Below are 72,089 nucleotides of genomic sequence, written 5' to 3'. Positions count from 1 at the left end.
TATGGATAGCACACATGCAATTGGAAATGAAATAATAGATTACAAAAAATTTAGGATAGTGACATATGCTCTAAAAGATGGAAAATTGGGTAAAAGATGTGATTTAGCCATTTAAAAGATTCCAGTGTATGAGTTCATGAAGATTTTTTGTGAAAAGATTATTTATGAGTATGTAAGGCATACACATAGAGCTCGATGGCTGGATTTGCAATTTAAGTTGTGCAAGGATACATTTACACTAGATACCATTGCTTCAGTTGTAGACTTCATAGAGAACTACACATTACATCCACAAAATGAGGTGCAAGCAAAGTATTATACTTCTTAATAGGGTTCCATATTTGTTCACATAGCATTCATGCATTCACCTACAAGTATAGAGGATGATAGGAAGATTTTGAGAGAGTACCATTTTTACATCAGTGATGATCGATCACATTCTACGAAGTTTGTACATGGTTGTTTTCAACTATTTTATGAAGATTTGGCTAACAGGGGCATAACATATCATTAGCACATTATTTAGTAAAAAAATTGCACATATCAATTTAGGAATGCACGGATGTTCTATTGGTTAAGTAGGATGCATAGGTTGTGTAGAATTCAATATATGTGGAATTCCACAGAGGCTGGTCATGGAAAGGGAGAGCATGATGGTGTAGGAGCATGCGTCAAAAGAGCCTTAGCTTGTGAAGAACTAAAGTACAAAGATGGAGCAATGTTGATAAATGTAAAATCCACCATTGAGTGTTGTAATGCTACAATGGATCTAGGTAAGGAAGGTGAGTCTACGGTTCATAGATTTTTTTGGTTGATAGATAATACTAACATTGCACCATATGAGAATTGTTGCACACTAACAAGATCTAGTGAGTTGCACTCTTTTAGAAGCTCTGTTACAAGTTCATGGATTATCCACATATGAAAAATGGCATGCTATTTTCCATCATGTGCAGAGGAAAATTGGGATGATTGTGAGTCAACTGAATGGGTGGACAAATGGGATATATGGATTTTGGACCCAATTGACACCTATCATCCCCCATAAGCACTGCAAATGGTAGAGATGGATTCATCTATTGACATTGACTGGTTGTTTGATCTAGTGCAACCTAGTAATATATATATTATATATATCTTTATAATTTCAATATGTAACTTTATAACTTTTACCTAAGTATTTTTTGAATTAATGATCGCATTTGGTACATTTGTCACTATAGACCATGTTTTTGCAGTTATTACACATGAAGAAAATGAAGAAGGGATAGATTATTATTTGTGTCATTGTCTCCAAGCCAAACAAAAATTGGATCACTTGGTTATAGATGGTGAAGGTTTAGGGTACCATATCGGTGTAGTGGTTATAACTAGCACATGGCTTAGATGATATTCTACGAAGAACCCTAACTTGTGGTTATTCGAGGATTGGCAAACAAAGAGGAAGATTCTTCATTATTCAAACCTTGTTGTTGCATCAAATGTCCACTTGATAAAATATGGTGGAAAACCACATAATAAGATTCTTTGGAAAGTTCGTGAGTCAGACCACGAGGCAATACTTGAGACATTAAAATGTAGAGTAGATCCAGTTGGTTCATTAAATTGAATAGGGAGAGAGGGAGAGAGAGAAAGAGTGATCAATTGGATCCAAATACAATGTTGCAACCTCTCCCCCAAGACTATCCACATGACAAGGTGGTTATTGTTATTATGTATAAGTGATGAGATAAGTTCAAATCACAGATTTTATGTTTTGATTTGTTTAGAATCTAGATACATTATTTGAATTTATATTAGATTCTTTAATAGGACCCATTTTAATATTAGTCATTTGAATAAGTGAAAGTTTCAAATTTTTTTTTTAGATCAAAATGTAATGAAAGAATATGAAAATTGTTAGAATGTGAATGCTTTGTGATGTAAAGTCATGATTGTGTGCATGTAACCAGAAACTTCAAATTAGTGAAAAAAAAGGATACAATGAGAGAAGTTTCCAAGACTAATCAAGCCATTCAGTAAGCAGCTTGATCATTTCTAGAAGCTCAAACAAATAATTCTTTGCATTTGGAACATTGTTACCAATAATGATATTATGACTAACATGATTTTATCTTTTATTTTTTTTGTCATTTGTAATTATTTTAGATAAACTCCAAAAAAAAATTATATCCAAATCATAAACTTATAAAACCCATCTTATAAATTTTTTAGATGTTGTCTATTTGGAAGGATTAAGACCAAAGTGTATGATCCTTGGTTCACTCCTAGTCACAAGATTCAAGTTTTTAGCATATGTATGGGTTCGAGGGTCAAATCCTTTAAGGATGAACATAGGATGTTATGTTTGTTCACTCTTAGTCTCAAGATTGCAAGGTTGTGATTATGTGGAAGAATCCACACCCTTAAGGATAATCATAGGTGGTTGATCAATGTTTAGGCTTTAGGTATATGACACGGTGGTTGTGCAATTTATGTTCATGCAAAACTCAATATTCACAATTTTGACCTCTTGAAAAAACTTGTTTTTATAGATGGAGCTATGTTATGTGCACAATTACCTAAAATGCTTATTTGTGATTATATCTTTGAGGATCTAGCTAGAGATGGGAAATTGATGCAAGGATGGTGGTGATAATACTTTTTTCTTAATACAAAAGCTCTCAAACTAGGCTAGGCTTCTTCCAAGCCTACCTAAGCATAAAATATGATATCCCTTTCAATTCTCTAAAGTTAGAGGCAAGGTGAATGGCCTATTCCTTGTGCCACTTTCACCTATTCTAGTTCTCTCTATCTACACCTTCACAAAATCATACAACAACCCCCTTACACCTCACCACACAAAACCTCGATCACCTTGTACCTCTAGGATCTTTATCAACACCATCTCCCTATAAGGTTCCAAAGGAATTAAGTCACTACCAATATAGAACCTTCACTATTCATAAGGTTCTTGACACCTTAGAGACTTCAAAACGCCAATACAAACTACTCTATCTCATAGCCTATCTTGGAATGTAGGTTAAAACTCAAATCCCTTAAGTCATCTACCAATACTAAAAGTAGATTCTAATACCTTTTACTACACTTCTTTTTTCTTTTTCTTTTTTTTTTTCAGTTCCAAAATCTGAGATTTTGACTTGCTTATTCAAGCATATAATTCAAAGACTTAGGCCTATGTTATTAGGCATACAATCCTCACTCAAACTATGACTCTTAACAAACTCAATCAACTCTACCAAATGAACTTATATACTTCATTACCTCATTAAAGTCTTTCAAATTGCTGATGTTCGGCTCCCAATTATTGAGGAGATATTTAAACTATCAAACCCTTGTAGTGATGAGAATTTTATTATTGATTACTATGGATGGCTTCTAAGCTCCAATATCCTACCTTTCCTTCTCTTTCAAATGATTCTTTAGTGTCTTATGAACAAAATCAATCTCCCAACAAGCATGTAAACCACACACCAACTTCTGCCACATTTTCTTTATTTTCAAATTGTTGATTCACTATTAATGTATGCAACAGCAAGTAACTTGCTGATTTATGGGCATCTCCCTTACAAGGAACAAGTTAAGGTGTTAACTTAGTAAGAGGAAAAACTAGAACAACCATGGGAACCATAAATACCTTCCACTATCTCCAAAAATGAGAATATGCAATCATTAATACACCATATTCTGAAAAATTACAGAATTTACTATCCAAATAGCAAATAATGTATTCCTAGTAATAATATTTAATGATAACATACAAATGTTCTATCAACCATAGAAGTATTATGATCTTCACCATAAATAGGAAACTTTAAATATCATCATAACCAAAAATTCCTAAGAGAGGATAGAAGGACTGTAATCTAACTACCAATATAGTAGTAATATTACACCAAAATACTGATTTCCATTTCACAACTATATACAAAACACTTCATTTCTCTTCTCTACGAATTCTCCCCTTCACTCTATATCTATCTCAATATGAGATTACATTTATTTATAGCATAACATGACTCTTTACCTTCCTAAGAAGTTCTAACAATATGAATGATTGTTCATCTTCTACACTTTCTCAATTTTACACAATTTTTTGATTGCACTTTTTAGCAATTTTACACCTTTTCCATATTTTGCATTTCAAGTTCTAATATACTTTCCTAGGTACCCTAAAAGGTTTATCATCATCTTATAAAATCTTAATACTATCATATATTCCAGTTATGCCTTTGCATGACATTTTTTCACTTTTTATTCATTATGACTCATAACACTTAAAACATGAAATCGGTCAACATGACTTTAATTTGAACACCTAATAACATGATATGAAACAACTGATTCATAATATATCAAGACTCAAACCATACCAAATAAGAGTCAAGATTCCATGGGAGATTGTCAAAGTGCCCTACACCAGAAATTCTTGTTGAAGACATGGAATTTAAACAAAAATATTAGGTTGATGGATGTCTTTGATTGCCAAGGTGTAGGATGGTGCAAAGTTCAGAAGAAATGATGGTGGTATTTATTCATCAAACCTTGTATACAATATTTTTTAAAGATCTCATTACAACCAACTAATTATAAAATAGTTAAAGAGAAGAGTAGACATGATTGTAGTTAGTGAATTTCACATTTGACATTTGAATTTTTGAGGAGTTTGAAGGCATTTTTAGAATAAGAATAAATGAAAATAAGATTTTGGACAAAATTCAAGACTTTAAAAATCATAAATTCAAGCTTAAAGAGGTGTAAACTTGCAGATCTAGGAAAGAAAATTAGAATATAAGGAAATATCACACAAGTATTAAAGTGGTTAACTCAAATATTATTTCTACTCTTAGCATTCCATTTCATGTAGTAGAGATTTTTTAAGCACATACTTGATGATAAGAATAGATGACCATCAGTCCATCCTACTCTTCTACTACATGAATATTGAGTTGTAGAGAGAGATAGAACCAAACCTTCTAGTTAGACAAAGAAGTTGTTCCAAGACATTGTTTTCATTTAAGTTGTTCTATTGTTATGAAATGGGTAGATGTTCACTATCATTTGTCAAGATTCAAATTTTGATCTTTAATTGCTAGTAATTTGGTGGATAAATTCTTTGTACAACTAGGTAGTATGTTAGTTAATTTGAAGATGCTACTAAAATAATAATTTTTCTCACAAGTTGAAATCAACTTGAAAGAAGAGGGAAACCAAGATTATGGATTCCAACAGGAGAGTTGCCTTGGTCTTGGTAGTCAAGATTTAGGAGCATGCAGATGGTCTAGATTCCAGTGAGAGGCATTTCAACAATTTTGGCTACAAGTAAGAGATTTGAAGAGAAATTGATTTGTTCAAGACTAATTCATGACCTTTGATTTCAATAGGAGTGCATAAATACTAAATCATTAAAAACTGGATAGTAGTTTTGTAGTTTGAATGCCATTGGTCATTGGTTAAGTTGATGTCCTTGATCAACTTGATCACATTAGGCTCCAACAAACTTGGGTCTCAATTAGGCTTTAGGGACACTAGCCCTCAACTAGGCCAAATAGGGAAAATTAGAGAAAATGCTTTCAAGGGTTCAAGAAAAGACTTGTTTTGTCATACTCAAACCTATCCCACCAGGATTCATCCACTTTCAAGGTTCAAACACCACCAATAGACCTAGTTCCCAAATCTAGGCCCAAGAATCCTAGTAGGTCTATTTCTAGTTTTCAAGGGTTAACTCCCAAACTCTCCAAACAAAGTGGCAAAAAAAATACATTTCCAGATACCCTTTTCTAGACTCTTGAAGATCCCATATACTTATGGGATGATCCTACTCCAACATGCCCAAACACCAACTAGGTTCACAGTCCCAATAGCCTAATTAGGTTGGCTTTCCAAAGCAAGTGCCAAGAGATGAGGTTACAGAATCAACACATCCACTTGGGACTCTTACTCACTATGCCAACAAATAATTCCACCCTTCCTCTAGGTCACAGTGACAAGTTTGGGAGTTCTACACCAGTTCTTCTTTAAAACGGGGTTGAATACATGGTGATATTCAACCTAGGGCCTACAAGAAAAAATAGAAAACCATATTTTCTACCCTTGAAACTTTTCCATATGTGAAAATACTCCCCTAACTTGCTTCCCACTGAAAATCAGCCTAGTCCCACCGTTGGGTTGCAAGTTAGAGGTCTATGAATGAAAACTAATTACATTACAACACTAACCAAATAGCCCTTAGTAAAATAACAATAACTTACACAAATGAATAGATAAAATCCTAAAACCAAATGAAAATGAAAGGTGATTCAAATACCTATCCAACCATATCACTCTTTCACATGTTATAGTTTGTACATGTCTGTATAATAGCATTTTTCATGCACCCAAGCACTCTGAACTTGTCCAGTTGGATGATCATTGGTGCAGGGAACCAAGACAAAGAGATAGATGTCATCCTAGTTTTGAATTAGGAACAAGGTTGAAAATGATGTAATAAGACCCAAAATGTAAGGTTAATTGGACTCTAGGTGTCATTATAAGGTAGAGTGCCAAATTGAACCACGGGGTAAAAAATGAGCAATATAGGTGATTTTTCAAGGTAAAAAGGATTTTTATGTTTCTTAGAAGGTTATATAGGTCCTTAGGCTCATTACGTTAAGTTGTAGGCATCTAGGAGTTAAGATGTCAAAATTCGCAAAAAATTACAAAAATGCTGACAACTTTGCAAGAGTTTGGGAATTAGTGAAGGGATAAGCATTTGGAAATAAATTATTTTAGTGTTACTGAACCTTTTCCAAGTCGTAGAAGTGGAGTCAAGCAAAAAATGTAAAAATTGCACTTTTTGTGAAAAGTTGCATTGTTGAAAGTTGTAAAAGTTGCTCAAATTTGTAACTTAGTGGAAAAAGGGTCATGGGATCAAACTGTCTATTTTGTTAGCTCTAGGTGGCCGGGTAAACCCTATCCCCAAGCTCATCCCATCCCATTGAGTTCTCAAACATTCTTAGGCACACCGAACCGAAACGTCCCTAAGGGTCACTAAATGCCATAGGGTATCGATCTTTGATGGGGCATATCTCAAAGCTCGTACAAGGTATGAATGCAATTCTAGTTCCTATACGACTGTGTTGTAGATACCTACAATAATCTCTCTCACTTTTTGGAGATCTTACTCCATTTTTATTTTGCGACGCTATCTCAGGTGATGCTGAAACTTGTAGTGTTGGCCAATACAAAGTTGCCAACTGTCAAATATCACTCATATTTCATTGTGAGATCAAACTATCTATTTTGTTAGCTTTGGGTGGCTAGGTAAACCCTATCCCCAATCTTGACCTATCCCATTGAGAGCTTGAACATTCTCGAGCACGTCGAACCAAAACATTCATAAGAGTCACTAAATGCCATAGGGAAATGATCTTTGATGGGGCATATCTCAAAGCTCGTGTGAGGTATGGATGTGATTCTAGTTCCTTTAAAACCATGTTGCAGAGACCTACAATAACCTCTCTCACTTTTTGGAGATCTTACTCCATTTTGATTTTGCGATGCCATCTCGGGTGATGTTGAAAGTTGTAGTGTTGGCCAGTACAAAGTTTCCAATTGCCAAATCTCTCTCGCCTTTCATCATGGGATCAAACTATCTATTTTAAACCCTATCCCCAACCTCATCCCATCCTGTTGAGTGCTCGAAAGTTCTCGGGCACGTCGAACTGAAACATTCCTAAGTGTCACTAAATGACATAGGGTAGTGATCTTTGATGAGGCATATCTTAGAGCTTGTGCAAGGTATGGATGTGATTCTAGTTCCTATAGGACCATATTTTAGAGACCTACAATAACCTCTACCACTTTTTTGAGATCTTACTCTGTTTTGATTTTGTGATGCCATCTTGGGTGATGTTAAAACTTGTACTATTTGCCAATACAAAGTTGCCAATTGCCAAATCTCTCTCACCTTTCATCGTGGGATCAACCTATCTATTTCATTAGCTTCGAGTGGCTAGGTAAACCATATCTCCAAGCTCATCCTATCCCATTGAGCATTCGAACATTCTTGGGCATGCTGAACCGAAACGTCCCTAAGGGTCACTACATGCCATAGGGTAGTGATCTTTGATGGGGCATATTGTAGAGCTCGTACAAGGTATGGATATAATTATAGTTCCTATAGGACTGTGTTGTAGAGACCTACAATAACCTCTCTCTCTTTTTGGAGATCTTACTCCATTTTGATTTTGTGACACCATCTCGGGTGATGCTGAAACTTGTAGTGTTGGCCAATACAAAGTTGACAACTGCCAAATCTCTCTCACGTTTTGTCATGGGATCGAACTGTCTATCCATTAGCTTCAAGTGGCTAGGTAAACCCTATCCCCAACCTCATCCTATCCTATTGAGCACTCAAACATTCTCGAGAACACCAAACCAAAATGTCCCTAAGGGTCATTAAATGTCATAAGGAAGCGATCTTTGACGGGGCATATCTCTGAGCTCGTGCAAGGTATGGATGTGATTCTAGTTCCTATAGGACTGTGTTGTAGAGGCCTACAATAACCTCTCTCTTTTTGGAGATCATACTTCATTTTGATTTTGCGATGCCATCTCAGGTGATGCTAAAACTTGTAGTGTTGGCCAGTACAAAGTTGCCAACTACCAAATCTCGCTCACCTTTTGTCGTGGGATCGAACTATCTATTCGATTAGCTCTGGGTGGCTAGGTAAACCTTATCCCCAACCTTGTCTTGTCTCGTTGAGAACTTGAACATTCTTAGGCATGCTGAACTGAAACATCCCTAAGGGTCACTAAATGCCATAGGGAAGGGATCTTTGACGGAGCATATCTCGGAGCTCATGTGAGGTATGGATGTAATTCTAGTTCCTATAGGACCATGTTGTGGAGACCTATGATAACCTCTTTCATTTTTTGGAGATCTTACTCCATTTTGATTTTGTGACACCATCTTGAGTGATGCTGATACTTGTAGTGTTGGCCAGTACAAAGTTGCCATTTGCCAAATCTCTCTCACCTTTCATCATGGGATTGAACTGTCTGTTCTGTTAGCTCTAGGTGGCTAGGTAAACACTAGCCCCAACCTCATCCTATCCTGATGAGTGCTCAAACATTCTTGGGCATGCTAAACCAAAACATCCCTAAGAAAGACTATGGAAAGTGTTACATTCCAAGTAATGATTGGTTGGGATGTACATCATAGACTAAGGGAGATGATATTCATGAAGGGTTTCAGATAAAAGGCTACTATAATTTTCAAAACAGCAGTAATGAAAATCAATGTATAAGGTAAAGGCATTATAAAGGAATGAGATCAAAGGAAAATATTCAAGGCAACAATAGTGAGTGTGATGAACAACTTTTTAAACCTTTGTAGTAGTGCAACTATCAATATCTCTGAAAAAACTCTTAAATCTTTATCAAAATGCTAATTTCCATGAAAACAATGACATGTTATTAAACTTAATATTCATGTTCATTTCTAGGGCTTTGTGGTATGGTTAAAGAAAGTGTAATAATTTCCTATGTAGATGGAATAAGTAAAAGAATGTCAACTGAAAAAGTATGATCATGACAATCTTTAAAATCATTTTGACTTTTCTTTCAACTAAGCACAACAATAATGCTCGGTCCAAACAAGTTAAAAGTACATGTGAGAAGCCTATGTAGTAGTTATATGCAAATGGAATAGAGGTGTCCAATTGAGATCAATGATTGATTAAAGTATAACGAAAAACCTCTTAAAAGCTAGTTTACTACTATATCACATAGATTATAGTCATATGGTTAAAAGCATGGAGAACCTTTATGGTAGAGGTATATAAGAACTAATTTAATGGATCATATGATAGTGAATATAAAAAATAATAAGACATAGTGAGACAACAATCTTAATTAATCTAGTAATCATGTGTAATGGAATACAAGACATTTAGTACTATTTATAGTAGGCGTAATAAGTTAAAATGTTTTAAGGATCTTTTAACAAAACACCTAGTTTTGTATGTGCAAGATGACTCACAATCAAATACTACAATGAGTTGTAAAGTTGCGAGTTAGCTCATAAAGGGATAATGACGAAGGGACAATCACAATTCTAAAGCTATGAAGAGAAGCTCCAAATGCCATTTAGGTGGTGGTAGGTTGGTAGTTTGAGGAAACTTATTATCTACTCCTATTTTTTCAATGTTGAACTCTATTAGAATAAATTTACAAGTTTCACCTCGCATGAACTGAGAATTCAACAAAGGCTTTCAAATATTTTTGCATACATGTCAGTGCACCAGTGATATATGGTGATTTTGAGGCTACACTATATCAATATATTATTATATTGTTATGTCAAATGGTGATCTAATGGATAAGAACCTAACAAATCTAGAGGTCCAAAGTTGTGCAATTTCATAGCATTAAGAATAAGACATTGAAATAGTGAGGCTTTCCCTTTTGAGAATGTGATAGTTATAGCATTATGGAAATAGTAGTGTTAAAGAAGATGACAATAGATGCTCCAAAATTCACGGCCTAAATGAGCAAAGGAATTCCAAAAGATGTCAAAACAACAAAGTTCATAGTTGTCTTGTTGGTGATGTGAGAGATGATTTGTATAGTAGACAAAGCATCAAATTTAAGAAGTTAAAGAACAAAAAGGTTTAGGAAAGTAGTTTTTCATAGATGAACATGGGACATGCATCCCATTATCTTAAAGCATTGGCATAATACACTTTTAAGGATATTAATGCCATGAAAGTAGAGCCTTAAGCCAAGAGACATGGATTGAATGAGGTCAAGCAATAGATATATGAAAGTTCTTTGTAATAGCTAAAAAATATTAGATACTTCCAGCCTCTATATTCACCATGCATTAGTTATAGTTTGTGACCAAGTTTTGAAAGATTTTGTAAATTTCTTCAAAGATACCTGTCTGTTGCTAGTTTTGGAGTTGTTTATCATGAAAGGGCTATAAGTCTTGTCTCCACTATGGAAATTCCATGGTCTTCTAGATTTCAAGGTTATAGATCCTAATGTATTATATTATGCAAGAAAGGGCCCTGAAAGTGAGTGCAAAGAATTCTTTGACCAAGCCCTAGGCGAGCTAGGCAATGCTTGGTTAGGGACTGAAAGCAAAGAAAGAGCACTCGAGAGTAAAGCTTGAAGAATGAAGACTTGCCCTTTTGATGGATTGAAGAGGGGTATGAGGAGGTTCTAACTTGTGGAGGAGGAGTCTTGATGAAGTGTGGAAGGTGTCTTCAAAGTGGGGACAACAGGCAGCCAAGAAAACCCTACCAAACCCTCAATTTTGCTATTTTTGTTGTACGAACTATACGCACCCTAAGACCCTAAAAATCCTTGAGCATGGGTCCTATGTATTAATTTTTCTTAAGGCCAAATGTGTTGAAACTCTAAGACAAAGGAGCTATTGGACCTAGAAATCCAAGTGGAGGTTTAATTAGGGGCTCTCATTGTAGCCCTTTTGTGAGGAAATCTTGAAATTGAGCACAAACCCATTCTTGTTATCCATTCAAGAATAGTAAAAGTTTTCTAATAACACCTCAAGACATCATGGAAACCTTGGTTGTACTGGAGAGTTCTATGGTACCCTAGTAGACCTATAAAACCTTTGGAGGGATATTGTTCCTAGAAGAGTAAGGGAGTGATGCTGCAAGTTTGGATCAATTAACTTGGTGAGGAGTTTGGGAAAGGTCAGGGGATGTTCTAAGTAGAAAGAGATCATATAGACCACATAGGTGTACAAAAAACACCAAGATCCACATATAATATGCAAGGTTGCACGGGGACGAGGGTACTTGGGGTACTTAGGGTACAGGTATGGGTACGGGTACAAGTACAACTATTTTTTATAATAGGGGAAGGGGGTACTTGGGTATGTCAAACTTTATTTTTAATTATACCTTTATATTTATAGAAACATGACAATGACTTTTCAAATCAAGAACAATGATAAAGTTTGCAAATGTAATGTATTGTTTTCAGTTTTAGATTTGTTATATGTTTGTAATAATAATTTATGATAAATGTTTAGATGCATAACATAGAAGGAAGGTTTAAACATGAACAAGAAGATCATAAGTCATATGACAATGACATATTGCAAATGATAAATTTCTAGCTCTAACACTGATAAAGTTTATTATTGATCAATATTGTATCAAAGTTTCAAACTAATTAGGTATTGAATTAAGCTTGATAAACCAATAACAGAGAAGGAGAACTGTAAAAATTAACAAGATCATAAATCATATGACAATGACATATTGGAAATGATAAACTTACACTTAAACAATGATAAATTTTATTGTTAATCAATATTCTATCAAAGTTTTGAATTGATTAGGTTTTAAATTAAGCTTGATAAACAATGAGCTAATACACAAATAAAAAACTAAAAAAAATAATCTGAAATCTCAATCAAGGTCCTTAGCTATGATTCTCTCCACCAAGTACTCGCGACTTGGGATACGTATACCCGGTACTTGGTTACATGGGTACGAGTACTCGGGGTGTCATACATGAAGGAACATATAATATATTATGATAACCAATAATGTCATACATGAACAAACATATCATATATTAACCAATAATTTCATAAGTCTAATAATTCCATGCATCAAATAAATTTCATATGTCAACCATAAAATGTCATTTATACATCAAATGTATATTGAATATGTCCACTGACATAAAATCCAACATATATGTTCGCTAATCCCTATACATGCATGTCTATCAACTATATCTTCTCCTTGCCATGAGGGGAACAAATCTCTAGAGGTCTTCAGTCATTGTGTGGAGGGAGATGATGGCGATGATGGGGTCTTCCTCACATGCTTTCTCGTCCTCTTATTGAGGCTCTTCTCTAACTCGATATGATACAAACAAAGTGGATATGAATCAATAATTATTATACATTGAAATCAAATATATGTACACACAAAATTAATTATTTTCTTACCACCATAATATAGTCACTTTGCAAGTCCACCTCGAAGGCTCATGGATGATCAGAGGTAACAAGACCTTGCAACAATTCAATCAATATAATCACTTATAAATAACATTAGAAATTTTGATACTAACTATTATAAACAATAACTAAAACCAAGAAAATTCTTTCATACCTCAGTCAATGTCTGTGAACTAGCCATAGCTATAGCCACTCCATGATTGACAGATTGTCAAAGATGAGGAGGAGTCTTAGATGTCAAGAGTTGCATGTCATACAATACACGTTACATGTAAAATGAAACATGAAACAAATATAATCAAATGAATAAAATTAACGTGAAAGAAATGTACCTGTACAAAGCTTGTATCATGTTTGGACTTGAAGTTCGTAGTGAATGTCGATGATCCTGTAAGAACTGATGCACCTGCATACATTTTTTTGTCAATCCTTCATATGATTACTTAATAAATATATGTATTAATTTAAATGATTAAATCGATACATAACTTTGGACTTGTCAATGTGACAAAAAATGGGGTCGGGGGATCACTACTAGGATTGCCAACACTCTGGCCCTAAATTATGAACAACGTCAATATGTGCTAATTAATTAGTCATTCACTATATATATTAAATGTGATTAAATTAGTTTATTATAATTGTAATTTACCTGTGTGTCAATGCCAAATTTCTCATTCAGGAACTGATTAGTCACTAGCCCATCATCTGCACCATCTCTAGCATGACTACCAAATGTGCCTAAGGATCCACATGATGTGTACATGTGACCGCGATGTGAAAAAGGATCCTCCTCAACTAATGGACTCGTGTAATGAATGAGGGTCTGCATCAAAGCACTAATAGTCCCTAGAGTGTTGGCCTCTCTACATGTTCCTTCACAACTGAAGGAATAGTCACATGCTCACCCTGTGGCTTGACCATAGGTGCCCTAACTACATTAGGGTCATGACATGCTCCTGGCCTCTTAAATGATGACCCCCCACCTCTACCTTGAGAGTCTAATATATCAAAATAATTAGGGATCTCCCCAAGGACAAACTCACAATACAATTTCCTTAAGAAATACATTGAGATCTCATGATTATTGCAAGAAGGGCCATCAAAAACCATCCACCATCTATCCCAAAAATTGTCCCTAATACCATCGTGTATGTACCAATGGATGGGAAACCGTTTAGTTGTCTCTCTAACAGTATCATGTTCACCGGGCTTTCTAAATAATGCACAAATCTTCCCTTTTGGTATATCTTTTTTTTTAACATCTTGATATGATAATTTATTTGCATAATATATTTTTTGTTCATCCCTCTTAACCTACCTTCCAACTGACCACTAATAGAAGCTACGTGGGTCTTAATGGACTCAAGGGAGGATGCCAATTGAGCTCTCATTGGATTGGTTTGTCCAGAAGCTTTCAACCTACTAATGAGTGCTTCTAATTCATTTTTGTCTCTTTCTATTTCATTTATTATGTTTTCTTGTGTTCTAGGAGGAGGTCTTCCAATTGGTGTAGGTTATGGAATTTGTTGTTCTTGTTGTGGAGGGTTTTGGTTTGGGTCTTGTTGAGGGTTTTGGTTTTGATCTTCTTGGGGATTTTTCGGTTCATTATTCACATTTCCTTATAAGAAATCAATTGAAATCTAAATAAATAAACAAGTTTAAAGAAAAACTAAAAAAAAACCTACAAAACAATACAAAAAACATATAAAACAATGCAAAAAGAAGGTTAGACAAATATGATGTGCTCATGATCTCGAAATTTGACAACTAGGAGGCATATTGGCAAGGTATGTGGTGAAAACCTTCAATTTGTTCAGTCTGCCTATGTGCTGTGAGGAGGGGTAGTAGGAAAATGGAGAAAAAATGAATGGAATGAGAGTATCTAGCCCATTTCTAAAAATTTAGAATTTTTATAAGCACGTAAGTGCTATAGTGCATGCGCGCTATTGAAAGTTATCAAAAAAAAGGGTGTCACCTTTCTGGCACCACAACTTGGTGCACTTACCTAGTAAGGCATTGAAATTTCTTGATTATATTTCCCCAAACCCTAATCAAAGTGTAATGAGAACCCTAACCATAGCCCTAACCTTAGTCATAATTCTAACCCTATGAATGACACTAAATCTAACATGACAAGTTAGCAAAATCCAACCCTAACCCTAACCCAAAGTACAATTCACACAAAAACCCTAAAAGATCCTTAATTAAAACATTAACCTTGATTATACTTCTAACCTAAACCCTAACCCTATTGATAATTATTAAACTTTCACTCAAGATATCCCAAACCCTATCTCTAACTATGACACGTACCTTAGAACCCAAATCATAATCCCTAACCAAAAATTTAATTCTTCACTAACCTAAATACTCACTTTATCCCTAACCATGATGTAAACCCCAATTTTAACCATAATCCTTACCCTAAACACTAACCCTACCCACAAGTCTATCTCTAACCTTATTAATAAGCCAAATTCTAACCATGATATAAACCCTAGCCTTAACCAACATATTAACCATTATCTTAAACCTTATCCCTAAACATATTCCTAAGTCCAACCCTAAACATTAGTCATAAAAAAAATCCCCACCTTAATGTTAACTATATCTAAACCTTAATCCCAATCCTTAATTTAATCATATTTTTAATCATAAGTCTAACCTAAATCTTGACCCCAATGATAATTTTAAGTCTTTCCTTAACTATATTACCCTAGAACAATAAACATAATGCTTAGGATTTAGGAATGGGGTTAGAATTTCTCAAGGGTTAGGATTACACTTTAAAACAAGGACTAGATTTCAACATAAAATATATTTCTAGTTATCATTAAGATTAGGTTTAGGATATGGATTTACATAATAATTAGTACTAGGTTACAATTAGGATTGGGATTTAGCATTTAGATTATTAGAATATAAGATTAGGTTGGCCATTTAGTATTATAATTGAAAGTTTAGGATTATGGTTTACCCTAGTATTTAGGGTTATTGATTTAAATTTTAGACTTAGGGTCTAGATTAATGTCTAAAATTTATAATTTAGGATTATAATATTATGTTAGGGTTAGATTATATATAAGGGTTAGAATTTAGGAATAATGTTGTAATTAACATTTAACATCTACTTTATGATTAAGTAATAAGGGTTAGTGTTTAGTCTTTATGATTAGGACTAGGATTAGACTTTAGTATTTTAGATCTAGGGTTGTTCTCAATATTAGTATTAGGGTATAGGTTTGCATATGGGTATTATTAAATGGTTAGGATTAGGGTTAGAACTCTAGGATTTAGCATCTAGGATTAGGGTCTATATTTAGGGTTAGTATTTATATCATGATCTTAGGGTTAATGTTATAGTTCAATCACTAATCCAAAATCTAACCCTAACCCTTGAGCTAAGCATGATTTAGACCATACCCTTAACCTTGAATCCTAACCAAAATCTGTCATTTTTCGAACCTAAACACTAACCTTAATGATTCAATCAAGCCTTGCACTAATATTTCCTTACACCTTTACATTAACCTTAACCATGATATATACCTTACAATCTTAACCATGCTATAAATTCTAGGATTATGATTAATATTAGGGTTCTCATATGAGTTCATATAATAATTATACTAGGTTAAGGTTAGGATTAGGGTTTAGCATTTAGGGAATGTAGTATATAGGATTACAGTTTATCATTTAGTACTATGGTTCACCATTTATTATTATGGTTTATTTTATTATTTTGGGTTGATAATTTAGAAATTAAGAGTAGGGTTAGAATTTAAGGTTAGGACAAGGGATCAAAATTTACAATTTAGGTTTATAATATTATGTTAGTGTTGTTTTTTATATAAGGGTTAGAATTTAGGATTAATTAAGGTTTAGAATTTAGGATTAGGGTTAAGTGCTAAAGATTAGGGTTTAGTCTTTGTGACTAAGATAATTTATAATTTAGGTTTATAATATTGTGTTAGTCTTAGGTTTTATATAAGGGTATGATAGATTTTACACTATTCCTAACTTTGACAATAACACTAAGCATTTTTCCACTGGCAAATAAGATGATAGATTCAACATTAACACTAAATCTTATCCTTAATTATAATAAAAAAATATAGATCAAGAGATCCTAATATTAAACCTAACCATTATATAAATTGTAAAGCTATATTTTAACCATAATCAAATTAATTATTCAATGTGTTGCGCACGCTGCGACTGCTACTAGCTAATATATACTCTATATGTAAAATACATCGAGATGCATTGAGGTGTTGAATTTTTTCGTTATTCACTTTTAATATGCATTAAAAAAAATTCAACACCTCGATGCATCTCGACTTATTTTACATATAGAGTATATATTAGCTAGTCTAGTCACACAATTGCAAGAATTTGTGTTATAAGCATTTCTTCCTCATATTTAAAAATTGTACCTTTTTAACTCTCTTTTTTAACTTGAGAGAATTATTGGCAAATGCAAGCTCATTTTTACAAAATACTTGAGAGATTAATGGAGACACTTATAATTGTGTAAACTCATATTTCTAATCTCACCATTGTCTCAAATTAAGAACTATTTTTAATGGTTGTATAGAAGATAGTTTGATAGATGGTATTATAGAGTAAAGTTGAGGTTCTGTATACATTTGTATGGTTTTGTGTAAAAAATATTGTATTTTACAAATAGTTGTTAGTGTTTTTTCTTTAAATAACAATAATTTAGATTTATACAATTTTATTTTTATAATTTAATTTTAACATAAGGAAATCATTAATAAGAAAGAGATACTCTCTATGGTAAGTCAATTGTGAAACCTATATCATGATTAAAGGGTGCAGTTTTTGAATTAAACTCATTGATCTATGAGTCATGAGTAGTGACTCACAAGAATCCATCTCTCATGACTAGAATGAATGAAACACTTTGTAGTTGTCGCATCTAGGTGATGTTCAGAGAGGTGAAGCAAGGAGGCATAATGAGATACTTCAGCTCAAGCACACTTAACCACAAAGTTTTCTTGAAAGATATATAAATGGGCTTTATAATGAATGATTCATAAGGTACGTTACTTGTTGAAGTTTTTGCAATTGTGGTTGCAAGTAAAATGGATTTCACCTCCCAATATATCAACTATGTGAACATCACCTAGATACAATGATCATTAAGTATTCCATTCATTCTAATCATGAGAGATAAATTCTTCTAAACCACCACTCAATAAACATGATCTAATGTATTGAATCATAACAATTAAATTTAGGTTAAAAAATATTAAAAGTTGGATAGAGACAATTGAGTTTCACTGCTCACAGATTGTACACTGGTCTTTCCCCTCGTTTGTCTGATACGAAAAGTTATGCTCAACAACCATTTTTTAATTATGGCAGAGTTTTTAAAGGCTATGCTCAACGACCATTGTATCGGATAGCTATTTATCATGCACGGCAAAGTGTGTAAAAATCTGGGGGTCCCGAGAGTTGTATTCTGGCCTACTTGTACTATTGCAACTTTCTTCTTTCTGTTGGTCATATCCCTGTCAAAGGTAATTAATTATTTTCAAAATTTTGTTTTTCAATTTTGTTTTTTAACAGAGTTTGGATGTCGCATGTTTCACATTCGCTTGGCCCTGTGTTTCCCTGTTTGCCTACTTCATTTATTTCCTTGTTGTTTCTTGTCTTACTTGTTATATCAATAGCACAATGAGATACATGCCCTGGCTCCTTATTACATTAATGTTTCCCTTATTACATAAAGCTTAGTTTCGTAACTTCTGATTCTTGTCCAATCTTTGGATACATGTCCTCATTCCATTAATGTCTTCTAAAATGACAAACACTATTTATTGGAGAGAAGGACTTGAAATCAAAGGAGAAAGTCATCACATGCCTTCCCAGAAAAATCCCACCAATCAGGCCAACTGACATCGTCTCTTTCTTCTGCGAGAAATATGCCTCCGATAACCTTCACAATATATTTCTTCACGAGTCTCGCTTCCAAATCATAGCAGACTACATGCTAGTCAATGCTTTTGAGGAGTCGGAAGGAGGCAAAGAAGTACAAATGGGTTTCGGTATTAATGGATGCCCTGCTCTGGCAATTGGCCCAGTTTCTCTTCCCAATTACTTATAAGGAAGAATTCCATATATAGCATGTGGGAAGAGGATAAAACTTGCCTTCCATGGCTAGACACTCAAGCAAAGCAATCAGTGTTATATGTTTCCTTTGGTAGCATTGTTGTAAAATCTGAAGAGCAATTGTATGAACAGGTGTTTGGACTAGAGGATGGTGGGGTTGCAGGCAGAGTGAGTTTAACCATGGGAGAAATTCTGTAGTTAAAAGTGGTCGAACGGGAGTAGTACTAGGATGGGTGACCTCCTGGGAAGTCGTGGTGCTTCACCTCTATGAGCATCACCTAGATCTAATGAGTGCTAAGTGTTATATTCATTGTCATGATAGATGAGTTTGTGTAAGCCACTACTCATGAAATAAGGGTCAATGAGTTTGACTAAAAGACTACACAATTAAATCTTGATAGCAATATCACAATTTGACTTGCTGTGGAAAATATATCCTACTTATCAATTGATGAGCTTAAGGGACTTTCTAATGAATGGCTCATAAAGCACAACACTTAGTGAAGGGTTGCAAGTAGCGTGGCTTTAACCATGGAGGAAACTTCGTAGTTAAGCGTGCTCAAGCTGGAGTAGTACTGAGATGGGTGACCTCTCAGTGATTCACATTTGTCATCACCTAGATAAACTCTCTCCTTTTTAACATTGGTGAATTATTGATAAATGCAAGTTTATTTTTACAAAATTATTGAGAAATTGATGGAGACAATTATGGTTTGTAAACTCATCTTTCTAATGTCAAAAATATTTCACACAAAGAACTATTTTTTATCATTGTATAGAAGATAATCTAATAGATGGTATTATAGTATAAAATTGAGGCTTCGTATACATTTGTACAATTTTGTGTGATAAATAGTTGCATCTTTATCTATTGTTGTTTCTTCTTCAAATAATAAAAATTTGGATTTATACAATTTCACTTTTATAATTTATTTTCAACATAAAGGGAATCATTAATAAGTAAATGATATTCTCTATAGTAAGTTAAATTGTGATATTGCTATCATGATTCAAGTGTGTAGTTTTTGAGTTAAACTAATTGACTCATGTTTTATGAGTAGTGGCTCGAAAGAAGTCATCTCTTCTGACTAGAATGAATGAAACACTTTGCACTCATAACATCTAGGTGATGCAGCATACGGTAAAGCAGGGGGGTTCCATGGGATACTCTAGCTCAAGTGCTCCTAACCACTATGTTTCTTTGAAGGATATGTGGGCTTTATAATGAGCGATTCATAAGGCACACTAATTCTTGAAGGTTTTGCAAATGCTGTTGCAAACAAAGTGGACTCCACTTCGGAGAAAACTCAGTATTTAAGTATGCTTTAGCTAGAACAGTATTAGAATGAGGGACCTCCCACAACATAAACTCTGTGAATATCACCTAAATGTAATGAATAATAAATGTTCCATTCATTCTAATCATGAAAGATTCCATTCATTCTAATCAATCATCAAAGATAGGTTGTTATGAACTATTAGTCATTCAACATCACTATTGAATGTTTGAATGTTGAACGAGTATTAAATCATTATACAGCATTGGAGACGTGAGGTTCACACTTCACAGATTGTACACTGATCAGTCGGTGGTCTCATACCAAATATTATGCTCAATCACTGTCTTTAAATTATGGTTTACTCAACCATTGTATACACATGAAGGGAGAGAAGGCACTATAGTGCATAGTTCCGGACAAATGGTGGCTCCTTTGCACGCAGTAATCGTGTCGGGTCCTGCACAGGGCCATGTGAATCCAATGATGAACCTCGCAGAGCTGCTGGCCATGCGAGGATTCTTCATAACTTTTGTAACCACAGAATGGATGGATCAGCGGCTTTTGAAAGCATCTTCCAAAGATGCAGCTGCACGTGACCGTGAGATTCAACACAGGGGTCTCAAATTTCGGTTTTTGACAATCCCTGACGGCTTACCGCCTGAACATGGCCGAACTGCTGAGATGGGAGAGCTTTTGGTTGCGCTGCAAAGATTGGGTCCTACTTTACAAAGTCTGTTGACTACAGCAGATGAATCTCAAGTTGTGCCGCCAATCACCTGGATTGTTTCGGATTGCTATTTATCCTGCACGGCAGAGGTAGCTAAAAATCTTGGGGTCCCGAGAGTTGTATTCTGGCATACAAAAATGCGAACTTTCTTCTTTCTCTGCGTCATATCCCTGTCAAAGGTATTTTTCTTCTAGTTTTTGTCACTTTTCCTCTTTTTTTGTGGTGTTTATGACCTCGGTTTGGATGTACATGTAACCCTGTTTCACATTATTTTGGCATCAAAAGAGCTATTATGAATGCCCTGTTTTGCTCTGTTTGTATGTATCTTTTATTTCCTTTTTGTTTCTTGTTTTACTCGTTTCTGTGATATATACATTGAGCTTTGTTTCGTTACTTTTGTTTCTCACCCGATCTTCTAAAATGATTGCAGAGGAGGACTTGAAATCAAAAGAGAAAGTCATCACGTGCCTTCCCGGAAAAATCCCACCAATCAGGCCAACCGACACTGTCTCCTTCTTCCGCGAGAAATATATCTCTGAAATCACCTACGACTGCTTTCTTCACGAATCTCGCTTCCAAAACATAGCGGACTACGTGCTGGTCAACACTTTTGAGGAGCTTGAAGGAGGTAAAGAAGCACAAATGGGTTTCAGCGTTAATGGCTGCCCTGCTCTGCCAATAGGCCCTGTCTTTCTTCCAAATTTCTTGGAAGGCAGGAAATCCATGTACAGCATTTGGGAAGAGGATGAATCCTGCTTCCAATGGTTAGATGCTCAAGCAGAGCAATCAGTGTTATATGTTTCCTTTGGTAGCATTGCCGTAAAATCTGAAAAGCAATTGCATGAACTGGCTTTTGGACTGGAAGCTTGTGGGTATCCTTTCTTGTGGGTGCTGAGATCAGATATAGCACAAAGTAAGTCCGCAGAGTTACCAGAGGGTTTCATGGATCGAACCAAGGATCGGGCCCTCATAGTTAGTTGGACGAATCAGCTGAAGGTAAGGCCCCCTGTTACTTTTGGTACAAAGATATGTTACATGCCGGTCAATCTTAAACATCAGGCATTAAGCAAAATAATAAAACTTTAAAAAGGTAAGGTGTAGTTTACTATCAAATCTTTGTATGTGATGTTTAAGTCATATGCTAATTGGCTTGCTAAATATCTATGGTATACACAATAAGCTACAAGATTTCAAAATTCATATCTAAAATAAGCTTTTTTATTGATTGTAGGTGCTTTCTCACCCTTCTGTAGGGGGATTTCTTACGCACAGTGGGTGGAACTCTATTCTCAAGGCAATAAGCATGGGAGTTCTTCTGATTGGATGGCCTTATTTTGGTGATCAATTTATTCTTTGTCGATTTGCAAGAGACATATGGAACTTTGGCCTAGATTTCGAGGTTGTCGATGTTGATGAATTCAAATTGGTAACAAAAGAGGTGGTAGAAAGCACTGTCAAAAATCTAATGGAAGGTTCTATTGGAAAGGAATTGTGAGAAAATGTTGTGAAGTTGAAGGCAGCAACAAGGAAGGCAATGATGGAAGGAGGAACTTCTCATACAAATTTGAACACTTTTGTAGAAGATATGCAGAACATAGCAAACTCAAATGTTTGAGTTTTTGAATAATCTTTTAACATTTTTTATTTTAAATATTGGAGAAACTGTTGAACATGCCCAATAATAAGAGATTTCATCCCAAATTATTAATGCCAAGGCTTAAACATGTGAATACATTTTATCATCAAAAGCATAAGCATATATGATTTTAATGGTCTAATAGAGGCTTGCACCAAGATGCTCACAACAAAAATACCACCACTTAATTGAAACACACTATGGGATGAACTCAATGTTTAAATTCATATATGATAAAGAGGATTTATTTATTGCATTGAATGATATAGGACCTTTTGAAAGAGAATGAATGTAATGATATATTTTTAAGTTCCTGCCATCGCATGCAACTATTGTAGAAACCTGGAAAGATCCAAACAATAGCAGAAAAAATAAAAAATCCAATACACCATAACAGTAAAATAACTTTTCTCAAGAACAAAGCATACTCTGTTTTGGGGACAGAATCATGATCTTTTATTAATCTAATTGAAGGAAATTATTACAAAAGGAAAGACAATATACTGCTTGGAACGCAAGTCTTTAAATTAAAAAAGAAAGCTAAGATAATTGCATTATCCATGCCAATGATTATGGATGGGAGAAGAAGTAACTAAGACTAAACTAAAATGCATCCAAAAATATCATCTAATGCATGCCATATCTACAGCACACTTCTTGTTTAAACTACTCCTGAACTAGAGTATTCTAGAAATTATTTGTAGAACGCTGGAAATGGAGCGGTGGAGCTAGAGTTTGAAGTGAAGATCTCAGCATCAATCTTCATACTCCCCCTTGATGTTGAGAGGACTCATAATCTGATCTCAAACATCTGATTGTGTTCCCTTTCTCATTCTCTACATGAGCTTTAAATCTCTTGAATGTATGAAAGGCTTCATTCTTAGTCTTCAAAAAATATACCCAACACATGCGTGAGTAATCATCAATAAAAGTAATGAAATATGACGACTTACCCAAACTTTGTGTTTGCATTGGACCACAAATATCTGAATGAATAAGTTGAAGTGGATATTGGGCCCGCCATGCATTGCCTTTTGGAAATGATTCTCTTGAATGTTTCCCTTTTGCAGACCCTTCACAAATCTATTTATGCTCTTCAACCTTAGGCAATCCTCTTCTTCTAGATCCTCTTGAAAAATTTTGAAAATTGTTTCAGCAAAACTCTCCTCCTCGATTTGTTCTCAAACAAAAAAGTCTTCATCTTGATTGACCAATATTGTTAATCAACTCCATCAAACTCTGGGATTTGCAAATTGTTTGCCATGTTGTTGTCTTCCAAACACCTTCAACTCTGATACCAAATGTAGAAACCTGGAAAGATCCAAACAACAACAACAAAAAAAAAATATCCAATACACCATAACAGTAAAATAACTGTCCCCAAAACAAAGTATGCTCTGTTCTTGAGCAAAGTTATTTTACTGTTATGGTGTATTGGATATATTTTTATTTTTGTTGTTGTTTGGATCTTTCCAGGTTTCTACAACTATTGCCAAGGCTTACCAATAAACAATGATTAAACTAAAAGGAAATAGAAAATCAAGCATCAATTTTCCAAAATAGATATTTAAATTAATTTCTTTATTCTATGTTTGGTACAAATATTTGATCGAACGTTAGTGGTTTCCTGTAAAATATGAACGCTGGCAGGCTCCTATTTGTGAATGCAATGACATCGCCAACTTCCACAAAAGAGAATGCTTGAATACAGAGGAAGGGGGTAAAAGAAAGTCCAGAGGCTTGACATAATTTGCATTTAGGGTTATCCTCAACGTATTATGCATTGGGTCTCTCAAGCAACTTCAGAGGCCATAGGGAGCAGACCAAGGAAAAAATGAAAAACAACCGTTGTCTAGGAAACTTTAACAAGTGAAGGTGGCTGCTCATGGAAATCAACACTTGGCATTCATCATTCTCTTGAAGCTGAGAAGTGTGCCCTCTTTATTAACTTTGGTGCATATATTATAATGAGTAAACACTCATGTGTTGTTCATGCTACAGAGATCATTCAGAGTATACAAAGCATGTTGTTGCAGATTTTGGCAAGGTATGGAGTTCCATTTTCTCTCTCGTCTCTGGCTCTTGCAAATTGGTAATGTGGGTTAAGGCCTGACAAAATTCCTTAGCCATATAGTACATAAGTATAAATCTAATTACAAACTCTTGCAAAATAGTATAAATGAGGATGATTGTAGGGATTGTCTACCTCTCGCAATGGAAATCTTTCAATCAGCATGGATTGTTCTACTCATTGCACTGAGAAATATAATAAACTTCAATAAAAAATGCTCCCTGCTCCAACACCATTACCCATCATTGGCAACCTTCATTTAATCTCCCATCTTCCTCACAGATCTCTGGCCACTCTTGCCCAATTATGACCATCTATTTGGGTTCTAAACCAGTCATTGTATTATCATCCTCACATATGGCTAACGAAGTCCTCAAAACACTTGACAACATGTTTTTTGTGAACCACCATAATCACATTATGAGCCGATACAAAATAGAATCTTCTGAGTATGGCTCATACTGGAAACTCCTATGCAGAGTCTTCATTTAAGAGCTCCTATCTTCCAAAGGGATGATTTCCTTCAAATCCTTAGTGCACAAGAAATGTCTTCCATGATACACTATGTTCTTCACACTACTGTTGTGAATGCAAAAGTGTGGCATGAAGAATTCCTTGGTTGTAGATGTGAACAAATAGGTCACTTATCTGACTAGTAATATTGTTTCTAGAATCACTTTTGGGGAGAAATGCTATGAATGTCACCTGCATGGAAAGACATTTAAGGAATATTTGGATGAAGTGCTTCCTCTGTTAAGTGGTTCCAATTACATAGATTTTGTTCTTCTATTCAGGTGGCTTGATTTGCACAGGCTTACGAAGAGAAAGGCATAGATTTTGAGTGGGTAATTTGAGAGGATTGTGGATGAGCATGTGGAAAGGAGGTAAATGGGCCACATATTAGAGTGTGAAGATTGTGTGGTTGTGCTGCTTTCTTTGTCTGAAGATGAATCCATGGAGATCAAAATTACCAGAGACGACATCAAAAGTGTCATTTTTTTTAGTGCATGATTATAATATATGTGATTCATTTTTTTATTTTGACTTATTCACTTGTCTTTTGTTTGAATTATTGGACTGGTCAGCAGTCGGAAGTTAAATTGTGAGAGATGAGCACGCTAAAGTATAATAGCTAGAAAGTATATTATATCAATGTTATCAGATTTTAACAATTTATTGAAATTTAATGTGCAGTGAAATCAATTTCCTTACAGGGAGCTCATTCAAAAAAGTTTCTAGTTTCCTCTCCTACTTTCATCCCTTTTTCCATTCAGTATTGTTTAGACAACTTTTTATGCTTAGGATTGGACATTTTTTGAAACAATGATTTTGTTGCAGAACAGAGACAAATTAATGAGGTATAAGGTGCATCCAATTCTTTCTAATTGCTTTAACATGTTGCTTTTATTATTACCTGCTTCTTAGTTATCTTTTCCCACTGTTCACACCATTTTCATGTCTATGCTAGATATTTCCTCAATCTGTGATTAGAATAAAAAGTTGGTTTAAGTCTTCATGGACTAGTTTCGAGTGCTAATGGATTGCATTGGTCAACTATCTATTCATATCTTGGAAGTCCAATAACCACACCTTGGTTTTATGTAGCCAATGTGGGAGTTGGCTTTGTACTCATAACGTATGTGATTACCCCATTTACATATTGGCTCTCTATTTATGATGCTATAGTCTTCCCCATATATTTCAAGTATATATTCACATCTACAAGAAAAATTACAATATTTCTAGCATAGTTGATTCCAAGCTTCACTTGGACAAACATGCCTATGAGATAAATGACCAGTTAAATCTTAGCACATTTTTTTGCTTTTCTCATTGCATAGCCTTTGCACCATTGTCTGCTATGGTCATGCATGCAGTAATCATTGATGGAAAGTAATAACTTCTATGTTACCTTCCCTCTAATTAAATCTGACATCATTGGAAATGATAGTCATAATGATTCATAATTTATGATAGTAGAGACATATATAATCTTAGGATGATTAATGATTCATAATTTATAATAGCAGAGACATATAGAATCTTAGGATCAATAACTTCAAAGATAGGAAAATGGATATGCACTATAATCTTGTGAGAAAGTACATAGAAGCACTTGACTGGTGATTTGCCATCATTTTTGTCTCGACTTTAATAGTCACCATTATAGTATGTGAATGGTTTTAAGGATCAACTTCAATTGTGGTGGTGGGGAGTGCTCCTTTTATGTCGCCTTTGCCATATTATTCACTCTGCCAATTTCCATTATAAAGGCTACTACTGATAAGGTATCAAAGAAATCCATTTTGGAAAAGAGGACTGGTCATGTTGTGAATTCTCGCAAAAATGTACTCTTAATATTTTCAAATTTCCACATAATATAAGGCCGATATTTTAATTGTGTGAAATTTTTAATATCAAAATCTTGGAGCACATTCTATAATTCAAGCATCAAATTTTTTGTCATACTCTACTATGATTCTTCCTCAAAATGCTCATGCATTAAAAGTTTGGATCATGCTTCATCACTCTTCAAAATGCTAGAAAATATTTCATCTAAATTTCTTGAACTCTTTGTCCTTTGGACCCAATACAGAGCTTGGGATTGAATTTCATTTCTAAATACATTTTTTGTTGCATCTTCCTAGGCCAGCCCATGGCCAACATCTGCTTCAAGATTTTGAGTGATGTCCCCATCCATCAAACCTAACATTTGTCCAAAACTTCAAATTTGTCACTACATGAAATTCCACCATGTTCTATGTTCATGGCACAAGTTGAACTCTCAAAATCCCATGCCATTTCTATGATTTAGATAATTACTTTCATTGTAATTATCAAGGATTCTCCTTGATATTTCTCTCACTATACATATTTATGTAGATGGTAGGGATAAGCATTGTTCCCAATCTGTGAAATATAGTCTTACAAGATAACAGTCTATGGGTTTGTCCATTGGAACAAGTGATATATGATGTATCCATGGTTTGGGATTGATCAACCCAAGGAAAATTTTATTGTGTTTTTAACTAGCCTATTTTCTAATAGGAGCCATAACCCCAATCTTGGCATGGCTTTTATAGAAGTTATTAACTTAATAAATCTCCCCAATGATATCTACATGGACATAAGTTTGTCCATTTTATTCAGGTTATGCAAAAATGGGTTGTGACATCCATCCTTCTAGTTCAACTAAAGTTAGTCTTGGAGACTTCGCATTCAAGCATGAATCTTCTACCATCTATGACAGGAACTTGGCTGCACTGCAACTCTTGTTACATTAGCTTACTAGTCCATAGTGATTTCATACTTAAGCTTCATTAATGTTCAATCTTATAGATTCATGCTTAATCATTATTCTTTGGACTTAAACATTCACACCATTCCCAAACTTTTTTCTTGAATTTGATTATGTTAATGTTTTATAGCTTTAAAGTTGGATAAACCTGTGTATGTGTGTGTGCGTGCGTGCATGTTTGTGTAAAATTATATTAATTATATAATTTATGAATTTAGGCATGCGCCTTCAAGGTACATGTATCTTCCTAGACTTATTCTCAATATAAATGGAGAGAGATAGTTGTATTTGAAAAGATATAGAAATTATAAGAAATATTATTATCATCTGCAACAATCCTTTAACTTTAACAAGTTAGAAGTTTTTTAGTTTCATTATTTCTTAAACATTAAACAAGTCTTTTTTTTATAGCCATCCCTTATGTTTTACACTGATAATAAAAATCCACAACTTTAAAAATTATGAGGCTCTTCTTCTCTTAAGATGTAACTTTTCATTTTGACATGAGTCCAGTCAAACTCTTGAATGCACTCTTTAAAAATAGAAATAAGATAGCCATTGTTGAATTTTTAATGCTTTTGACATAATGGTTTAGTAGTATCTCTCTAGATATATCATTGGCAATGTCAAGAATATGTTCAAAGATAGGAATGATGTTCACATAACATACATCCCAAAGCCATGTGAAGCACTTTTGTTATGAGTCTATAAGATGGTGAGGTCACAAACAAGGGATTTCATCCCAAATTATTAATCCTAAGGCTTGAACATGTGAGTACATTGGATCATAGAAAGCATAAGCATATAATTTGAATGGTATAGTAGTCGCTTGCACCATGATGCTCACAACAAAAATACTACCACTTAATTGGAAAACACTATGAGATGAACTCAATATTTTAATTCATATAATGATAAGAGATATTATTTATTATGTTGAATAATATGGGAGCTTTTCAAAGAGAATGAATGTAAATGCTATAATGCTTACAACATCTTACTAGTTCATGTACCTCTAAATAATTTTTATTTATTTTATATTCCTACTTAAGATTCATTTATGTTCAACCATATAGATCCATGGTATTCATTCTTCTTTTGACTTAAAGACTCACAAAATTTCCAAATCCTCACTTGAATTTTGACTCCATCTTTATTAGTTTAATGCTTTCTTAGACATTAAAATACTTTTTTTAAAATTTAGTTATTCATTATATTTTACATTGATAATCAAAATCTACAACTTTTAAACTTATAGAGTGTTAGAATATATAGTCCATCAATATAACTAGGGGGGGGGTGTGTGTGAATCAATTATCCAACTATTATTGCAATTATCAACCTTCTTAAATCTTAACCATATGAACAATATAATTACAAACCACAACAAGATACTCATGCACAATAACACTAGATATGTTAACTGGGGAAACCCTTGATCATAGGGAAAACCTCGGTGGGGATGGTACCCACAAGATTATGTGCTAATATAATTATTCCTTGTTATAGGATGGACCCTATTAGGAGTCTATGAAAAAATTCAGTACATATTAGACCCTATTAGGAGACTTTGAATCCCTATTAGGAGATTCCAACCCTATTAGGAATTGTGCCAATCCTATTAGGAGTTGTGAAATGTAGATGGACCCACTATCCAAGTAGCTTCAAGGGAAAGACCAATGAACCCACTGTCCAAATGATCTTTGTATTATTCCTTGTAGATCCTTTTGATCTCGATACCAAATCATAAAATTCACATCCAATGATCCCTTAGATTTCTCACTTGCGTTTACTAAGAACTATGCTCTTTCTTGCACTTCCTTAAACAGTTTACATTCACATACACTTTACAAAAAAGGAAAAAATTTTACTTTATAGAAAATCCTCAAAACAATTCCCTGTGTCATCTTTAAGTGTTTCCCAATTAATTATAATAGGACCACAATAAGGTAATTAATTATTTCACAACCACATAGCATTGTCAGCTCACAGTCTACACAACTTCTCATGCATGCGACTTCAGAACTTGCACACTGAATGACATCATCATGAGGTTGTCCTCTATCAATGTATAACTTTGCATATCATGATTATATCTCCATTAAGAATAAAATACAATAATCAGAAACTACTTTTCAAGTACTCTATTTCTGCACTGTTATATGTAAATCATCTATATCTTTCATATCTCTTTGCCTTATGCTACATGCACTTAACCTCATCATCAAGAAACAATGTAGAATATGTCCTTTACTTTGTGTTACATAAACATCAAAACTTTGTCTGTATGACCATGAACTTTATCTACTACTCTGCCAGTCTTCACAAAATTGGTGCCATGTTGACATCAATGAAAAACATAGTCATGAATGTAACATGTCAATACTACCACATGCTCTCCAATGCTTAAGATACTCGCCCAAAGGAATACCATCAACATTCATGCTAGAAATCTCCCCCTTTGGCGTTGATGGAAACATAGATGAAAAACATCTAGGTTCCAAGAATACAAAACAATACTCTGCTATTGTTGTTATTCTCATCTTTTCAAATCCTTTTCATCAATCAAATTTGAAATCCTATGGAACACTACTCTGTTTTATATCTTGTTAGGATTATCATTAGTTGTTCACACACTAAATAGCTCTCATTTTCTCCCCCATTCATTATAACTCTTCATGATTCATATCTCCCCCATAGAGATATTCCTTCTTCTTACTTACATGAATCTTTCTAAGTCTCCCTAATAAGTTATAAGGTTGTGCTCATCTTGTTAGAAATAGGGAATACTGAGGGGGGGGCGGAGGAAGGTGAATCAATATTCTACAAACTTTTTTTCACCAAGTGGATATTATTAATTACTTTGAACCATGCATAAGAAAGTAAACAAGTAATGCTAAACATTAATAGTAACCATGCATAAAGAGAACTCATAACAACATATTTTGCCAACTAGGGAAATCTTGGCTAAGGAAAAACCCTGGTGGGGATGATACCCATTAGATAATATACTAATATATATGTTCCTTTTTAGAGGATGGACCCTGGAGTCAATGAGAAAATTTAGTATAGAGAGCCCCTATTAGGAGATTCCAACCCTATTAGGAGTTGTAGTATAGTAGATGCAAGAAGAGCTCACTACCCAAACATGCACTTCAAATTATAAGAAGAGCTCATTGCCAAAACATGCACTTCTAATTACAATAAGAGCTCACTACCCAAACAAGTAATTAGTCTTTAGATATATAGGCGTTGTATCTTCTTTCTTGACTGGTCTTTTTCCTCAGCTCGATCTCAAATCAGGAAATTAGGTTCTCAAAACTTTTCATAAATCGCTTTACCAAAGTTCACATATCACTTATCACAATACATTTGCACATTTCTTCTCCAAATAAATTCACTAGATGTCTTTGCATAAATACCATGCCTTTTCACAAATTTAATCTAGGTCATCTAAGACCATAATATACTTTTCTAACTTAGAGTAAACATCTAGGATGTTGGCCTTAATTGGTCAAGTAATTATTTTACAAACAAAATAATTTCTTTCCTTTAATTTTGTTGTTCTGTTTCACTTGATAAATCATGAATATCTCTTTTTTGTACTGTCTATACTAATGATCGGGGTTATACATGTCATCATCAACATGTATACTATCACCATCTAACTTCGCTAGTCATAATATGATGTCAAAAAGATTTTACATATAAAATAATGTACTGTTGTAAACCAATTTCATACATAGACAATTTTATGAGTACCAAAAGCTAAGCATCTTTATTACTAAGGTTTTCTACAAGTGAGTACATCATGTGTTGTTGTTAATGACAACAATCACATCACTATATAAAGCCAACTGTCAACAATCTCCCCCTTTGGCATTGATGTTAACAAAGTAAGAAAAACTGGCTAAGTGACAAAACCTTAACAAAAACTTACAATACTTAATATCTAATACATTACATATATTTCATATTGCATATGCACAGTTGCTCAACTGCTCCCTCTTTGGATATGATTTCCAAATCCATAACTTACTACACAATTTTCTTCTACAACTTCTCCCCCTTTGACATTAGTGACAAAGTTCAAAAGATCAATTTTTTTTTGTCTATTGTCAAGCTACTAATATTTTCATGCAATAATCAAAATTTACCTTCAAACTATTCATACCTTTCTCCCATGTGTCAATTTTCTACTTTGCCAGTAGTGAGCATTGTAGATAATGCATATGATGCAATCTCAACTACATTAACGTCGAAGTAGGTGAAGTTTGCATAGGTGTCTTTTTCTTTGACACATTTTTCCAATTGTCTTTCAACGAATGATATCTTTAGAGAAATAGACTCTCTAAATTATGATAGTCTTCTCAAAGTTAGCTCTTTTTCAATTTCTAGTTTTTTGATGTTTGTGTGAACACTGACAACTTGTCCTTCCAATTCATCAACTATGCAAGAGGGTTGCTGAATTTGACTAGTCAAAGCTTCCAACTCATTTAGCTTCCCTTGAATATTTATATCCACATCTTTGGTCAACATATGAGATAAAGTACACTTGATGTATAGTACCTTGCCAACTTTTTGATATCTTCAGAGTTCCTCGATACAAGTTACAAGACTCAACAAATCATTTTGAATATTCTAACAAATGGTGCTAAAAAGATTAGCATCATGTGAGATTTGAGCCTCAACCTCAACAAGATTTAATAAATTTTTAAATTCATCATCAATGATTTCACAACTTTTTGTGCTTCCTATTTGAGATCTTCTTCAGTGTGTTTGGCTGTGAGGGTGTTGTAATCTATTAGTCACCTCCATTAGAGCTCTCTATAGAATTTTTTACCTTTTTGTTCTTCTCAAACAATTTTTTCAAGGATGAGATCAAGTTAGATTGATCATCATCATCACCTGTAAGGTTTGCAAGAGATATAGGAGAGGATAAGCTAGATGCTTTCACCTCATCTTCCTTTAGTTTCTTCTCTACTACCTTCCTTGACTTTCTCCCTTCTTCTTCTTCCTTCTCTTCTCTTCTCTTTCTTTTCTCTTTCTTTCTTTTCTTCTTCCAACTTTTTCTATTTTTCTTCTTCTCTCCTTTTTTCATCCTCTTTCTGCTTCTTTTCTTCTTCTAGTAATTTTAGCTCGACTTCTTCAATTTTCTTCTTTTCCTCTTCTAGTTGCCTTTTCTCTTCCTCAATTAGTCTCAACTACTCTTGAATATCTTCATAATGGGGCTCATGCTGATCGAATGGGTCTTCATCAATGTTAATTGTAACATTTATCTAATCAATATGCATAGTATCACCACTTACTAATACTTCTGAGGTTTTCTCTATAGTAGTAGGTTCCACCTTTAACTCACTCATCAGTTGATTGATGGCTGTTGTAGTTTCACTTCTTATAACATTCTTTTCTCCTCCCATGAATAGAAATGGCCTCATCTTACTTTGCAAGTAAGGTTCTAGTTTCTTCTTCAATTTCTTAATTTCATCTTCATCGTCTATCTTGCATATAGTTCTTAGTATTGACTTCCAAAGTTCCATGTCATCCTCATGAACTGGTGCCTTCTTAGCTACAAGTTTGTCATAGAATATCTGATTCATCATGCCTTTAATACTCTGAAGTTTTAGGTTATTGAGAATCATATATCTCATAGTAGAGATATCAATCTATTCTTTCTTCATATCATTGTATAAATCATAGAACTTATTCATTTGTACAAAGTTCCCTCTATTAACAATAGCTATGTTAATATTCTCTATCTTTGGTTTCTAGGCTTGCCTTGCTTTACCTACTGGCTGCTTAGAAACAATGACTTTCTCTGATTGTTTCTCTTCTGATTCCTCTTCTCCTTCTTCATTATTGGAGTCCTCAATTGCCAATAATGTCTCCTATCATTTATGAAGGTCCTCCTATTTTTTCTTCTATTTCCGAAGTTTCTTCCATGATTCCTTCTATGAGTTTTGAAGTTTCTTCCATTATTGCTTCTATCCATTTTATAGTACTTTTTTCTATGTCTGAAGTTGTTAATAACTAAAATAATAGGGTTCTTCTTCTAAGATTTTCTTGATCAATAGGTGCTTGACAATTCTAGGCTATGTGTCCAAAGTTTTTACACTTATAAAACATGATCTACTTCTTTTCTTCATAAGGTCTACTTTCTCTTATTTTCTTTCACTAAATCTTCTTCTATTTGTAGGGTTAGTGTTTCCAAACATTCTACTATTTCTTCTATCATTATCATATTTAGGTTTCCTACAATCAATTGCATTATGACCAATACCATGACAATTATGACTGTAAAATTTTGTAACATGATTAAATGATCTATTTGTACAATCTCTTTTCATAAGACCTATTTCATTATATGAAAAATATTTGCCTCTAAATTCATACCTAGTTTCTTTAGGAGATTCCACTTGCTTAGGTTCATCTAATTTCATAGTTCCTTCTCAACTTCTTTGGGTTTATCAGAAGATTGACTCGATTCAATCTTATCATGATATTTATCTTTCTCTTTCAAATCTGATCTACTTTTAGGTTTCTTTGCAAACATGTTAAGTAGATAACCAAGACCAATTTTATCATAGGTAGGTCTTTGTGTTGACATAGATTCATCAAGATTTTCTCTACTAGTGTAAAGATTTTCAAGTTGTTGCTTGCACTAAGTTAGTTCACCTTTCATAATAGTGTTGTACTAATGAAGTTCTTTATATGATCTTCTTTCAATGTTTCAAATTAAAATGTCTTCTTCACTAGGCTTGCTCTAAGATCTAAATTGTTAGTCTTCAAATCATATTCAGTTTTGCTAGAATCATTCCTCATACTCAACTTTAAATTGGTAAACTTCAAATTCATGCTTCGAGATCTTGTACTTTATTTTTAGTTTTGAATATTCATCATCAATAGTAGATCAATAGATTCAGGTTTGGATTTGAGATATTCAATCTTGTCCTTCAATTGTCCAATGTATACTTTGGAGTCTTCATATCTATCTTTTAGCTTATATCTTTCTTCAGTAAGGAGATCAATGTGTTTGAGGTTATACACATCATCATCAACATGTATACTGTGACCATCTAACTTCACTAGTTATAATATGATGTTAGAAACATCTTACATATAAATCAATGTACTACTATAAACAAATTTCATACTTAGACAATTTTTTGAGTACCAAAAGCTAAGTATCTTTATTACCTAGGTTCTTTGCAAGTAAGTACATCATATGTTGCCATTAATGAAAATAATTACAACACTACATACAACCAATTATCAACACATCTCTCCCCATTCAATAGTCTCTCCCCCCCCCACCTTCCATTCACCTAGAGGATGTTTTTCATGTACATATCTCCACCATTGACATCAATGAAAAATACCTCATTATGTCAATCAACTGCTCCAAGGTTTCAATCAGCTCAAGTATCCAAAGACACTATTTAAGACCAATTACCAAGAGTCCATAATGACTCTTATCATCATAGATACTCCCTTATTCGAGAAGCACTATTATTCAACCCAGTTAAGCAATAGTGCTCTATACCACTAGATTGATGCACTCTCTCCATCATTTACTTTGAAGTGAGAAGTGTTACAAGCTTGAGTTTCTATTGCACCAAAAAAACAACTTGCTAATGCCTAATACAACCACTAGCTTTAAAAAACACAAGGGGTAGTTAACCTTGGTAGTTAGTCCAACAATCCCCCCTAGCATTATCCGAGGAGATTCAAACATGTGACCAAGCTTTGATACCACTTGTTACAAGCTAGAGTTTCTATTGTACCAAAAGATTGACTTTTTAATCCTCAATACAACCAATAGACTTATAGAACACAAGAGGAAGTTAAACCATGTCACAAATCCTGAATAGGAACATTGGTGGTTAGTCCAACAACAAGGGGCATAACCCTAAGCATACCTCTCAAGTACTCAAATGTATCTTTAGGTGAGAGCTTTGTAAAAATATATGCAATCTAATCTTTAGTACTAACATACTCCATTCTGATCTCTTTATCTATGACCTTCTCTCTCAAAACATGATACTTAATAGATATATGCTTAGTCTTAGAATACAATACAAGATTCTTACATACTTACTATACTTGTGTTATCACAATATATGCTAATAGGTTCTAAGAATCCTACCCAATATCCTTTAGTATCTATTTCATCCACATAATTTGTTTATAATTATTTTTTATCGTTACATACTTTGCCTTAGCTATACTCTGTGAAATACAATCTTGTTTCTTGCTTAGCTTCCTCCAAGAAAAATTGCATGACCCATTTTAGCTAACTCAAAGACCTTTCCAAAAAGGTATGATAATTGGGGTATATGTGATAAAAATGATTGTCAACTTTCTCATAGACCAAAACTATTTTTTTTATAACTGTTTTCTAAACCAATGTGAACATTAAGTGTTAATTGTATAACACTTAAGTGTTTTCCTTGAATATGTTTTGAATAATATTGAAAGGGCATCAAAGAAGATAATTAAATGATGTTAACCATAACATTTTCTTATTATAATTACATTATTGAAATCAATGACAATAATCAAAGACCAAATATCAAGGGTTCAACATGTACTCCCCCTTTGGCATTGATGTCAATACCAACTTTCACTTCTATGTCCATGTGTACCTCTATATCTTGTATATGTACCTATATATCCATATGTACCTATACCTGTATATCTATCATTTAAACATCTTCATCTTTATTTTTCTCCCCCTTTGACATCAATGACAAAGGAGATATACCAAGGTTTCAATGTAACAAATAGATAAGAAAAATATGCTCCCCCTAAAACCTATCACTCATTTATGAACTTATTCAAGAGAAGAGAGGGATAAAATCCCCTTACAAACTAATCTAGCCTTGTTCCTTGATATCTTTCCATTTTTATTTAGTTTATTTCTAAAGATCCATTTAGCACCTATTATGGTTTTATCTTCAAGTGTAGGCACTAATTCCCAAGTTTTATTCTTTTCAATTTGACTTAGTTCCTCTTTCATATCATTAACCCAAAAATCATCCATAGTATCATCTTTATATGATTTAGGTTCAATTTGAGATAACAAACAAATATTTGCACATTCACTAGATGCATTTTTTGCTCTTGTTTGAATACATGCATGTTTATCCCCTATAATCTATTCTTGAGCATGATACCTCTTCAATCTTGTTCTATAACCTTTATACCTATGGGTTCCAATGTTTCTATTTGATCTTTTATCTCTTCTTCACCTTTCATAAACTTTATTATCTGCCTCTTTACCTTCATCAACTTTATTATCTGCTTCTTTCAAGTCTTTATCACTATCTTGTAGGAAAGTCTTATCCACACTTATTTACTTTTTATCCTACACAAATTCATCCACTTTCACATGTACACTTTCAAAAGGTTTATTTTGTTGGCATTAAGTTATGTTTGTCATTAGTGACAACACTTATTCAAAATTCTATATGGTTATTGAGTTTATCATTCAGTCTCCAGTGTTTGATGAGAAATTTAGTGATTACCAGGTTTCATAGTTCACACCAAGAATTTCAGAGGCTACAGAGTGAAAATAGGTAGTGTGAAGTCTAACAATTATTATCGAGCAGTTCAATTATTATCGAGCTTCAAAGTGTCTACCAAGTCATCAGTTCCTGTGATGTGAAGCTAGTGATAACCAAGTGATGGGATGAGTAGTGTTTACCAAGTGAAAGCAAGGTAAACTTGGCATTAAGTTTCTATCGAGTTACACTATATCTATCGAGTCTCCAATATTCATTGAGTTCAAAGCTACGTTGGGTGATTAGTATGGACCAAGCCTCTACTTCTACCAAATGCATGATGATGCCAAGTAATGTAGTGGACGTCGAGTATCAAAAATTCACCAAATTAGTTTCAGAACCTAAGTTTGTTCTACATTTGGGCTGACTCAGTAATATTTGTGCTAACTTGTGTTTTAACTAACCTTGTAAATTTGAAAATTGGAATGGTATATATGTAATGTATTATATCATACCCAAAATAAGAAATGAATGTATGTAGAAGAGAATAATTTTTTTTGAGGATAGTGAATGCGAATGAAAATTAGTAGTAGAGCAAGGTATTTAGCAAGGTCATTTTAAGAGCAAAAAAGTCTTATCCATTGCAAAAGGTGATTAGTACTTCAAGGATATAATCAACAATAAAGTTGTAAGCCATATCTACTATTTCATCCTAATAGGTGAATTGGTTTCAAATCCTTTAACAAGGTAGACTTAATAGTCTTTTGTTTAAATCTCTTCACCGAGTACATACTTTATTGTATGTTTGTAAATCATCTAACAAGGTGGACCTACCAATCCTTATTGCTCTTAATAGGGCAGATCATCAGAAGTGATCAATGTAATCCTTAATAGGCCAAATTTATGCTATAGTATTGAAGTTTTGTGGGTATCATCTCCACCCCAATTTTACTTTCTATTTGGATGGTTTATAGGTTACCAAATATTGTGTTCATGTGCCATGAATCTTTATCTTTCAGTTACTTTTGCATGCAATAGATTAGATCAATTAATGGTGAATGAATTATGATATTACGTGTTGAATTTGTCAAAATTTTTGAGGTTACTGATTCACCCCTCCCGTCTTAGTAACCTAGCTAGTCTTGATTATTTCCAACAATTGGTATCAGAGCTTTGTGCTTCTCAGGATAAAGTTTGATAGCTTGACTGAAGATCAAGGACAATGGAGATATTCAAACTTGACAAAGCAATTGAAAATGAAAAGCTAGATCTGGAGATGGCCATAGCTCAACTCAAAGAAGCAAAAGAGCATCTTTCTCAATCCTTATAAAGAAGGAAGGAGCTTGCAAATCAGATGAATGACCATAAGTATGTTGAAGAGAAGACTAAAAACTTTTTCCCTTCAAGTAGTTCAGATAAAGCAAACAATGTAATCAAAGAACTCCTAGAAAAGAACATATCACTGCAAGAAGAAGTAAGGAAGCTCAAAAGAGAACAAGAAATTCAATCAATAAGATAATGTGAAATTTTGGATTAGAGAAATAAGGCAAAAGAAGACTTGGAGGCAAGGAACAATGAAGATCAAAATCAATCCCTTCAACATGAAGACCTTATTGATCAAATCTCTAATGCAAATGAAGAAATCATGACTCTCAGAGCATAAAATGAAAGAATAAGAAATGATTTGAATTTTGAAAGACAAATCAATGAAAGAACAAGAAATGAGCTAAGATCTAAAAAGAAAATCAGTGAAAGATTGAAAAATGACCTAAACATTGAAAAATAAGTCAATGAGAGAATGATGAAATCCCAAGCAGACATGAATCAGTTGAATCAACAAAATGAGCAAAATCTTCATAGGCAAAAAGGTAAAGCAAGACTTGGATACAAAGAAGAAGGTGAATCCTTCAAACAAGGTGCTCAAAGGAATTAGAAACCTACTTGCAATCACTGTGGGAAGATAGGTCATACATCAAACAAATGTTGGAGCAATGGAAAGGAAAAATTCAATGGAAAATGCTACAATTGCAGTCAACATGGTCATAAAGCTAATGAATGCAAGGAAAAACCAAAGTTTGAAGGTAAATGTCACAAATGCAAGAAACAAGGTCACTAGGCATCCAAATGCAGATCTAAACCATTCAATCTAGCTGAACAATTTGTAAAGGCAATATTTGGTGAGGGCTACAATACTTGGTGTAGATGTCATTATTGTGGAGATTATGGACACATTGGCATAAAATGTGCAATGCATCAGTTGAGAAAGAAGGATACTACCATAAGATGTTACACATGTATTGAACTTGGTCATATAGCTAAAAATTGCATGAACATAGGAAGAGTTGAAGATGAAAAGAAAGCAAAAGCTAATAACATCAAGAAATAAATGAGATAGTAGTAGATTCCTAAATCTATCGAGGAAACTAGTTCAAGTCATGGTAGTGAAGTTACTCCAGAAGTGGGTGACTCCATCATTTCCATTTAAGTTCTTAAAGAAGAATTGGAATTGTATTCTCAAGGTCATATCTCAAATAGTTTCAATTGAATGGAAGGATCCAAATTAGTATTTTAGATATAGAGGATCATAGAAGTTTAGCATTAGTATTCACCGAGCAAGCTGAGTCATAGGCTCTACTGAGTGAGGTTGGGAGTAATAAGGTTTTGTTTGATCGCCGATTGACAAGGTTCTATTAAGTAATCTATAGAGATGGTGGATAACAACCTGTCAAGCACTATGTCATTATGGTTCTCTTCATACTAAGCATTAATGGAAGGTTTTGATCAAAAAGGTAGGATTTCAACTTCATTTTCATTGCAAATTCAGTATATCTAGAGCAAAGTGATTTATAGAGCATTCATGCAATCTTGAGCATAATTTGTAGCAAAGATTTTTTTGAAGAATTTTCTCAGTTTACTGAGCAATCATGGCATCTAGTAGTAGTAGCAGCAAGGCAAAGAAAGGTTTAGAGATGTTGGTGTGAGACGTTGAATGGAAAGTCCCGAATTTCAAATTAGTGCTAGAAATTGTAGAATCACTCGACCCCAATGGAGCTCAATCACAAATTCCACCAAAGGTACTCCTTATTAATGATACTTGTACTCATTTCAAATGTATTGTGCAAGAAATTGAAACCCTAGAAATGGATAGTGCCCTAGGTGAAATGTGTGTTGATGGGTCTCTTAAGCATGAACATAAGAATTTAGAGGAGAAAGATTTAATCCACATCATGCATCTGCCAAGAAATTTCCAAATCAAATGGATTAGGTATATTTTCAACTGTGTGCATAATGGTTAGTTGTGGTTAGAGCAGCCAATTTTGATTATGAAAAAAATGATTCATAAGATTATTGGTCTCCCAATGCTCAGTAAGGTCAAAGTTACCAAAACCCTAGGTCAGGAAGAGCTTCAAAAGAAAACCCTAACCGAGTGGGACAACAGAGGATGAAAAATCAACAATGTATCTGATGTGGAACTTAGATTTAGAATTCATATTATTGCACATAAGATACATAGCTCTAGTCAACTGAATAGTGTGTCATGTGAGGCTATGGACCTAGCATACAAAGTTGTTAAGAAAAATTTGGAATTTGACCTAGCAGACTTATTGTTGAAAAAGTTGAATAAAAATATGGGTAGCATTAGAACCTCAAAGAATAATCCATGTAAATTTGGTTCTTTGTTAACTTTTCTATTAGAAGTTTTATGTTCAAAAGTTTTTCCCCTCCAAAGGCTTAGTGGTGTAGAGAAAAGACATTCCTATTTTGTATCAGATTAATGAGTTTATTGCAAAAATGGGTGAGAATTTTGATAGCATCATGGACAACTATTTTGAAGCATTTAAGGAGAAGATGAACAACAGATTTTGGATTCCTCCAAAATTGGTTGAATATTACAAAGATGATGTATGTTTTATGGTTGATTGTGATAGAGCATATATCTAGGTAGTTAGGCCTAGAGGAGTATGGGTAAAACCTCTTCCCTATGAGGTTAACATTGATGAGGCAAAGAATATAATTGAAGCCCTAGTGAATGAGTCTATAGATCCAAAGCTACCTATCTTTGGAACTTATGATGAAGCTAAAACCATGATAGAGCTTGGAATTAAACTTCCCTAGGTACTCAGTAGGGGTAAGAAGAGGGTATCAAAACTAAAAACTATTGAAGCCCCTCTTATGCTTCCCGAGGGCAAAGGTGAAGATGAAGAGGAACTTGAGAATGAAGAAGAATTAGAAAAAGAGGAAGAACTAGTGAGAAAAAAAGGCAAGATGATTAACACCAAGCCACCTAAGCCCTCTGCAGTTGTGTTTACAAGGAGATCTAAGAAGAAAGTAGGAAAAAAGAAAGTGAAGTTGAGTTTTACTCACCTCCTCCCACATACAAAGAAAGATTGAAGCAATTAAGAGAAGGTGCTAGAATAAAAACCTTCAAGGCACTCAAATATGAAACTAGGACACCTGTAGAATAGAAAGAGATTGAAGATCTAATCATGGAAAAGTTAGACAAATAGAAATTATCTCCTAATCAATTTTATTCACAAGTCCCTACAGTTTTATTGGATAAAATCAAGGTTAGGTGGGATAACACCATTCAAACTGTTAAGGATATTTTTTCTCAAACCCTAAAATAGTTGGTGCCCAACTTGGAAGATGTAGAGGTGAAGAATGCATTAAAAGAAAATGAAAGCATAATGATTTTGAAGTTGAATACTTGTTTTTTTTTAATGAGAAATATTGAATATTGTGAAGAATGCTACAAATGTATGGAAGGATGTGTTCCATCTTCCTAAACCTAGTGAGGATTCAGTGGAAATCAAGGATGATGATAGTGACAAGGATGAGGATAATGAAGAAGATAATATCCTTGTGTCACTGTAAATGCTAAAGATGATTAGGATTTGATGAAGGATGGTGAAGAAGAGAAGGAGGATGAAGCTGAGGAGGAAGATAGGAAAGAAGAAGAAGATGGAGAAAGTGATAACGAGGATTACTGCACAAGTCATTGCCTCCCTTTTGCACTTCCCACCAAAATCTATAGTATCATCAATGGAAACAACTTCAACAAGTGTTATTGTGACCAAAACAGATACAACATTTTCCCAATCACACTTTGCTCCCTCTCAACACTAGGTATCTCAAATGGAGGTGTCTACCACTTCATCTACCAAGTTGTAGCCCTCTTCTTCAACTCCCAAGTTACGAACATCAGCAACATGTACAACATCCAGTTCTACAATTTTGTCTAGTTCATCTTTGCTTGCTCTAGTTTTTGTTCTAGTAAGTTCTTCTATTGTCAGTACCTCCATTAGTATTCCACCTATTATTACATCAATTTTGGGAAGTACTTCAATTTTGTATTCTTCTAGTGCTCTAGCTAACATTCCATCAGTAGGCATCATTCAAGTTTTTATTGCAAGCCTTACTATTTCTACAATTATTTTTGTTTCTAAGTCCAAAGTAGTATTATCAAAAGTAGAACCAAAGGCACCACTTAAACTTCTAATTACTAGAAAAGAAATTGATGAAGATATAGATTTGAACAAGGAAATTGAAATTTCAAATCTAGATTTTAATACTTCTATTATGGAAGAAATGATATTGGTTAGCCAGCTTCTTGAACAGAAGGCTAGGCAGAAGCAGCCAAGAGCAGAAAGGGACAGAGAATTTTGAATCATTGAGAGTGCAAAGAATATCTTAACAGAAGTTGTAGGCATGGATGTTGATTCATCTCAAAATATTTTGTTACAGTTAGAGGAAGAAGTAAATAAGCTCAATGAGGACTCTACTAGCCAAGAAAAGCTTATGGAGAAGGCAGAGAAAAAGTTTGAAAATAAAATGCTTGAGCACATTGCTCAGCATATTGCCATACATCAGGTAGAGCTTTCCTCAATTTTGGTTAATCTTGAAAATTATTTCACAAAAGTAACATTAATTTTTACCAAGCTATGTGATGTTACCAAGTATAAAAAGGAAATAAAGGGAAAACTGAATAAGATAGCTGAAGATCTGAAGGCCAATGCTCAAAAGTTGTAGCTTGACCCTAGCCCAAGCTTGGCACATCACATAAAGGTCATATTTCTATCAGATATTCAGGCTGCATTGTTGAGAGAGGAAGTAAGGATTAGATCTACATTAATAGACATCCAAAATATGATCCTTCCAATCATGGACACAATGCAAAAGCACATTGCTTATTCAAAATCATTGATCCATGATAACAATTTTTCAATTGTAGATCATATGATTGAACTCTTATCAGAAGTTCAAGTGGCACTTCATACCTACAAAATTTTGCAAAAAAATTGGGATAAGACATTAATTTTTATTCTTAAGGTACATTCTGAGTTTCCCTCACATTTTGGTGTCTCTGAATAAATAATTTGTCTAAATCTTTGGTATTATTGTCAAAAAAGGTGAGAAAGAGATATTTGTGGAGAGACACATGTATAGAATAGAGAGACATGTATATAAGGAGGATATATACTTGTATGATATTATATAATATGTACATTGTATGGAGGAGATATGTGCATATGCATCAAAAAGACAAATTTTGAAAAATAAAATAAAAATCAGCATGTCATTGTACATAAGTTTTGGCTAATAAGTGTTTTTGCCACTAATGCCAAAGGGGGAGATTGTTGGCATTAAGTTATGTTTGTCATTAGTGACAACCCTTATTCACAATTTTGTATGGCTACCGAGTTCATCATTTAGTCTCCAATATTTTCCAAGCAATTCAGTGGTTACCAAGTTTCACAGTTCATACCGAGCATTCTAGAGGCTACCAAGTAAAAATAGGAAGTGTGAAATCCAACAATTATCACTGAGTAGTTTAGTTGTTACCGAGCTTCATAGTGTCTACTGAGTCATCAGTTCCTATGATGTGAAGCTAGTGATAACCAAGTGATGGGATGAGTAGTGTTTGCCGAGTGCAAGCAAGGTAAACTTGGTATTTAGTTTCTACTGAGTTACACTATATCTACCGAGTCTCCAATGTTCATCGAGTTCAAAGCTACATTGAGTGATTAGTATGGACCAAGCCTCTAATTCTATTGAATGTGATGATACCAAGTAATGCAATGGACTTTGAGTATCAAAAATTCACCAAATCAATTTTAGAACTTGAGTTTGTTCTACATTTGAGCCGACTCAGTAATATTTGTGTTCACTTGTCACTAGTACAAAAACAACAATATATTACTAAATAAACTACTAAAAATTGTAGATATGTGATTAATTTTGATCATGTGACCAATGGTAGTTTATTGCTAGACATTTATCTCCAATCCAAATTTATGACTAAACTATTTTAATCATTGTTTAGGTCATTGATTTAGTCATTTACTGTTGTTACTTGGTAGTTTATTTGGTAATTTTGGTAGTTTATTTGATAGTATATTTGGTAGTTTTTTGGGTAGCATATATGGTAGTATATTTGGTGGTTGATTTGGTAGTATATTTGGTAGTTTTTGGGTAGTATATTTGGTAGTTTATTTAATCATTAATTTAGTCATATTAGGGCACAATGGAATTGAACCAACATCCTCCTACTTATAAAGTAGGTTCTCTTCCATTGAGCTAGTACTCTTTAAAAAATAATGCAAAAATTGAAAGAGTTGTCTTCCCAACATTATATCTACCATGATCATGGTCACTATAACATGAATATACTCTTCTCAAATAACACAAATTTTAGTTATTATGAAAAACAATAATCTAAATCTTTATCAATAACAATACAACAATTTTAAATTCTTCTATTCAAGCATTTTGAAATTATATTTCATGTCAATTGCACTTCGCTAAATTATTGTAGTGATAGATTCTTATATAAAATATAATTTGGAGCACTTTGGCCACATGCAAGTATTAATTCTTATGCTACCTTCTCAGAAAAGATACAATTGATTATGCAATTTATGTCAATAAAATAGACCTTTGCATTAAATAAAAACAACAAACCCCATTAAAAAATTACGTCTATTAAAAATTATGAAATACAATAATAACACATATCATTATAAATAAAATAATAACAAACATCAAATATGATAAAGCTACATGTACTTAGTCATGACACTTTAGAGGGATATATATATAGAAGAGTCAACCAAGATCATAAGGATATACATAAAAGAAATGTTGCACATAGCTCCAGGCCCTACCTTAGGTGTGGGCTAGGCAAAGAAAGTGTCTACATGTACCTTCAACAACTGATAATGGTAGGAACCTTAGGTGTGGGCTAGGCAAATAAAGTGTCTACGGGTGTCTTCAATAATTAATAATGGTAGGAGAAAGTATCTACTGGTGTTTACAGGTGTCTTTAATAGTTCTTGAAATAATGCAAGAGCAAGATGAGGGGGAGAATAAATCTGATTTATTTATTTATGATAACCACTGACAGTAGATGGTCTAAAAAATGTGTCCAAACTAAAAATCTGTGTTGGCTTCTATGTGTCTCTAGATTAGAGATTACATATTTGTAATCCTCTACACTTTGATAGAAGCAATAGTCCAAGGTCTTTCGAGGGAGTACAAATCATGGGCTTCTTCACCCTTTCAAACATGAATGTGTTCCAATTTTCTTATATTTATAAGAAGAGAAATAAAACCCACCTAAAATCATGAACTGCAGAAATTTCATACACAATACTTGCAATTGCACTATGAATAATATATAAAGCTTCACAAATTGTGCATCATTGAAGTCCCCAAAATTGAGTATTTCAACTTGAATAGCGACTACCAATTGGGCATGCAAGGAGAATAAATAACGAAGAACCTTATTTCTATAGTAAAGTTACTCACAATACAATCGACATAAAAGTAAAGAGAATATAGTATAGAAATGCCTAGATACATACCCTACTTTAAGTGTTACAAAGCCAAATTTCTGTAGATGGGCATAGGAAAATAATTTAGTAGAGTATGAAGTTGTAAGCATAAAAAACAAGTGAATGGTTACAAACTAGGAGGAATCTTGACACTCATATTCAAGATAGGCATCATAATTTTTAGTAAATTAAACCATTTAGTTTTCTTACTTAAAGCAATATGCAATAATAAAAATGCATTTAGATGAGATTATATATGTTGGATGAGAAACAAACTAGGGGAGATTCAAAGATATAACCAAGAGGAATCCATCATAAAAATGCATGAAGAGTGGCAAGAGGTGTCCTTATAAATTCAAGTCATTGTGATGCTGATAATATATAGAGGCACAATTCATGTATATGCTAGAATTCACTACAATTTTCAAAGAGCTGACTTAGATTGCATTGAAAAATAAATAAAAAATTAATATACCCATTCAAATTTAATAAACAAAATTACCCATCAACGTTTTACTTTTCTAAATACAACCATTTGAAACTAAAAAGATACTTTTATTAAATGGTTAAACTAACATATTGCTCTACATGTTCAATGACTATTTAAGTTCCTTAATCTTATACTATGTTATCTCACCTCGAGAGAACTTGAAAAATTCTTCACTAAGAAAATAAGGGTAAAAATATATTATTATTAGTAACATCTTTACCAGATTAGTATAGAGACATATGAAATCTAAAATGCCTAATGAATCACCTTTCTTTAGAATAGCCATACAATTTTCACATATTTTTCACTGCTCTTTGTAGCAGAAATAAGGTCAACTATAATCTTGGCAATCTACTTCACCATTCATGCTTCAACACTATTGCATCTTCACTATTAGCTTTAAAATTGAAAGACAGTTACATGTCAAAATAGCCTTTAAATTTTTTTCAAAATAAGTCAGTTCCCATAGAGCCAGGACATAAGAAGCATTCTAATGAACTGGCGATTTCTACAGACGCTATCCTAAACATGGACTTGTTGCAACCAAAATATGAAACACATTTAAGTGAAAAAGCTAAGTTGGATTAATGTGGAAGTTCTCTTATGAGGCAGAATGATAATTAGGCAATTAGATTCAATCATGAAATGAGGAAACACTCTGACTCTTTGCAATTAAATGTTAATAGAAATAATATATTAAAAAAAATCATTTTTTGAAAGAAAAGAGACTAAAGATCCAGTCACTTCCATGGTTGGGACATAAAGAAATGTGGACTCAATTCTTGTACATTTAGATAGAGTGGATTATGGCACAAAGTGCGAAGGAATGGTGTAGCTTGAGTGTAGATTATAAGATATTTTTCTATTTTAGTTTTTGGATTTGGAGTAGCTTGAGGTTTAGATTATATTACTATAACTTTTGTCCATGTTAACTAGTAATACACATTGTAACATTGTTCCAACTTCTTCCATCTATCTAAAGTAAAGGTCAAAAAGTTTATTATATATATTTCTCTACTTTTTCAATTGAAGAAATCTACCTTTTTGTATTTACTAATAAGAAATTTTATATGATAGACATTCATGGTTTGTAGAAAATAATAATATAAATAAATAATAAAATAATACAAAAAATACACAAATATTGATTTGTCGATGCTAGGCTCTAATACTAGTACTAGTCCTAGTCTCTTGGCAACCTTGGAAAAAGAAAATAATTGTGTGACTTTAATTTTTCATGTGCTCTTTTTTGATAAATTTGTATGCCAATAGCCTATTTTCCATTTCCCATTTCTATTGGCTTAGGGAAATAAGAACAGAAAAATAATTTAATAAATAATTTAAGCAAGTAATGTTTGTAAGGTGAACAACTGATTACCTAAATTTTGGTATAAAATGGGTGAATAGAGCATGAGGTATTTTGTAAATTAATATTATCCTAAAAAAACATCCGTTGTTTCTGGTGGACAAAAAAAATAATGTGGATGGGGAAACAATATAATGCTAAATCTAACCTTTTGTTGTTTTCTTAACATAGTTTCTATTGACCACAACCAAGAACTAGATTTATGGAGAAATCAAAGTATTCCTCAATATTGGTAAGCATAAAATGGGGAAATATAGATAAAGAAAAAAAGAAACTCTATCACTTAGAGAAACCTAATTAGGAGGGGTGAATAAACAACAATTTTTTTGTATTGGTCTGCAAAAAAATAAAGGCTCGCTAATGATAAAATTACTCATTAAAAAAGACTTAGACTAAGTGATCTCTCTTTCTCTCTCTCTCTCTATATATATAATCTAATGACACTGAGCCCTAATTTCCATTGTGTGCACCATTTTCTTAACCTTTGAGGAAATGTTTAGATCTACAAAAGAACTTCATAATAGCAGAGGTAGATTATAGTTTAAAAGTTGATTATTGCAATGATCTCTAAGAAAGCTTTAACAAAGTTTGTGTTGCAGCTTGTAGTCTTTCTAAATCATGACGCTTTCAAATGAAAAATATTGCATACTTTGTATGTGAACATTGGTTTGGTATGATTGGAAACAAAGATGGATCTAAATTTAACATAAGTTAAACAGAAACACCAGAGAGACTAGAATTTCTAAAGTAATTTAGACATGTGAAACACACATTAGATTTACCTTAATTTTGGAAGAAACCAAAAGAGAAAAAAATGAAATAATATTAATAATATTTATTATTTACAAATAAAATAACATATAATTAAGTTTAAAAGAAGATATCCATCCATGATAGTTTATGGAGCATAACATAGCTTTGGATGTTGTAAGAATACAACATCAACAAACACTTATTTTCCTAAGTTTTAGATGGGGTGAGAGGATAGATAATAGAACTATATTGGTAATATTGATGTGCTCAAATTAAAAAATAACTTAAATGAAATCTTAAAAGATAGATATAGAATAATCCACAAAGCTTTCTAGAGAAGAGTACAATTATTGGATGTTGCAAGAGCAGAGTATAAACTTACAACTCAATTGGTAGAAAACTAATACCTAGCTCAAATTCTATTGAAAACTCCAAGTATGATTTAGTGAACTCAAAATAAGAAAAATGTGGATTACTTGAGTTGTACTCTTTTATAGATTTTCGCATCATTATCTATAACATAGTTGGAAAAATCTGTGGACTCAGACAAACTTCCAAATCCATGAGCGAGTTGACTTGCCATAGATTCAAAAGTCAAGTCCAGGTGTGTTCATACACTTGAACATGTGAGGATTTTACTTGGACTCAGGCGAGTTCATCATTGGGAATCTTGATTCCTAATGGACTCTTGCTACAGGCCTCAAATGTTAATGATTTAAACTAGAATAAAATAAATGCAATATACAAAAAACTAGAAATGAATATGAACATGTGATGCCATTATTTACCTCACAAGACCCTCCTACTAGAGGGAAAAACCATCCACACGGGAAAGATATATCCTTTATTTAGATCTCAAAGTAAATACAAGTATTCTCACTTATGATTGTAGTCTCCGACTAGTCCATCAATAAGCCTGACTTTTCTCTTGTCAAAAATGTATCACAGTCTCACAGTCTCATAGACTTTCAAAAATTGACTTTTCAACTTAGGTTTGAAATTTAAAGGGGGATGCACGTGTGTATAATTTCCCACTTAAATAGGCAATTTTGTCTTATCTTATAACCTCTTACTTCAATCATGCAAGAAAAAGCCAACTCGCTCCATTTGAGATGGAAATATGAGAAAACCCCAAAACCTGTAAGAGTAAATTTATTCTATAAGGCGAGGCATATTAACTTCCAGAGATCTCATCTCGTGTCAAAATAGAAATTGTTGGGCATATTAAGTTCCACAGATCCATTAAGTAAAAATACTGATTGAATATCAAAAAAATTCAAGTGGCTAAGTTCTGAGTAAAAATTTGACCCAACAACTCAAACAATACAAATGCCCTGGCATATCGAGGGTACACAAACTATTCCTACAAGTAGATTGAGAAACAGAGATAAGCAGATTGAGAAATAGAGATTTCATCTAATGTCAGAATGGAAAGTGTCGAGCCTAATTAAAACTGCCCATATCAAATAAGGGACATCCATCAAATAACAATACAAAACTTCAAGATCTCAAGGATACTCATCATCTTATCTGTGATGTCAATGAAAACTTCTAGGTTAAATTAAATTTGCTAATATCAAATAAGGGGACTGAAAACCCAAGGAATCAAAAGATGTCACAGTGGAGTATCCACTATATTAATAGTTCCCTCGAACTCCATTAAATGAGAATCTAGATATGTTGGTCATTCTCACATTTCTTTAACTAGGGTGTGCAACAACTGATTTAAGTGTACAGTCAGCTGCCAGTGCAGAGATCTCTACATAGGACCAATTTGTTGATTAATTCATGTTGAGTGGGTTTATTCAGATACTCAATAGCACAATTTAAAAGAGAGAGGTCATTAAATAAACCATAACAATGAAGTGGTAGCTTTAAAAATATTGTCTGCAACTATTTCCGGTAAAAATTAAACCTCAACAAATGTCATGTGATTTATTTTCATAACTAAATGTAAATTCTGATTATGAGTATCCGCCTAAAATTTGAAGTACAATCTCTTCTACACTCTATCACTACCAACAACAAAAACGCTGCAATCCACATTCACCAAAGTTAAAACTGCATTTCTATTTTGTATCTATTACCAGCTAAATGTGTCATTCATTCTTTTCACTCACAAACTTCTAAAATAAATGTGCACTTGTCTCAACACTTAAAAAATATCGCTACACACACCATATAATCGCATTTCTACAGAATCACGATACATATCATATATCAAACATACACCCATTTTCCTGGGAGCAATGATAATAAGTATTTTAATAAAGAAGTCAATCTTTTAATGATAAATCATGTCTTGAGGGTTCAATCTATGGGAGGAGGCAAAAAAAAATAAATTAAAGGAATTTAAAATATAAGAAGAAACCCTAGAGAAATTCAAATATTATTGAGGAAGAATAAAAGAAAGAAGAGGATTTCACATGAGGCACCCATCCGGAATTGTGGATGGAGCTTTGATTTCAGGTTTTGCCACATATTTACTTCTCAAGAATGATAACTCTTGAAGAAAACAAGTTGGATTTTGATAAGTAGGAGATAATTTCCACAGCAAGTCAAATAGTGATATTGCTATCAGGATTTAACTGTGTGATTTTTGGGGTCAAACTCATTGACCCATGTTTAATGAGTAGTGATTCTACATGAATCCATCTCTCATGAGAATAAATGGAACACTTAGCACTCATTGGATCTAAGTGATGCTCACATCACCTAATTCCCCTGCAGGTTATGATTAATTATTGTATCATCTTGAAGGGGCATTTTGAGGACCTATTGTTGTAAGATTATTGTAACTTGTTGGAATAGAGGCAAAATTATATATCAGATGTGCATATCAGACTAGTCTCAGTGGAATTGTGGCATTGCCAGTCATCTATGGTAGACATACATTGCCAGGAAGGCTGTGATATCACCTGCAGTTATTGATGTCTTGGTTTCAGAATTGGGTTGAGCTAAATTTGTGATCTGTTTCAGATCCACAGCTAAGAGGATAGAGTGAAAGTATTGCACAATATGTTTAGCTAGGCATACCTCCCAAAGAAAGCCTAATATCTTCCAGAATCTGTACAGACCAGGGAAGTAGCTGGTGTCAACATTGGGAATATAATTTGTAGCAGATAAGAAGTTTTTTTGTCCAGATTCTTCAGGGTTAATCAGCAAGCATAGTTTGGAATTTGCATAAATTCATCAACAATCATTTAATGCAATTCATACCTGATACAGTGTTCATGTTGTCTATTTGGCTAAAGAATAAAAGTTAGAATTGGTTGAAATTAGTGTGAGATTAGTTTATAGTTACTTCATCTCAGTTTTTAGCCTTTGTTCGTTGCATTTCATCTTATCAAAAAGAAAAAAATGAAAAATATCAGAAAACACAAAACAATCGGAAAATTGAAATAAGAAAAAGCTCAAAACAAAAACAAATTCAGACTTCTTTCATAACGCTAGCCAAAGTCAAAAACCAGGAAAAACCATCGGTTATTTGCCTTGAAATCCTATTTAAAATCTTTCGTTTTAGAACACAGTTTCCTATTCTTTACGTGTAACACAATTTCCTATTATTGTAACATATTTCTAATTGAATTCAATTGATATTATATATATATTTACATTAATATGACATATTATAAAAATTAACAAAATAATTTTATATATTATTAAATAAAATAATAATATAGTGGAAAAATTTTAGTAGTGGTTCAGGCCAACTTTGTGTATCTACATTTCCTAAACTGTATGTCAAAATTTGTTGAATTTTTTTGTGAACTCTCTATAGAACTCTCAGAGTGTGAGGTTGTCTAAAAGTGTCATTTTAAAACATTCACCTAGAACTCGTTATGTTCATCCCCCAATAGCCACTTTCTAAAAAATAGTACCTTTTGCACAAATGGACCAATCAAAAATTATGAAAACTAAAAATGATAAACTGTTTAGTACATGTATGATCAGCTATTAGTACATGTGCTATCATTTTTGGAGCTTTTCATAAGCATTAATTAAGAGGGATAGGTAACACTAAGACATGGCGATAATACAAACATTCTAACATAATAATAAGAAATTATTTTAACATAATATGGAGCCTTGTAAGCATAACAGTCTTTTTGAGTCTTCTGATCCATTAATACATATTTGAATCTTCAAACCTGATCCAGAATATAGATATTAGAAAATATGTCCAAGGGGTCAGTTATTTCTGATATTAATCAGGAGATTTTATGAGGGCTTAATTTTGCCTACAAGAATGGAGTTCAGAGATTTTGAATCTAGAATGTTAGTACTCAAGTTAAGTGATCTGGGGCATCACAAAGAGGTCAGAAGATAGGCTTCAAACATTAAAACTAAGTGAAATTTAAAACTAAAACTACACAATAGGAGGCAATTTCATCTTTGCCTTGGTGGTTTTGAAATCATCTATTTCAAGAAGGCATCAGTCTTGCAATCATCCTGACAATTTCAATTTCATAATAGTCTCTTAATGACTTGTCATTTATCCAGTTTGGCCAAGATGGAAAATTGAAGGATCTTTGGCATTTCAGTTCACATTTAGGCATTTTGGATGTCTTTTTCTTCTATTAGAGACTTGGAAGAGTTGTATGAATGCATGACACATCTTATTAAATTGTTGTCTCTCTTCGATACCGCATGCTAGATTCATTATTAGGGAAATTTTACTGTGCAACAGTGGTTGTGAAGTTTTCAGACATTGTTGTAGGTGTTGAAGCTCAGCTGACCCTCTAGAGATCTGTGATGTTCCCTTATCCAATGCACTAGTTTTTGTCCTAAAATTATAATCCCATTTAAAACCCATTCAAGTTTATTCCAACTCATTTTGTTTCACAAGTGTCAAAACAGTTTTCCAACCAAATAAATTATAAAATCAACTATACATTGTTAAAGAAAGAAAGTGAATTCAAGAAGAAAATACCAGTAAAGTGGTCATGGTTTATGTATTTTTTAAGCCTATTTAGGTCTATAGATAACCTTTACATCTTGTGTGATAACCTTCAACCAAATATTGGATTACCTTTCATTAATTTTTGGTTAAAATTACTCTAAACAGGCAGATTGGAATTGTTTGATCTTGATATGAAAATAGAATTAAACTATTATATTCTCCAGTCATTCACTCCGTCTGTCTCACGTCTACAACCATTAACATAGCGCTATTAGTTCATGAGATTTAGAAGCCACAGGAATACTTGTCTTTATGGCCCATAAATTTTCTACCTATCTGAGTTCATTCAGCAACTAAGAAGAAACCCAACCAATCTCCCTAGGATACATAAATTTCAATTAGAGGGACCTATCAGAGTATCCAGTGTCACAACTACTCCCAAAATTATCTGCTCAAACACAGATTATATGGGAAATAGAGTACTTAGATGAGTTCAAAATTGGTGATGGATCACATGCAGTTACTTGTTTTTTCAACAATAGCAGATGAAACTATAAAGGGTGTTGATGATTTATAGTGTCAATCGGATAAAATCATGTGATTGATTCAAACCATTTCTAGATATGTATATGTATATAGTGTTGTAAAGGAATATATGTACTCTATTTTTAAATAGGCTTGAAAGCATTAAAATGGTGTTGCAAAGGAAAATATGTTGCAAACATGGAATATGAAAAACTCCTATCATTGAAGTATATGCAGTCTTCATTTACCAAACCTATACCATTAAAGAACAGATTCTAATGAAAAATATGTTTGTATGAGGTACTATCCTAACAAAGAAGGTGTAGCTGGAAGAAATGGGGATTTTCAAGGACAAGGCAACAAAAAATGTAAAAACTGGGGAAGCAAGGAAGATAGAAATTCAAAGAGGGGAAGTATGATGGAAGTTTCTCAAGAAATTTTGACCAAGATTTTGATAGCAGAGGAGAAGATGGATGGTCAGAGGATGGGGGAATTTTTTTGTGATTTTATCTTTGTAAGGAGAATAATGATATTCAAGAGGCTTTGATGATAATTGTGAAGATGCTTATTGTGCAGATCATGTAGCTTGGATTTGCTAGGATAAAATATAATCAAGAAGTTACAACATTAAGATATACCATCTTTAAAAATGAAGCTTCAAGATTGGTTTCGCTGAACAAGAGATTGTATGGCATCAAAGTAGAAGACTTATGTTATGTGATGAATGCATTTGTGCTTGGATAACTTTAAGGAAATCTATTCATAATTAATTTGTGTCATGTTTTTTCAAAGAGAAATGATATTATTAAGGAGGCAACAAAAGGATTAGGAAAGAATGACTTCATCAATTATTTTTTGAATGCAGTGATTTGGAAGTGATTCAGAACGAACATACTACAAGGTGAATGGAAGATTGCAGTAGACTTGATTCTTGATCCTCAAAATGGAGAGCAGAGAGATACTAAAGAAGTTAGCGAATATTATAAGAGCACTAAGGATAGTAATGGCACATTAAAGAAGATTACTCATTATTTAGTATGTGAAAGGGTGACTTACATGCCTGAAGAAGAATGCAAACAACTACTACAAGCCATTTGTAGTATTTAAAGAATTGAGACTGATTTAAGGTATGTTCGTAGATATCAAATCTATTTATGGAATCATGCTGCCAGTGCAAGAGTTCAGAAATATGGAGTTGAGAAAGTAATATAGGGAGATCTTGTGTATTGTTAGTAAATAGAAGTAGATAAACATAATCCAAATAGTAAGGATAAAAAGGAAGTTGTTGATGACGATGTTGGATATGACTTTGCTATTACTGATGAGACTATTGAGGGTGATTTATCTCAAGAAGGTGTCAGTATAGAAAATATTAGAGATGATGATGATATAGCTTCAGGATATTGAACAATTCAATATGTCATATTTCCTCTTCCCAGATCAAGAGTAACGTACCGTGCAAATGATATTGCTGAGATATGTCATAATCTAGCTGTAAAGAATTATGTTAATTTGTCAGAAAACCCACATAATGTGAAGGAATTTTCAATAATGAACCTGACAGGAGGATATAGGAGATTAATCTAGAAACCGATTGATTATTTAGGGAATATCATTAAGTATGAGGATCCTACATAGTAGTTGGTCAAAATAGATCTTGGTGCACTAGCTAAATATAATAATAAAGTTAATAATGTGTTGTAGAAAACATCAAATGAAAAATCAATTGAACTTGAAAAATTGTTGGCTTTGGAGTGAGAGAAAAACCCATAGAATAATGTAGTTGGAGGATACGCTGAAGATAAATCAGAAACAAATGTGAAGGACATTAATCATGATGTTAGCTCTGGAGCTTCATCACATATTTCTCTTTGAATAATATTTTCCCTTCCCACTTCATGCTACACAATAATGGCTATCCGTGAACTATTGAAAACATCAACCTCGATGGATTTTCGCAAGACCTTGAATGAGTGAATGGTTGATTGATATTTAAAAGTTCAAACTAATACCATTTTCTACGAATATCAAGAGAAGAGCATTTGCACACTATTATGTGAGTGCACATCGTACAAATACTTATTTATATAAATTGGAACATTAATTAACACTATCCATGTTAGTGAAGCGTGGACCTGGATAGTTATTTTCTATTCATGATTAGCATCTATGAAGAGACAATAGTTAGGGGAAATTCTTATTGGGAGATGCCCCTCATCTCTGAGTTCGTTAAATACTCTGGTTTTACATGTGCTTGTCAGCATTAAAATGGTGTTACAAAGAAAAATATGTTCCAGACATGTAATGTGAAAAACTCATGGAATTGAAGTATTTGCAGCCTTCATTAACTGAACCTACTTGACTACATTTTTATAAAAAGATAGAGATATAAATTTAAAATGAGGTACTATACAAAGGACAAATTTAAGTCTTTATTCTAATATGGAATTTTAATCAATTTTGATTAAAGATCAAGATTGAGAAACAGGCTTATAATGTCAGGTAGCATGATTTAAAATAAAGTATATAAGAAATGATGCCTTGAGGTGTAGATTGCATGGTCATTATATTAAAATTTTGAAACAACAACTACTTCTATGATCCAAGTAATTGAGATCATTTTATATATCTTACAGACATGGTTGGGTATAATCTACCATCAATAACTTATGTTTATCTGAACAATCTATATGCTTAGACAGAATTCATCTACGAATGGATTGGTTCAGATTTAATATTTTTTTGTATTGGAAATTTTATTTGTTTCAGTTGTAAGCCCTTTTGCTAGCTATTGCTCCTGAGAGAATCCTTGCAAACTTATCAGATTATTTTGATCTATTTATATATTATTTTTGATCTATTTACATAGTTAAATAATATAGCACAACATTGATCTCTTTGAGGCACTTGTCAAATAGTTTACATGCCTTCAGATAAAAGGAAACTTAAAAGAATTCATCTATGTTAAAACTTCTAGAGTTTGATCAAGGCTTCCTAAACTCGTCTATATTAAAACTTTGAGTTCTTGATGATGGAAATGGGCTACCTCTTGAAATGAACTCTTATTTTTTTCCAACCCATTGATAGAAATCAACAAGTGAAGAAATAAAGGAAAATAATTAACACTTTGAACTCCATTATGCTTTGATTCATCCTCTTTTTCAAAATTGGGATTAACTACATCTTCTGTCTCATAATCAAGATCAAATTGAATCTAACCATTCTCTTCTAGAACTTCAGTCATCTTTTCCTATTAACAGGTGTTAATGTCCAACTGGCAAAAAAATCTTGTTCATAGAGAAAAAAAACTGATATGGTTCTAAAAAGAGAACCAATCTGGCTACATTCTCAAAAAAATGCTATTAAGGGATAATGTTGGGTGCAACCACTAATAGGATTTGATAAACTAGATAGACACCATTAATAATATCTATTACTTGATAAATAATTGATATTTTCTATAGCAAGTCAAATTGTGTTATTACTATCAGGATTCAACTGGGTAGCTCGTTGACCCATGCTTTATGAGTAGTGATTCACATGAATCCATCTCTCATGGAAATAAATAGAACACTTAGCACTCATTGGAAGTCTTGCTGCTTCACCTCTCTGAGCATCACCTAGATCCAATAAGTGCTAAGTGTTCCATTTATGTCATGAGAGATAGATTCAGTGAATCACTACTCATAAAACATAAGTTAGTAATTTTAACTCAAAAACTACACAGCTAAATCTTGACAACAATATCACCTATTACTTGACTAATTTTTATCAAAAATACAAAACTTTTTCCACCTAATGGTGATGTACACCAATCTGCAAGTTTGATAAGTATATAAGTATGTTATATCTTCAACTAGCTTATATAGCTTTGACTAAACCCTATTGATTGCTACATTAGGGTTTTAGATTTCCTCCCTTGTGATGCACACGATTTAATCTATTTAAATAAAAAATGACTATAAGATTAAACCGCATTAACAAGGCTAGGTTATAAAGTGACACACTCTATCAATACCAGTAAAAAAATAAAATGGAGAATCTTGAAAAGTGAATTGACAAATAAAATTACCCAGAAATTAAAGTAATGGCCAATAATATTTTGCCTGCAATTTGTGTTGGAATGTTGTATTGTCAAGGAATAGTGAAGTGTGTGGTCCATGGCACCCGTGAATACTAATCCAAGTGTTTCCTTTTGCAGAGCGGCATCAGGAGGGTTTATCTGAGGAGATGAAATTGTGAGGATGAACATCCTTCCTTATTTTCAATTCTATTATAATCTGTATACATGCAATTTTGATGGGTAAGATTAAGGTGTGGCCAATATTATTTATGTGTATCAGTCTCGCAAACAAGCTTCCGTCGATGACTATTAGGGTCCAACAATAAGAAAGCAGTTTGCGGTCCTATGTAGAGGGCTCAGGATATATAATCATGGACTTAAGGGCTTGGGATGATGAGAGAAAAATTGTTAATTACTTAATGTTGCAATTTCATAGATATGTATATATTTATTTAATTATTTATACAAGTATTAATATTTTTTAATGTATGTTTGGCTATACTTTGATACATTTTATTTCTATAATTTTAAGATTTGTTTATATATATATATATATATATATATATATATATATATATATATATATATATATATATATATATATATATATATATATATATATATATATATATATATATATATTTGTGTAAAATTGTCTATAGATTTTCTATATTTATTTTTAAATATATTATTTATTAATTATGTATATTCATTAACATAATGAGTACTAAAAGTTAAAGATGTAAATATTAATTTTTTCAATTAAATTTGTAAAATCGTTAAGACTACAATGAGAGTTGATGTTAGCTATGTAATAGTTATTTTTGGTCCACCAAACAATGTAGCCGACTAAATTGGTCATTTAGGCAAGATTTTATTAGCTTTGTTGGTAGGTTTAATTTCTTGTGAAAGTCATGAAATCTACATTTTAAACTTTAGTGATTAAAGTTGTAGAAAGATGGACCATCTTTAATGTAAAGTCCAAGATTTTATTATTGATTCTCACATGGAGATTGTACCTTTGATTTTGACGTCAACTAGATGAAATTAAATCCAAGACCATTTTGACAACTTGTGTAAAATCAATGAGAAGCAAATTTAATAATAATTTTGGAATGCCATAACATCATTGAGAAGATCAAGCTAGTAATTATGAGTACCATACATCATAGAGAAGATGGAACCAAAACCCTACCAAAATATGGGTATGCATTGAAAACTACTAGAATTACATTTTACAGAATGGCCCCATGGAATGAGATTCCTTCAGTAACAACAACATATCAAGTTGATAATTATTTTGAGCTAGTTGTCTTAAAAGAACAAACTAGAAAATTAGATGGTACTTGGGTTGCCAAATCGTAGTAAAACAATATGTCTTGTTCTATAAAAATTGACAATCAAGAATTCTAACCAATAATAATGTATTGATATGAAGATAACTCCATCACTGAGTAATAAAAGTTAAAAAATGTATTAATATGATAAAAAACATTATTGATCATAATTCATTTGGTCATTTGTTTGGGTGACTAATTATTAGTGACCAATTATTTAGTCATTTATTTAATCATTTATTTGGCCACTTATCTTTGTCTAACCTTGTGATCTTATCCAATGATCAAATTAGTCGTTTATTTAGTAACTTATACCTAAAATTTACAAAACATTAGTAGAATTTGATCACTTTTAGTCATGTGACTAAATTCTATTGTCTTGTGACTAAAAGTTTTAGTCATGTAGTCATTTATTTACCAAAATTCTACTAGTGTGTGTTTTAGCCGACCTTGTAAATATGAAAATTGGAATGGTATATATGTAATGTATTATATCATACCCAAAATAAGAAATGAATGTATGTAGAAGTCAATAATTGTTTTGAGGAGAGTGAATGTGAATGAAAATTAGCAGTAGAGTAGGGTATTTAGTACTTAAGGATCTAATCAGCAATAAATTTGTAAGTCAGATCTACTGTCTCATCCTAACAGGTGAATCAGCTTCAAATCTTTTAACAGGGTAGACTTAACAGTCTTTTGTTTAAATCTCTTCACCGAGTGCATACTTTGTTTGTAAATCCTCTAACAAGGTGGACCTAACACTTATTACTCCTAATAGGGCAGATCATTAGAAGTGATCAATGTAAGCCTTAATAGGCCAACTTTATGTTGTAGTATTGAAGTCTTGTGAGTATCATCCCCACCCCAGTTTTACTTTCTATTTGGAAGGTTTCTAGGTCACCAAATATTGTTTTCACGTGCCATGAATGTTTATCTTTTAGTTACTTGTGCATGCAATAGATTAGATCAATTAATGGTGAATGAATTATGATATTAAGTGCTAAATTTGTCAAAAGTTTCGAGGTTACTGATTCACCCCTCCCCTCTCAGTAACCTAGCTAGTCTTGATTATTTTCAACATATTCAACTTTTTATTAAAACTTTTGTAAGCTTTACTTTGAGAATAATATCCTAAAAATATTCCTTCATCACATCTTGAATCAAAGATTCCTATTTTATCATTAGAATTCTTAATGAAACATTTACTTCAAAAAATTATAAAATGTTTGATAGAAGCAAGATGTCCATACCATAACTAATAAGGAGTGTACTTAGTGTTTACCCTTAGTTGTGCCCTATTTAAAATATATACTAATGTGTCAACTTCTTCTTTCCAATACCTATTTGGTGTTGGATAAAATTGTTTAATTGTGTGTTATCTTTGGCGTTACAAAAATGTCATATCAAATGATAGTTAATGCATATTGAGCTCACTTGGTTAGCAAGATAGTTTTCCTTGTCTATCGAGCATTCTAAGTTTACTTGGTGCAAAGATAGTGTCTACCGAGTTCACTTGGGCATTGAAGAAATTATGTAGAAAAGAGTGTTAATTGAGCTCACTCAGTTAATGAAGGAAATTTACACAAAGTTAGTGCTAACCAAGTTCACTAAGTTACCAAAGGATCTTCATAAGTTCATAGTGCTAACTGAGCCTCTGTTGGTTAACATAGGAAATCGTTTCATAACTATTTTTCACTAAGCAAGGTTGACCAATGAAGGATTTTATTATTTTGGCATATGAAGCTTAATTATTTAAAGTATTAGTTCTAGCCAACTATGGTAATGAATATTGGTTATTCTATTTTGTATTTGAGTTGAGTTGATAATCTGGATGATCTAAGTTCAAGTTGAGATTTCAAGTGTGTGCAAGTGTGTAGATTGAATTGTAAAGAGAAAAGAGATGAAGCAAACTTGATGGATAAGCAAGTATCCTTGTGGATCACAAAAGTAATATTTGATCAAGAAGGATCAAGTTTAAGAAGAATAGAGATCTGGATTTAGCAATTCAGTTGCATCACAATCATGTCATTTCATTGTTAATCTCTAAACATTGTAGCAGTAATATAAAATCTCTTAACCGAGTTGGTTTAACAACCAATTGTAAATCCTCTAACAAGGTGGAAATTCCATTGAATTTTTTTAAGACCTCTTACAGGCCACTCCTAACAAAGTGATTAAATCCTCTAACAAGGTCACACCTGACTATGCATTTTGTAACCTTTATCTAGGTTGGCTCCTAACAGGGCTCACTTCAGAAGAGTGAAAAATAGTAGCTAGTTACATTGGTGGTTTTTCCCATATTGGGTTTGCACATTAAATTCTAGTGTCTCATGTGTTCATTTCTTTTCTCTCATGCATGCAAATTAAGATTAAGTAATTACTGATAACATCTTAAGGATAATTGATTACCGAGTTACAAAAATTTATGTTTATTTACTAAGCATCAACAATAATCAGTTTTACCAGTCTTCATTTAAGTTGACATCTAAGGAATCTAGTATTTATTTTAGTGGTAACTAATTAACCCCCTTCTTAGTTACTCCTCTTATATTTCCAACAATTGGTATCAGATAATTTGGTGTTTGCAAGAAGGTTTCAAGGACCTAAGCTAAATATTAGGATGTCTTACAAGAGAGAGATTCCAAAGCTGAACAGAGACAACTTTTTAGCATGGCAAGGACATATGAGGCTTCAACTGGCTACCATCAAAAATTTAGGTTGCAAATACCTTAATGAAGAATACAAAACTCTATTGGTACATTATCTATTAGAGATCTTGATGAGAAAAAGAGCTATAACATCATGATAATTGAAATTGCATCTGCTCTTAGCTATGATGAATTTGATGAGATCAAAGACAGTAAAACTATTTTTGGTATGTGGAACAAGCTAAAGGATATCTATGGTGGTGATGACAATATAATGAGAGCCTAAGAAGAAATACTTAGAGAAAAATTTGATCAAATGAGAATGAGAGAAGATGAAAATGTTGCTAAATATATGGAAAGAATCAAAGCCTGTGTCATTACAATCAGAGCTTCTAGAGGAGAAATCAAAAAAGAAACTATTGTAAGTAAAATTATCAGAACTTTGCTTCCCATCTATACAATTAGAGTATCTAATATTCAAGGAAAGAGATGTGATTCAAATAGAAAGTTAGGCTTGGATGCCCTAGTATGAATATTGATAGCTTTTGAGCTAGACAACATTGACAATTATGTTCCAACTTCCTAAAGTATTGAGTCTGCATTTGAAGCCAAATTTTCACTCAAAGAAAAAGACAAGAAAATAAAAGACAATCAGTCAGAAAGTGAAGAGGAAACCAAGGAAAGTTATGATAGTGATCTTGAAGTTGTTGAAGCTTTATTTGCAAAGAAGAATTCCAAGAGTAAAGGAAAGTACAAAGGTAAAGTTCCTCTAATCTATTTTTCATGTGAAGAAATTGGTCACATTGTTGTTAGGTGTCCGAATAGAGATAGCACGGATGAGAAGAAGAGCCACAAGTACAAAGGAAACAAGGAATTTAAAGGTCACAAATCCTACAAATACAAAGGTAAGAGAACTTGTTTAATGGCTAAGGATTTTGATAATAGTGAGGATGAAATAGTGTACATTGCTGTAAAAGATGAATCGGATGATGAAGGAGATAAAATGACACTTATCTCTCATGTTAGTAAAAATGATACATGGATCATAGATAGTGGATGTTCACACCATATGACTGGAGACAAAACAAATTTTGAACATTTTGAACACTATGATGGAGGTAGTGTAAGGTTTGGAAACAATGAACCTTATTACATAAAAGGAAAAGGCCATATCTCATTAGCCAATGAACTTGTATGTGACAATGCTATTGGGTTGAAGGACTAAAACACAATCTACTAAGTGTGGCACAACTAATCAGCATTGGATTCAAGGTAGAATTCATACATGGCAAGGCAAGATGGTTGGATGACGAAGGAAATCTAATTGGATTAGGCAAATAGACAAAAGGTAACCTATTTTATCTTGATCTTGGTGATTTCTCATGTCTTATTTCTCAAATCGAAGAAAGTTGGTTATGGTAAAAAAGACTATGTCATGTAAACTTTTATAATATGGTCAGAATAATCAAATTCAAAAAAAGTAAGAGGTATCCCTAGTTTGAAGAAATCAGATGTTGGCTTATGCAAGAATTGTCAAATTGGTAAAATGGGAAAGACTAGTTTTAAGAGCAAAAACTGTCAATTTGAAGATGTCTTGGAAATTGTGCATATTGAATTATGTGGACCTATTGGAATAGAAATTTATATTGGAGAAAAATTCTTTATTCTTTTTGTTGATAACTACTCTAAAATGATGACTGTTATGCATCTAAGAGAAAAGTCATTTGAGAAATTCAAATGGTAACTAGCAAGAGTAGAAAAAGAAATAGGAAAAAGATTGAAATGCTTAAGATTAGACATAGGTGGTGAATTCATCTCCAATGAATTTAATAATTTTAGCATTGAAAGAGGAATCAAAAGACAAGCATTAGCCTTTGGTACTCCTGAGAAGAATGGAATAGATAAAAGAAGAAACAAATCCATCATGGATTATGCAAGGACACTAATGTTTGAAAAGAATGTTGCTATCAAATACTAGAAGGAAGCCATCAACACTACAGTTCAAACTTTAAATCAAGTACAGTTGAAGAAGGACTCAGATAAAACTCCCTATGAACTATGGTCTGACTACAAACCTAATGTAAGTTACCAAAAGGTATATCGTAGTAAATGTTATATCTTGAAAGAATATAGAAAACAAAAGTTTGATGTAAAAGATGATGAAGGTATATTTCTAGGATATTCCTGCTTAAGTAAAACATATAAATGTTTGAATTTTTCTACTTACAAGATCATAGAAAGTACACATGTGAGAATTGATGAGTTTGCAGAAAAGAATGAAGAAGAAAGTAGGAAAGAACTAGAAGATTACATGAATTTTTTTTACTTCGAACCTAATACATTACCAGGCATATTTGACAATAAGGAGACTTCACCTCCCAAGCCCTCCATAGTTATCAAGTTGCAGGAAGTGCAAACTAAGTCACAAGGACCCAAGTCACTTTTGAAGCTATCGAGTTAATACCTACCGAGTCTAAAGGACCCAAGCTAGAAACTAAACAACTCGAGCCTGAAGTGGAAATTCAAAATGAAGACAGTGCAATTCATTCAAAAGGAAAAGAACCTGTATTGGATAAGTATGCCATAAGGCATCATACACTTGATCAAATTATTGGACATAAATAAGATGGAACTATGAAAAGAAGCAAACTAAAAGGTACATTTTTACTTGCTGAATTTGAACCTAGAAGTGTTAAAGATCCACTGGAAAATCAAAGTTGGATTGAGGCTATGAACGAAGAAATAGAACAAATAAAATAGAACAAAACTTGGACTCTTGTGCGTAGGCCTAAGGATAAAAATGTGATTGGTACAAAATGGGTATTTAGAAATAAGCTAAATGAAGATGGAAAAATGTCAAGAAATAAAGCAAGATTAGTAAGCAAAGGCTACTCTCAAGAAGAAGGTGTTGATTATGGTGAAACTTTCACCCCTGTTGCAAGACTAGAAAGTGTTAAGACTTTACTTGCATATGCAACACATAAAGGATTCAAAGTATATCAGATGGATGTTAAATCTGCATTCTTGAATGAAATTCTTGATGAAGATGTATACATTAAACAACTAGAAGGTTTTGTTGATCCTAACAAAAGGGACACGATCTGCAAATTAAAAAAACTATTGTATGGTCTCAAACAAGCTCCTAGAGCATGGTATGAAAGATTACATAACTATCTAATATAGATTGGTTTTCAAGAACAAATGATAACAGTAGTTTGTATATCAAGGAAGGACTAGATAAAAAGATTGTGTTGGTAGAAATATTTGTGGATGATACTTTATTTACAGGGAATGATGACCTATGCAAAGCATTTTTAGAACAAATCATCAAAGAGTTTGAGATGTCCATGTTTGGTGAGATAAAATTCTTTGCTGGATTGTAGATACAACTAAACAAAAATGGTATTTATATCACTTAATCTAAGTATATTAATGAGATACTCAAGAAGTTTGGAATGGAAGATTTAAAACCAGTTGGAATCTCCATGTGTACTAGAATAAAGCTTACCAAAGAAGTAGATCATACTTTATACAGATCAATGATTGGGAAATTATAGTATGTAGTTCACACAAGGCCTGATGTTGCCTTGGTAGTTGGAATAGTGGCAAGATTCTCAACAAAACCCAAAAAAAATTACATGATGGTGATAAAAAAAACTTGAGATATCTGAAAGGTACTGAAGACTATGGGTTATGGTACAAACTTGGAGGAAATTTAGACCTAAAAGTGTTTACTAATGTTGATTGGGCAAGAGATCTTCATGATAGTAAAAACACAAGTGGTGGAGCTTTCTTTCTTGGTAAAAGGTTGGTATCTTGGACAAGCAAGAAGCAAAATTTCACATCCCAATCCACAATAGAGCAGAATATGTGGCAGTAGTAGTAAACTATTCTAACATTGTTTGGTTCAAATAATTGCTAGAAGGAATGGATATTGAAATCAAAGAGCCAATAGTCATGTACTATAATAACACCAGTACAATTAACATATCAAAGAACCTAGTGATTCATTCTGAAACAAAGAATATTGCTGTAAAATATCACTTTGTCAAAGAACTGGTGTAGGAAAAAGAAATTAGATTGGAATGTGTCCATAGAAAAGAATAGATTGTAGACATATTTACCAAGCCATTATCTAAGGATGCATTCTTGTATCTAAGAGGTTAGCTAGGGGTCATTCCCCTATCTGAAGCTCACTAAATAAAGTTTAGTGGTGCATCAACATGAACCAAGTTGAAGATCAATCATTTGATGAAACTTAGTCAAGAGAGTATTGCATATGAATCAATACTCAAGGTACATTAATACTAATTTGGAATGTGTTATCAAAGAGGGAGAAGTTTACTATCATATCTTTCTGAATTTTTTTTTGTCATTCCAAGAAGAAGAAAGTGATGTAATTCCTTCACAGAGGGAGATGACTAGAATAAAGGAGAAACTTTTCGTCAGAGAAAGTCTTGTTCTCAAATTTCATTGTGCTATGACATGTTGTGTTGCCATTAATGCCAAAGAAGGAGATTGTTGGGTACAATTGTTTAATTATGTGTTTCTTTTGATGTTACACAAACATCATATCAAATGATAGTCAGTGCATACCAAGCTCACTTGGTCAGCAAGATAGTTTTCCTTGTCTATCGAGCATTCTAAGTTTACTTTGTGCAAATACAGTGTCTACTGAGCTCACTCAAGAATCAAAAGAATTATGTAGAAAAGAGTGTTAACCAAGCTCACTCAGTTAATGAAGGAAAGTTGAACAAAGTTAGTGCTAACTGAGTTCACTTGGTTACCAAAGGCTCTTCACAAGTTCACAGTGTTAACCGAGCCTCTGTTAGTTAACATAGGAAATCATTTCAGAACTATTTTTTATCGAGCAAGGTTAGCCAATGAAAGATTTTGTTATTTTGTCATATGAAGCTTAATTGTTTTAAGTATTGGTTATATCCACCTATGGTAATGAATATTGGTTAATCTATTTTGTAGTTCAGTCAACTTGACAATCTGGTTGATATAAGTATAAGGTCAAGTTGAGATTTCAAGTTTGTGTGAGTGTGTTGATTGAATTGTAAAGAGAAAAGAGAGGAAGAAAACTTGAAGGATAAGTAGGTATCCTTGTGGAGCAGAAAAGTAATATTCAATCAAGAAGGATCAAATTTACGTAGAATAGAGATCTGGATTCAACAATTTTGTTCCATCACAATCATGTCATTTCATTATTACTCTCTAACAATTGTAGTAGTAATCTAAAATATCTTAATCAAGTTGGTTTAACAGCTATTTGTAAATCCTCTAACAAGGTGGCAATTCCATTGAATTGTTTTAATCTCTCTTACAAGGCCACTCCTAATAGGGTGATTAAATCCTCTAACAAGGTCACACCTAATAGTATGTTTTGTAACCTTTAACCAGGCTGGCTCCTAACAAGGATCACTTCAGAAGAATGAAAAATAGTAGCTAGTTACATTGGTGATTTTTCTCCATATTAGGTTTCCTTGTTAAATTTTGGTGTCTCATGTGTTCATTTGTTTTCTCTCATGCATGCAAATTAAGATTAAGTAATTACTGATAACATCTTGAGGATAATTGATTATTGAGTTACAACAATTTATGTTTGTTTATTAAGCATCAGCAATAATCAGTTTTATTAGTCTAAATTTAAGTTGACATCTAAGGGATTTGGGATTTATTTTAGTGGTAACTAATTCACCCCCACTCTTAGTTACTCCTCTTATATTTCCAACATTTGGTACTTTAGATTCATCTAACATAGTCCTTGCCATTTCTTTCACTGTTTGATTCTTTCTCTCAACAACTCCATTTTGTTGAGGTGTCTTGGATGCTGCATATTGTCTTTTGATGCCATGTTTTCTACAATAATGAACAAATTCATCTAAAGTAAACTCGCCAACTTTATTTGATTGTAAGCATTTAATCTTCATGTCTGACTCATTTTCAACCATTTTCCTAAAAATATTAAACTTGTTAAATGCCTCTAATTTATGCTTTAAGAAGGTTACCCATGTCATTCTTGTATAATCATCTATAAAAAGCATGAAATACTTTTCACCATTTAACGATATTGTCCTTATAGGACCACATAAATTAGTATGTACTAATTGCAAAGGTTTAGAAGTCAAATATTCCTTTGAAGGAAAAGATGTCTTTATTATTTTTACCATGTTGACACCCTTTACAAATAACATTCTCTAGCTTTACTTATACATGGCATACCTCTTACTTTCTAATGTTTACTAACTTTTACCAACCTATCAAAATTCAAGTGCCCAAGCCTTTTGTGCCATAACCAAATTTCATTCATCTGTCCCATAAGACAAACATCTTCATGATTGTTAGTATTTGTGATATCTTTTGGATTGTATACATTCCCTTCAGATCTTTTACCTAATGCAACCAATTGTCCATATTTTAATTTGATTTGACAAACATGGTTATCAAAAACAACTTCATATTTATGATCACAAATTTGACTAACACTTAGAGGATTGGGGTATATGCACCTAGTTGTGGTGCCAAAAAGGTGACAACTCTTTTTTTTTTAATTTTTGTTTAAATTTTCAATAGTGTGTATGCACTATAGTGCATACACACTTTTAAAAAAGATTTTTTTTATAGATGGGCTGCATACCTGCAGCCCATCATTTTCATCTATGCTTTTGCACATTCCTAGAGTAGCAGTGTGTATGTGGGTTCAAGAAACAAAGGTTTTCACCATCCCTATTGCCAATATGCCTCCTCACAAACAAAATCCAAGATCACAAGCATGCCCATGCCAACACTGTATGTGATCTTAACTTCATTTTGCTTTGTTTGATATGTTTTTCATATTGTTTTGTAGGTTTTTTATATTATTTTGTAGGGTTTTTACAATTTTTATTTAGATTTGTTTATTTATTTGGATTTCAGTTGATTTTTCATCAGGAAATGTCCATAATCAATTGGTAAATCTAGAAGAACCTCAAAAACCTCAAACCCTCCCCAAGAAGAACAACAAATTCCATTACCTGAACCAATTGCTAGACCTCGGCCAGGCACACAAGAAAATATAATAAATGAAATAGAGAGAGGCAAAACTGAATTAGAAGGACTCATTGCTTGGTTGAAAGAATCTAGACAAACCAATCCAATGAGTGTTCAATTGGCATCATCCCTCGAATCCATTAAGACCCAAATAGCCTCAGTTAGTGGTTAGTTAGATATTTAGTGGGTTAAGAGGGATGAAGAAAAAATATTTTATTCAAATAAATTTTCATATGAAGATGTTAAAAAAAAAAAAGAAATACCAAAAGGTAGAATATGTGCATTATTTAGAAAACCCAGTGAGAAAAATACTGTTAGAGAGGGTACTAAACGGTTCCCCATCCATTGGTGCATACACGATGCTATTAGAAATAATTTTTGGTATAGATGTTGGATGGTTTTTGATGCCCCTCCTTGCAACAATCACGAGGTCCCCATGTATTTTTTGAAGAAATTATATTATGAGTTTTTCCTTGGGGAGATCCCCAATTATTTTGATATATTAGACTCCCAGGGTAGAGGTGGGGGTTCATCATTTGAGAGGCTGGGAGCACATCATGACCCTAATGTAGTTAGGGTACCTATGGTCAAGCCACAGTACAAGAATGTGACTATTCCTTCAGTTGTGAAGGAACATGTAGAGGCCAACACTCTAGGGACCATTAATTCTTTGACGTAGACCCTCATCCATTCCATGAGCCCATTAGTTGAGGGGGAGCCTTCTATGCATTATGGTCACATGTGCACTTCATGCAGATCCCTATGCACATTTGGCACTCATGTTGGAGATGGTGCGGATGATGGGCTCGTTACTTATTAGTTCCTAAATGACACATTTGGCATTGACACACAGGTAAATTACAATTATAATTTACTAATTTGATCACATTTCATATGTATAGTGAATGATTAATTACTTAGCATCTATTGACATTGTTCAAAATTCAGGGTTAGAGTGTTATCGAGCCTATCAATGATCCTTTGGGCCCATTTTTTGTCCCCTCCATGAGTCAAGAGGTATGTATCAATTTAATCATTTTAATTAATACATATATTTATTAAGTAATCATATTAAGGATTGACAAAAAAAATTGTGCATGTGCATCAGTTCTCTATAGGACCTTCAACCTTTACTATGGACTCAGAGCATAAACATCATATGAGCTTCATATAGGTATAGTTGTTTCATGTTAATTTAATTCATTTGATTATATTTGTTTCATGTTTCATGTTACATGTAACATGTATTGTATGACATGTAGCTCATGACATCGGACACCCCTCCTCATCTCTGACAGTCTGTTGATCATGGAGTGGCCACAACTATGTCTAGCTCATAGTCATTGACTGAGGTATGAAAGAATTTTCTTCATTTTAGTTGTTGTTTATAATAATTAGTTTCAAAATTTCTAATGTTATTTATAAGTGATTATATTTATTGAATTGTTGTAGGGTCTTGTCATGCCTAATCATCCATGAGCCTTTGAGGTGGACTTATAGAGCAACTATTTGATGGTAGTAAGAAAATAATTGATTTCATGTGTGCATATATTTGATTTCAACGTATAATAAATATTGATTCATATCTACTTTGTTTGTATTAGATCGAGTTAGAGAAGAGCCTCAACAAGAGGACGAGAAAGCATGTTAGGAGGACTCCGTCATCTCCACTGTCTCCCTCCACATGATGATAGAAGAAGTCAAGAGATTTGTTTCCTTCCCCTCATGGGAAGGAAAAGATATAGTTGATCTAGACATGTATATATAGGCATTAGTGGACATATTCGATACACATTTGATGTATATGAAATTTTATATTTGATGTATGAAATTTATTTGATGTATGACATTATTCGACTTACGACATTATTGGTTAATATATTATATGTTTGTTCATATACGACATTATTGGTTATCGTAATATATTATGTGTTTGTTAATGTACATGATATTATTGGTTATCATTTTATATTATATGTTTTTTCATGTATGATATTAAATTAGATATATTCGTGTATGACATTAAATTAGATATGTGCATGTATGACATTAAATTAGATATGTGCATGTATGACATTAAATTAGATATGTTTATGTATGACATTAGATTCAATACCTAATCTATTCAAAACTTTGATAGAATATTGATTAACAATAAACTTTATCACTGTTTAAGCATAAGTTAATCATTTGCAATATGTCATCGTCATATGATTTATGATCTTGTTCATGTTTAAAGTTTTCCTTCTCTATCATTTGTTTATCAAGTTTAATTCAATACCTAATTAGTTTGAATTTTTGATACAATATTGATTGGCAATTAACTTTATCAGTCAAGATCAATTAGGACCTCTTGGAAATAAAATTTATCAGGCAATATTCATGGACCTCCTGGAAATTGGTCACCTAAATGAGAACCTTGAGATTTATTAGGAACTCCATGAAATAAATCAGTAGCTTGAGAAGCTCTCCATTTGTTAGCTAAATT

At 33.0% G+C, this 72,089-nt stretch overlaps 2 pseudogenes across 1 annotated transcript; both read left to right on the top strand.

The window, feature by feature from the left end:
- The first annotated feature begins 20,805 nt into the window (after positions 1-20,805).
- On the top strand, positions 20,806-22,754 carry LOC149541684 (linamarin synthase 1-like; annotated as a pseudogene). Its single transcript, XR_016355153.1, has 3 exons — positions 20,806-21,318; positions 21,570-22,135; positions 22,371-22,754. The product of XR_016355153.1 is annotated as a linamarin synthase 1-like (transcript).
- A 19,791-nt stretch (positions 22,755-42,545) lies between these two features.
- On the top strand, positions 42,546-56,495 carry LOC149541683 (multisubstrate pseudouridine synthase 7-like; annotated as a pseudogene).
- Positions 56,496-72,089: the final 15,594 nt, after the last annotated feature.

The sequence above is a fragment of the Cupressus sempervirens genome, chromosome 8 (genome assembly GCF_028749045.1).
Source record: "Cupressus sempervirens isolate cs-2001-9-10 chromosome 8, ASM2874904v1, whole genome shotgun sequence".
In the NCBI taxonomy this organism is placed as follows: domain Eukaryota; kingdom Viridiplantae; phylum Streptophyta; class Pinopsida; order Cupressales; family Cupressaceae; genus Cupressus; species Cupressus sempervirens.
Note: the sequence above shows the minus strand (reverse complement) of the source record. Positions and strands in the feature narration are given on the sequence as shown.